At 38.2% G+C, this 72,089-nt stretch overlaps 1 protein-coding gene across 3 annotated transcripts; it reads right to left on the bottom strand.

Moving 5' to 3' along the window:
• Positions 1 to 12,231: 12,231 nt before the first annotated feature.
• On the bottom strand, positions 12,232 to 70,557 carry FLRT2 (fibronectin leucine rich transmembrane protein 2). 3 transcript variants are annotated; one of them, XM_058026952.1, is made up of 2 exons: positions 70,469 to 70,557; positions 12,232 to 15,635 (listed from the first exon to the last, which is right to left on the bottom strand). In XM_058026952.1, the coding sequence occupies exon 2, from the start codon at positions 15,223 to 15,225 to the stop codon at positions 13,240 to 13,242; it is 1,986 nt and encodes a 661-aa protein (XP_057882935.1). In that variant the 5' UTR covers positions 15,226 to 15,635; positions 70,469 to 70,557; the 3' UTR covers positions 12,232 to 13,239. The 3 variants fall into 3 exon arrangements, with proteins under 3 accessions (XP_057882935.1, XP_057882936.1, XP_057882937.1); XM_058026953.1 differs by lacking the exon at positions 70,469 to 70,557 and adding an exon at positions 67,307 to 67,395; XM_058026954.1 differs by lacking the exon at positions 70,469 to 70,557 and adding an exon at positions 66,855 to 67,292.
• Between the last annotated feature and the right edge of the window lie 1,532 nt (positions 70,558 to 72,089).

The raw sequence follows: 72,089 nt of genomic DNA, 5'->3' as shown, positions 1-72,089 counted from the left end.
TCCTAGCCTATAGCTCAGTATTACACTATTTTTGTTGCTAGAAATGGGCCACAGGATCTGTACTAAGTTTATGAGGCCTCAGGACTATGGCTTGTCAAGCTTACTTTGTACAACTTTTTCTTGATTTGCCTGCAACTTTGCTTTGACCTAGTTTAGCTGTAACAGTATTTTTGTCTCATAACTGGATAACCATGTTTAATTTTTTTTAATATGGCTTGTCTTCCTATGGTATAACCAATTTCACATATAGTTGTAAAAAGTAGTTGTTCTATATAAGTTTATGAGCCTAATGCAATGTGGCGATGTAGAGAATCACAAGGTTGGTGTGTCGGTGGAGTCCTTGAGAAGAGGAAGCAATGAGAAGAGGAAGCAAAGCAAGCAGTGCAGAGGAATAGTGGTGTGGGAAGAGAGCAGAGCCACAGCCTGGCACCAGAGATCCCATGGCTGTGAACAGCTCATCAACACTCAGTTAAAGAAATGCAGACCTGAACAAAACTGGGGTATGGGGGTATGACAAGTGCATCATATGTAGTGAATTTGAATGTACTGCGGACTTGCACAGCAGTGAAGAAAAAACATGTGTGAAAGATCATTTAAAAAAGAAACAAATATTATCCCAGCAAATCCTAAAGTGAAGAAGAATACAACAATTTCATCATAGTCTTCACAGTGAAATAGTCTGGGTGCTGGTGATTTCTACATGGTACCATAACTGGCGGAAGGATCCCAAAAAAGAGTGAAAGGTTCAACAAAACCATTAGCAGCTAGGAAATGTGTGATAAGCTTATAACTGTACTGTTACTGAGGGTTGTTTTGTCTTTTTTGTTTTTTTTTGCTTTGGTTTGGGGCTTTTTTAGTAATAGTGGTATCTTCTCTTTATGCTCTTTATTTTCTTAATTTTCTGTTATAATTAGATGTTGGCTGGCTTTCTGATTAATCTTTAAAGTTATATTAATTATGAAGTCCTGACTTTACGTACAATCATTGTTCCCTTTTTTACCTATCATGTTTTTAACCAGAAGTATGGATATCTTGATGATATAATTCCATTAGATTTTGTATATTGTTATTGAGTTCCTGTGGAGTCCATATATCAAGGAAAACTCAAAATAGTAGAACAGCTTCTTATGCTCTACTAAAATGGCTCCAACTAAATTTACTGATTTTCAGCAGAGCTGACTATTGTGAAATAAGAAAAATGCCTAGCTTTTACCCAGTGCTTATCTCCAGGATAGTAAAGGATGTATTCTTTTTCCCATTATAAGCAAGAATCAGCAAGTATGCAGGCTCAGGTTCATTAGCATTTTAGTGTCAGAATTTGTCTTTCCAGTACACTAGATGACACAGAAGATTAGAAATTTATCTATGGATCTACAGAGGAAATCATAACTAGATGGCCTTCTACATAAATTATTCTAATGTGACAGTGGTTTTATAAGGTGTTTGGCTAAAAAGGTATACTTTAGGATTCATTTCAAAATGTGAAACTCTTAGAATAATTCCCTTTGAAGAAGACTGTAACAGGATCCACAGATTATTCCAGCCCTTTTAAATTCCCATGCAATTTACATCCTGTTAATCTTTTTTATAAAGAGATGCATCCAAGTACTCTTTAAGGATGTGGATACCCTATTAAAAATATTAATATAAATTCTTATATGATATGAAAAACTAGAGCCTTCAGCACAAACTTTGAATTTGCCATAAGTCACAAAGGCTTTCACTTTTGTTAGTTTAATTTACGTTTCTAACACTTTTTCGGGAATGTAGAGCACGTAGCTGGTGAAAAGAAGCTGGAAAATGTGGATCTCGCACACAGCGAGCAGATCCCAGTCCCCCCAGTGCCATCCACGATGCTCAGCAGGCTCATAAGCACACGGGAGGTGACTCAGCAGGGACCCATTCCTGTGCAGGTGTGTTGGATGGGATGCTGCAGAGGCAGGTGACAGGCACCCGATGTGTGCTGCTGAGGAGAGGCGACGGCACCGTCATCGCCCATCGCGCCGCTGCCATCCCCCTCTCTGCAGCCCCTGCTCTGTGGCAGCTGGGCAGGGGACGCTGCACAGCAAACTCCTTGTGGGCCACCACCTGAGGACTGAAAGGATCTGTCCCAATTTGCCTCTTCCCTCTTGTCCTGCTGTCCTGAGAAAAACATGCACATGGAAAAATGGCATATACTTCATGTGATTGGCTCCAACCAGGTTAGTCTAGCAGGAAAAACAAGAGGAAAAACCCTGCAAGCAAATCCAACAGAGCATTACCAAAGACCTGTCAGGGCTGAAAGCAGTTAAAACACCGGAGTATTTAGCATGGCTAAAAGATCTCTCTGCAGGATGGCTTCTGAAACACAATTTTTGAATGATTATGAGAAATATCTTGATCAAAAAGTTTTGAAGGTCATAATGTTCATTAGAAAATACAACTGCTTGCATTTTACAGCAAGCAGTAAATTCTAACTTTTGGAAATTCATGTTACTTCAGTCATATCATCTCTGTCCTAAACTAATGCTGTTAGTGTTTTACTCATAACTTTGTTATTTGGTATGGTTATTTCACTTATCCTTCATCAGCTGTCTAAATCGAAATTCAAATGCGTGCATGTCATCTTTTAGAATTAATGCAAAGAAAGTATTAATTCTAATTTCTTACTACTTCAAATTTGTTTACTACTTCAAATTAACATCATTCTTTCAAACACTGCTAATTTTTTCCCCAGTCCAACTGTTTGCTGGATTATTAGGGCTTGAAGAAATGTTTCTCTAAACAATTTGTCTTCTAAAGCAAGGTGGAGAAATGTCTACTGTGATATTTTTTTAAATGATCAGCATGCAGCTTTCCAAATTCACTTTAACATAGCAGACACTAGTTAATTTGGGGAAGAAAATGCAAAATGAAAATTCAGATTTTTAATGGAAAATGTATGAAACAAAGAATTTTCTTCAACCCAGGCAAAGATTTTCTAATGGTGTACTAATTTAGTCACTTAAAAGAAGCAGCAACCCTAACTGAATCCCACAAATAGAGACAAAATAGAAGTAAGTTTTGCATCTTTATATTTACCACAATTGTGTGGTACCCTATTTCTAAACAAAACTCTTATATTTTGGCCCATATTTATTTAAAAGTCATTTTTATTTGCAGGATTTCTGTCTTTCAAATCTATGTCTCTGTCTCTACACCCGCTTCAAATACTAAAACAGCTTTGATGTTCAGAGTAGACTGTTAGTGGAACTTCATAAACTAGAAGGAACTTCACTACTTATACCAGTTCATTTACTATTACTGCAAAGTAAAACATTAAAATAATATTGCCCACCAAATTTCTAAGTTTTCCTGTAATAGCAGACTGGCTGTATGGCTCATCTCAGAAAGATTTTTTTCAAACAGATTAATGACTTAATGAGGATGAGTGGCAATGAAAACTCCCTTTGGGCTGCTGCACACAAATGCATTTGCTCATGTATAACAGAAGTGCTCATTTGGGGCATTCCACAAAAATCCTGTAGAAAAATCAGGTTCTTCATGAAGCAGAAACTGAAAAGTGAATTAAAAGATAGCTCCTATGACAAGGAAAAACTGTCAAATACAGGGAAAGAAATATAGACCACAGAGAAAAAAATTACAGAGAAAGTCAACATTAATGCTAATGATGTAGAAATATCAGAATTTTTCCCTTCTTGTTCATACTAGGTTTCAGTTTCATACGTCCTTCTTTCACATTCTTCTCTGTCTACACTTTACTTAGCAACCACACAGAGCAGTCCTGCTATAAACTGAATCCTCAGATGTGCTTTGTGCATTCCAAAGTGCATTCCAAAAGGTGCACACTGTCTGCTTCCAGGAGCTGTGATATTCTTCTCTGTAATTTTCAAGTTTTAGCGCATAGGTTGTCAAAGCACATAAGTTGTTGAAAAACATTCTCTTACCAATACTGACATTACAGTGCTTCAAAAAAAAGTTCATGCTACTCTACCTCTTTACTCTCTTGAACAAGCTAAAGTAGAACTGAATTAATGCAAAAATCCAGATCAAAAGATCAGTAAAGGACTCAACATAGATCAATCCATAATTATATCACAGATATGCATTCCATCTGTCTATGTATTTGTATATTTGAATATACGTAAACATAAAAATGTATAAATATAGTGTGATTGTGCACATGTTTATGTGTGTGTGTCTTTTGTGTGTGTAAAATGGTGAGAAACCAATAGTGTAGGGGACAGGTACAAAGTAAATTACTGCTAGAGCAGCCCAAAGATGCAGACAATCAGGAAAGAGCTTAGTTTTTCTTGATTTAATCTTAAATGTAAACCATAATAAATTAGATAACCATATGAGGCATCAAACAGCAATCTGTCCTGTAGGCCAATCATGCTAGAGAAGGTTAATGCACCTTAAAGGAAATGAGGTAAAAGCAACAGAAATTATGAGATTGGTGCCTCTGGATTTTTCATAGTCTGGCTATAAACTGAATTGATATCACAGCAGAAGATGTGACTTCATGAAAAATGGTTGACTGTATTGGCAGCATTTCTGTAGCTTAGCTTTGCTGGGTAATCATCACAGTTTGCAGGTATAATGGTTTTGCAGAAACCTTTTCCTTATATTGTGACAAATAAGCAATTGTACAAACTGCTTAGTTTCAGGTATTAAGAAAGAACTAATTTGACAAGAAATAAGGGAAAAAACCCCTGAAAGTAGTGTCTGATCTGATGGCTAACACAATGATCAATCACATCTGCTGTGGATGGGAATCTTGCCTGCAATGACCTTACTAATATTTGCATTGATAAAGGGAGAGTCATCAAAAAGTGTGACCTTTCAAACCTGCCTTGTTGCACACTCCTTCTTGAACATTGTGGCGTAGCTGGCACTCTAGAACCTACAGCAAAGAGTAACTAAAGAGGCACAAACAAAGTTAAACTCAGATCCTTCCTTGCTTTTATATGGGCATGGGTTTTACCTTTTGACACAAGCCCTCCAAGAGCATGGAGCTCAGTGAAGGCACCTTAGTAGGGTTCTGGACAAACCAGATATCCCATATGATAATGCAGAACACCTGGAATTTGCTGCATCCCTCATAATATGATTCAGCTCTACTTCTACCAGCTTCAGTAGTCGTCAAAGAGAAATGTCATGACTGCATGAACTTTCCTTCTGTTCTGGTCACCTTGCTTCTTGAGGGAGATCTCTGTGAAGTAGCTGCATTTCCTCCTCGATCTCTACAGAAAGGAATCTGATACTTCAAAGAAGAAGAAACCTTTGTTCCCTTCTCTTTGTGCAGCTGCTAATAATAATCTTTAAAACTGAACCTATGAACCCAAAGTTCCTATGACCACAAACCTGAGTTTGCTCGGTGTTACTCAGTGTTTCTAGCTCAAATTCTCACCATGACTATTGTAACTAAATGTTGAAAAATAATTAAACTGAAAATTGATATCAAATTCTTTAAGATTATTTTTCTTAACTCAGTATTCTTGAATTTTGTCTTCTGATCGAAAGACAACACTGTCTTACTGCTGTAATTACAGCAGAAAATGGTTAAAAATTGATCTACTTCAAATTTGCTTCATTTTTGTAAAGTTAAATTACAAAAAGGAAAGCCAAACTAAAATCAGAAAACTCTATACATATACTTGCTACTTGTTTCTCATGAAAGAAAGTATAGCACGTATAGTAGTCTATTCCTCAAACTCTTCATAACTGATAAAAGAAATCAGTGCATGAAAAGACTTCAAATAAATATCAATACCAATTAAAAATAAAAAAAAAGAAAACACTGGCTTTGAAACTAAGGTCTAACAAAAATGTAAGTAAAAAGCTGTCTAATCTAATTTCTTGTGAATTGAAGATGAACTATATCCTCCTAGGGATGGGATATATGAAAACCTTCAATACTTTTATGAACCGTTTTTTTAATTTCCTAAAGTTCTTAACTGTATTCTATTAAAAGAACTTCAATAATATGGAATATCTCCCCTTACTCAGGTTTCTACTTTATTTTTCTAAGTAATCTATTCTTGAAAACCCATATGTGCTTTTTGTCAGGTATAGTATTTTCTTCAAAATGAAATAATGTGCATGCCTTGCTTCTGCAGTCCTCACTTAAAAAGGCATGCTAATGCTCTCCTTGAATAAATATCATTGTTCATGTCAGCATATACTGCAGAACTTGACTTCACATCACCTCTCAAATTTTCTTAACATGTTTTCTAAATGAGGAGAAATTCCTATCATCTGCATTGTTAGTCAGAGAGCAATGAATTATGTATTGGTTCCTGACCTGTGAATGCCCAAAGCAGTTTGTGAAAATATATGGTCAGGATTATAAGACCTTCATTTAAATTGTTTGACTTTCTAGTCAAACCAACATTCTCTCTTCCATTCTTTCTTCTTTTCTTTTTTCTTTCTCAGTATTCATACATGCATTTTTCAGTCACAATTTAGCCATAATATGAGGTTATGATAAAAAAACCCACACGTGTTTATATGAAAAAAGAATATTTTTGCTATGCCCACTGGCCCCTTTGTGGCTTTTAATGTCCTTATTTTCCATGCTTTTATATTGGCCAGTGTTGCTCAGAGCATACTTAGCTCCCCTCTCATTTTCTGCTCAGTCTTTTTCACAGCTTTCTCAGCTTTTCATAGAAGAGGTATGGGCCTTCTGCCTTATTCACTTGATGTAGTTCATTTGGGGATACATAGTGTGAGGTGCTATACAATGTGTCATATTGTACGTTTTTAATAATCCTTCTGTTATGTATTATTGTGGTTTATAGTTGAAGGCAGTGGGGTCAGGATTTCACTATAAAAATGTGCTAATTTGTTTCAGGAATTATTGGTAAAAAATTCACCAAGTCTCTCTCTGTGTAATGGAAGTATTTTAGTAATTTTTAGTTTCGGCCTTTGTTGACAGTGGCATTTCAAGTAGAATCAAAATATTTGTTACCTACTTTATTGGTGTAATGTGGTACCATAACTCTTCTTCAATGTGGTACCTTCCCCATGTGGTATCATAACTCTTCTTCAAGGGAAGAACTCTTTTTAAAGTGGAATATTAAAAATTTTGACTGAACAATAATGAAAAATGCTCCTCCATGTGCTTTCTTTGAGAGATCTCTGTAGTTAAATCCTCTACACAGAACAAATTGATGCACAATTGCAGATGCATGAAAAATTCCAGATAACTGAGCTTGGAAGTATTGAAAATAAAGTTTTATCTTTGCTACAATAAATAATTTTGGGTTATTAAAATATTACCTGATGAAGTCAATGGTTGTAAATTCCTTTTTTTGAAAGAAAGTATTAACAATTGAAAATTATGATTCCTTCATTGTCAGAAATACATAATTGATGGTGGGCATTTGTCATTCTCATTATCTCTATAGTCCACTCTCCTGTGGTAAGGCAAGTAGGTTGAGTTATCAGGATCTAATGTGCTTCACCAGAAACATCAAATGAGGGGAGGCATATTACAGGGGGAAAGAGGCAGGACTAGGTGAGGATATACTGCACACCAGCCCTAGGCAGTTTTACATGATACTATGGGTTAAGAAAGAGAGTAAGATACTTTGTGGAGGAACTGTGACATTCAGAAATATTAAATTTCTAAGCTTTGAAATAAAATAGCGCTCAGCATCTTACTTTCTAGTAAAGCACAAAATTAGTTCTTGTATATAGAAGTAGAAGAGGGGTAATTTCCATTTCTAAGTAGCTAAATCATCTCTTTATATATAGTATATATTACCATATATGTTATGTATAAGATTTGCTTTATACAAAAATTTATTAAGGCTTATGTATTAATGTTGTGCATTTTGAAAATTCAAGAACAATTTTGAAAGACGAATCAGCAAAAAAAGTCATATTTCATGTCAAGGAAACAGATTAAATAGATAACAATAATTAAAAAAACAGATTCATGATTGTCATGTCATAAATGTCAAATGCATTTATCAACTGGCTATGCATATAATGAGTCACAGCTTCCACATATATATATATTTGTTATTGACATGTGTAGCTCCTTAAGTGTACCTATTAATTGCAAACACAGGAGTACAGTCTGTTCTCATTTTACATTGCTTTTCTATATGCATATTAGAAAGAGATAACTTTTTAAAGATAAATCTGAGAAAATGAGGTAAAAAATTATTTAACTCTTTGAGAGACAAATATTAGTTGCCTTTTAGAAACTGAAGAGAGGATTGAACAGACAGAAGTCTCAGTAGAACATCTGAAAATATCTCCATGAATGAAAGTACAGAAAATGGATATTTTTTGTCCCTTTCAGATACCCCCATCCTTATTTTAATTAGCTTGCTAATATAAATACAGCAAAGTTGTTGTATTTTTTAAATAACTCTTTACTGAATATGTCAACAAGATAATATATAGTGTATAGTGAGGTTTTGAAGTTAACAATGCGTGCAACATGGCAGATTGCAGAAAACAGGTAACGCAGACTTCAAACCATCTATTTTTCCATGTTAAAGATAGAAAGTATACCAAACACAGAACAGAATCAAGTGTGCATATCTCAGTTTAAATCAATTTTATGAAAGATTACCTTCAGATATTTGGGATATCAACTCTTGATAACAATTTGTTTAGTAGCTCATCTGTTTCTGAGAGGGTCAGAATTCAGCTCTCATGAGGCACATTTCCACAGAGCCCCAGTGTAATAAAAGGTTGCCAAATCCCTTCTGTGCTAGTTTTCCATATGGACTACTAGCCAGCGTCCTTTTAAAGAGTAAAACATTCTCTGCTGTACAAAAGTTTAATGCCAAATGCTTCAATATTGCCTGTAGTATCATCTGGGATACAAAGTGCCCTGTTCAATAGAGTTCAGGGAAGGAGTGATCATCAGCTTCCTAGGATTATCTCTGTGTTTAGAAGAGAGCATCAGGCAGGATTTGATGAGGTTCAGAGCCAGTAACTTTTGGTTTTGGCACTCACTTCTGTTTTGTTTTTCCACTGAGCTGTAAAGACAAGTCATGTGTAAAACCATTATTCTCATGTTCTAAAGAAAAAAACTTTAATATCTCCATGTTAAATTTAAGGTGAAGAAGTACTATAAATGTAGAATTCAATGGGAATTAACCACTTTACTGTCAAAAGCTGAGACTGAACTTTCTCTTCAATTCCTTTAATAAAGTGCCTTATGTAGACCCTTAAAACAATAATATCACTATGCATAAAGTTTTTCTTTTTGCAAAATTTAAATTAATAAATTTTTCAGAGGGAGAAACTTGTTCTCATAAAAAAAAGAAAATTCTTCTGAGAAAAATATAGTTGAATTACTCTAGTAGCCAATTTCATATGCTACTTCATTTTTTAGTTTTTCATGATATTCACTGTAGTCCTTTATTGGGTTACATGGAAAACTGCTAGTATCTTTTCAGATCAAAGTAGCTTATTCCCTAAATATTCTTATAAAGAAATTCAGTAATAATGTTCCAATAAGAACCTGTTAACACAAAGTCCATGCATTAATCTGGTGTTTGTTTCTGCCAGCAAGCCACATGCAAGTAGCACTTCTTAAAGTGACAGAATCCATGAAAATAAGGACCTGTTTGTAAATATATATGTTTTCAGAAGGAAGCCAAGTACTAGGAACAGCAGTGTCATGATAATTCTTTAACACAATTTCACTTAAATGCTTATTTTATTCTACACCAATCTTTCTGCATGTCTGTGCCAACTATCAGCAGTATACAATATAAGATGGGTGAGATTTTAACTGAAAAAAAAAATTGTCCCTAGATCCAATGAACTTGATCAAATCAGGACTTAAAAGTGAACATTTTGAGTGAGTTGCACATATTCAGATTTGGCACCGCTGCTCTATAGCCTTCAGTTATTATATGTGGTCAGATATCTGCCCTAAGTGAAGATCACCCAAGTTTTACAAAGCCCAAGGAAAAAGCTACTAGTCTTAAACTTTATATTGCCAAGATATTGTTGTCCATTTTTAACTGATTTTTTCTACATACTTTACCTAGTGAAGTTTGCTTGCTAAGTGCTTATCTAGGTGAGAAATGAAATGAAAACTCAGATGTTTGTGTGGCTGACACTTTGAGAAGCCCCAAATTCTGTTGCAGGTTGAAATACATTAACCCTTTTGGAGCTAAGGAACAATTAAATAGGGAGAAACATTCTTCAAATTACAGATATGACCTTTCAGTTGACTACAACTCTGAACTTTTTTAGATAATATTCCCAGCTCTACCCACAAATTTTAGTATAAGGCCCTATCAATGTTTTTTCAGAAGAGCCTTTATAGTAAAGAAACTTTTGCTGGTATCACATACAAAGGGATTTTTTTTCATACTGAAGAGAAGCATAAAGTAGGCTATCTTTAATATCACTGTGATTTTTGATCTAGGTAAGCGAGTCATAGTCTACATATATATATATACACATACATACATACATATATATGTTTCATCATTCAAGAGCAAAATGACCAGTTTGTGTATGCCTTCTCTTTTCACCCTATTCTATAAGTAACCAGATTTGTTGTCATCAGGTTGGGCTTGTGGATCATTCACTTGCAGTGAATGATGCAATGATCATTCACATGCCAAACTCCCTGAATATTGCTATAAATAAGGTGCCTATAGTATACTGAGGTCTAGAACAGAAGATTCCTCCTGCATCAGTAAATACTAATCAGCTTGTACTTTCAAAGGAGGCCTTTTGAAACCAAATGCACAACTAGTTATTTCACTGAAATTAAATACTATTACCACAACCAATGGGAACCACTGGCTCTACTTAACTTCAAGCAAACTCCAGCATTCAACAGAAGTGTGCAGAAGCACAACTGTTTGCTGCTTGTCTTTTGAGCTGTGGCATCTATAATATGTTAAACAAAACAAAACAAATTAAAAAAACCCAAAAAACCACCAAAACAAAAAAACCAAAGCCCAAAAGTATAAACCTTATCATCACTAAATAGATGTCAGAAAAAAACTGACCACTTTGCATAGACATTCTATCTAGAATTATGCTATTTGAAATCATATGGTAAACTTTTAATCAGCCAAATTTTAGTGACGTAACTATGACAGTGGCCACACAGGTTGCTTAGAACACCCACTATAGCTGGAGAAAATAGTCAATATATAGAATATAGACTGGAATTTCAAAATGTGATTTTAAAAGGTGTTGCTGGGAGGAAGTGGTTCCTTACAAAATGGTTGTACTTTGCCATCAATCATAACTGGGCTCATTTTGTCATTGCAGACAATTAGTGTTATCATGTGATCTGAATTACAGAAAATACATGCTCATAGACTACTGAGTTTCAAGAATGGGTTGAGTGAAATGAGTGAAGGAAAGGATTAAAACCTTTTTTTTCCAGCATAAGGAGCTTCATAAAGTGACAAGTCTAAGCATTCCACTGTGAAGGTGCTTCAGCCTTTACTTCGAATCCACATGCAGCAACTTTCTCTCTATCCCTTCGTGATCACTGTAAAACTTTCTCTCTTTGGTTCCCTACTACTTCTGGGAAGTTTTGTCTCTATCTTTTTTCTTTTTCTTTTTTTTTTCATGATGTGATGTAGCTTTAGCATGTCTCCAAACTCAGGAGAAAAAGAGCTACATTAAAAAAGCAAACTGAAAAACCCCCAAATATAAAAAAGCAAACTGAAAAACTCCCAAATAATTAGATTCCACCACAGTTCTTGGCAGTCACTGAGTTTGCAGAGTGGCTGAAATATTACATAATTTTGAGAGCTGCATTATGGTTTTAATAACAAGCATGATGTTTTGCATGGTGCATGTAAAGCTCAAGGACTGAGAAGAATCTGAGGGTATAAAAAAACAAATTCTAAATGCAGCTTCTGCTTGTGGAGCAAAAATCATTATGGAAAACTTGAAAATGCTTAAGGTAACAGAAGGGTAATTCAGAGGGACACTGTGTACCTGTGTTCTCAAAATTCCCCAGTCAATCAAATGCTTAGCTAATGTCAGTCTCTGTATACTTTAATTGGGAAGGAAAAAAAGCAAAACAAACAAACAAACAAAACCCACAAAGATTTGTACATGATTTTCCCCATTGAAGATATTTCAGTTTATAATAGCCCTACCGGTCTTCCCAGTACTAAATAATTTTTTACAATATATTTCTTGTTTGTTTTCTCTTTTTGTCTTTTTTTTCTCCTATTTCTCCATACTGAACATAACTCAGGCCCCTAAGTCAAACAAATTATTAGCAAAACCTTTGCATTGCCATTATATTTTGCACCACATTTTCAGCAATATGCACTTTTAGATTTCAAATTACATGAACACATACATGAATACTGCAGAGCTGGGAGCACTCAGAATTTCCCTCATTCTGGCCTTACCTGAACATGCTCTGTCAACAAATGATGCTCTGTTGAGAGGTGCAACTTAATGACAGCTCTCTGTTATGTACTGTTACATAACCTTCACCTCCCACTGAGAAGGGTCAGAGAATGCCTAAAGCTTCTTAATCCTACTGAAAAGCGCAAACAGTTTCTGAGATAAAGTATATAGTATTGGGGACATTTTTGGGGCAACTTTTACAAACAGGAATCAAGGTCACTTTGAGTTTGACACTGACTTCTTTCCACGTTTCCTATTCCAAATAGATTGAAAGAAACTAATCAAACAAGAAAGTAGCTTTTTTGGCAGCACTCAGAACTCCAGCTTTCGGTTGGAGGTGAGAAGTGCAGACCTGACAAAGAGGAAGGGATATATTTCCAATTGTTTGAAGCTCAACAGCAACTGCTGGGTTCAAGTCAGAAGGGGTGTGCCCATTTTATCTGAATTGCTTTTATCTGTTCCTAGCGACCCTGTTTTAATATGCACTTATTTTCCTGTATTCCAGGCCACCTAGAAACTTAACATCCCTCACTCAGACTGCTTCGACAGCAAAGTGGTTAATGTTTGAAGAATGAGTCATTCTTTCCTTTGCCATGACATTGGGTTCTTATTGTACAACCCTGTACAGTACTCAGCAATAGTTTTTAAAGATTTAAAAAGCAAAGAGTTACAAAACCATTTGCAATTAACTTGAAATAGAAAAGATAGCACTTTTTTTAAATCCCATTATATAGTACACCGTATAAATTACAGAGTATTCAAATGCATAAATGCATCTGTGTAACATTTATCAAATGTAATTTTTTCATTATTCCTGGGGGGCTTATTTTTTCTAGAGTTCTTTCTCCTTGTCCTAGAGACCCCCATGGTCCCTCACTATCACGTATGACAGTGCTCCAGGTCTGAGACGTTGCTGTTGCAGTATCGCATGTTGTTGGGGATGTGGCAGTCTGTGTAGTTAATGCCCCCGTTTGGGGTATAAATGGGCTGCAGTCTGAAATCTCCTTTAAGGAGCTGATCGTTATTTAAGGAGACAATCTGGAAGCTGGTTTCCGTCATCTCCAGGATGGAGTTGTCCTTCTTGGTCCCTGCCTCACAGTAGTCGTCTTTCCGACGTCCCCGGTTATATTTCCACTTCTGGGAGGTGTAACGACCTTTTTTGTGCATGTGCCAGCAAAAAATGCTGAGCAAGACCACCAGGACAAATATCACTGCACCCCCAATCAACCCTGCCAGCAGAAATGGGGAGCCTAGGTTCTGAGAAGTCGTCTGCTCATGGCTGGAAGGGATGTTGCTGCCATTGAAAAAGGAAGCCTTGGTTGTGGCTTCTGAACAGACAGTTTCTTCTCCAGTCCGGTAGTTGTTATAAGTATCCAGTGGAACCAAACAAATCCGGTAAGTGGATTTGGGCTCCAGATTTACCAAGCTTGATTGCTGCTTCTCACCACTAATTATTCGTTCATGAACAATTCCTCCTACCAGACTATGGCCCATTTTAACCCATGTGAGTTTATATGCCATCACGGTAAAAAGTGACATCCAGTTGACTTGGATGCAAGTGTCATTCACAAAGTGGATGGAAAGCTGAATCCAATCAGACAAAGGAGGTGTCACCCTTTCTCTGTCCTCCCTGTCAGGCACAGTGGGGAGTGTGGCTATGATGGGAGTGAGAGGAATATATTTACTACTCGAGGGAGGAAATGATGGGCTGGGAACTAATGTAGTTGGCATGGTTGTAGCTGGGACTGGGGTGATGATAGGTGGCAGACCAGGGGTGGTGGTGGGGCATGACAACATATTCATATTGAGCTCCCTGACTGCCATACCTCGGACCTGCTCTGGTCCCTGGCACATAAAACCACGTACATTGATGGAAGAAGGAATAAACTTGAGCCATTCAGTGACCCACTTAATGCTGCAGTCACACAACCAGGGATTATTCCTTACAGTGAGTTGTCTCAGGCTATGGAGATTATCAAATACTCCCTTTGCCAACATCCGAAGTTGATTGTTGGAAATATCAAGACGTTCCAGTTTGTGGAGGTTTGAAAAGGCTGTGAGTGGTATATGGGTAATCTGGTTGTCCTGCAAGTAAAGTCTTAGCAGATGTGTACCTGGAAGATCGGGAGGAGGGTGAGTCAGTGAATTCCGAACTATTGAGAATTCCTTGAGCTTGGAGAGGTGGCTAAAAGTGCCTTCAGCTATGCCTTTATTAGTGAGGAGATTGCCATCCAAGATAAGACGCTCCAGACTTGTAAGATTCTGGAAGGCCAGGTCTGAAATGACGGCAATTCGGTTTTCGTCTACGCGAAGTTCTTGTAAGTCCAGCGGAAGGCCTACTGGCACACTGCTTAAGTGATTCTTGGACAAGAACAGAAGCTTGAGGCTGATGGCTTCCTGGAATGCCCCATCCTCAACGCCAACAGTGGAGATGGAGTTGTCATCCAGGTGCAGTTCTTCCAGCTTCAAAAGCTGAGCAAGAGCAGCACGTGAAATGGTCTGAATGTTGTTTTCCTGCAGGTGGAGAACCCTGACATTCTTGGGCAGGTTCATGGGGAATTCATCCAATTGATTGCCATACAGGTAGACTGTGTGCACAGACTGGACATTGTGCAACTCTGCAGGAAATCCAGCATTATTAATTTGGTTATTATGGAGGTAGAGGACGGTTACACCCTCCGGTATCCCAAGAGGCACTGAGGTCAAGCTTCGTTCATTACAGTAGACAAAGTTTCGGTCACAGCGGCAAACTTTTGGGCAGGCCAGAGTTTTGGAGACCTGCATGTAGAGCCCCAGGGAAAAGATAAGCCATGATTTCATGAGAAGAGCCCAATCTGTGGGCCACATTTTAGTCCACAAACCCATTTCTAATTTAAAGAAATAAAGTACCAAAGTGTTTAAGAACTGATAACAATAATAACGCACAGGTAACAAAATCTCAGGTCATTAAAATTGGCTTCTATTTATGTCCAGTGTTCAGGCCAGAGTTAAAGTCTTGCAGGCTAAGCATAAAATAATCCTTTTATAATTGGCCTGCCTCCTACTTCTGATAAGGAAAACACAGTCTGATTAGCCAGGGTTACAATGTTTGTTGCCTTCCTCCATGTGTGCTGAAAGAACCAGTAGCCATGTCTTAGCAAATGACGCACAGGTTTCTTTAAAGCTACCAAAAGTCTCTGTGCTTGGAGGTGTATTTCACTGAAGTCTGTTGGCTTCTGTCAGCTTTCTGAAGTCAGCAAAGTCCTCATATTCACTATCTGCCAGATCTGGTCTGCCTGTAGAAGGAAAGAGAAAAGAAAAAGCTTAATAGCATGAAACGTTTAATAGGGAAAATTAGGCCCATTAGAAGACTATTCTAAGTCTGAGCTCTTTATGGATTTCGGGGTAAAAAAAAAAAGGAAAAAAAGGCATTAATATTAAACATTAGCTTAATATTACTGCTAAATATTCTTGAAATAGATTTGATGCAAAGTCATTGCAATGACTGAAAGACTTTCAGTGACTTCAGTGAAGGCTAGATCTATTACTTTCATTTGCATACTATACCTCCAGTCTTTGTCCTCTCACAGTCTGTTTAAAATTTTAGAACTAAAAACAACCCAAAAACCTAAACTATTTAACTGGAAATTTTTGCTCAGGTAATTATTTTTCTTTTGCAGAACCACTGACTTCAGTGACTACTATTCACTGATGCCTGACAGAGCAGACTCTGGGCTGTATGATTTAATCATATTCTACGTTTTTTTCATTTTCTACCAGACTCTGGAATATTCTGCTTCTATTTCTGTAATACCATTACATATATTGTCCAAATTAATGCACACTGCCAGATTATTTTGTTTTGCTCTAGTGAATTACTGACTTTGAGAAGAGTATTTTAAACAAATATGGTAGTCCACGAATGTAAGATACCCAGCTGTTAGACATGTACTTGCTAAAACTATCATCTTGATATTGGTTCTGGTGTGAACTATGCTGTCAATAGATTCCACAACTTGCTTTCCACTAAATGAAACAGGCTCACATCTGCTAAGTTATTGTTTCAGGAGATCAGCTCAAACTATGGCAGTTTTGCAGAACAGCTCCTTTGAAACCATAAAGGTTAGATATGGCTTTTAATTTTGCTACACAGTTATCTGTGAATGGTTACATAAACAAATGTGTTAACTTTGGTATAGCTGAGTTCCTTTATGTGTATCTTCAGCTTGTAAGCATACGTTTTATGTTCACAGCTACTATTTATTATTCAGATCTATAATCCAATATTTCCTCTCTCTAAAGTATGCAATGAAAGGTACTTTGTTGTTTGATGCTGTCTTGTCTCGTTGTATGCTGTTTCCAATGATTGTCACCCCATCCTCCCCTCCAAATGCATAGTTGGACCTAATGAAGGATATCAGCCTTGGCAAGTACAAAGCATGTGCAGATCTCAGGGTCTTCAATTACAGACACATAAGCACAGTAATTTTCCAGGTTTTGTTTATCCAGATCAAAGCTCAGGCTAGGATTTCAAGAAAATAGAATTTTAGTGAACAAAAATCTTGTTTCTTAATGGTGGTTGATTTTTTATTTTTTATTATTATTATATTTATATTTATTTAAACAAATTAAGAACATCCAGGTCATTCAGAAAGAAACTTACTTTTAGTACATAAAACCTTGTTAGTCTGATACAGCTGTGCAGTTTATAACATGTCCCTGATGCTACTTTTGGGAATCCCATGGACGGGTAGTGTAGAAAGCATCCTTAGGAGTCAAACTGTTATATCCCTTCAACCTTGCACTTGCAGATTATTGTATTTATTTAGGGCATCATCAGGTATCACACTCAAGGTAAAAACAGCTGGAGATAAAAACGTGAGACCCTGAAAAATCCTGTTTATCATTATGAATACAAATTTTAAAGATATGTAAATGTAATACTGTAATACAGCCTATAACATATTGTTCTTTTACAGAAACAGTAAGATTAGGTACCCCACCGTTCATGGTTTTCTCTCTCACAGGCATATTTCAGTCAAGACTGATTTCTTTTCAATTATACCAGATGACGTGATACTGTAGAGAAACTCTTAACAGGATTACATTCTAACATGAGCCCAAGTGTGACAGTTTATCCGCCTTTAATGCGGCCTGGCTCCCGTCTAGATCACAGTGCTCTGATCCGTCATGACACTCTCTTTTAAAATGAGAATGGATATGTAGAGCATCCTCTGAGATGCTCAGGACCACAGAGAGTAATAACAGTTGCTCTCTCACTGTCATTGTCAGAGAGAGACAGTCTGCACCTCCTCACAGATCCAATACCCTGCACTAACCTCGCTGCCGAGTCCAAGCCCAGTTACTGATTAAGTTTTATTTCACTCCCGGGTACAATGGAAAGCCCAGATGAGAACGTGCAGCCACAGGCAGCTGCAGTTCCTGGTTTGCTGGGAATGTCCTAAGAAGGGACTGTCACATTAAAACTGATTTATGCATTCACCTCAGTCTAGTACTCTGTACAGTGTACTTCCCACCTAAGTAGATGTGGCATCTGAATTAAAGATTTCAGTAATGGTTCAAACATATTAGGTCAAGCACACAGCATTTCTCATTAGACATTACGAGAAAAAGAGCTTTGATTGGACAGTAACTTAAGCAGATTCTGGAGTTTCCCTTTTTTGTTGCACGGATTTTGCAATTAGAAATCTGGTAAAACTTTCCTGTTTTCTTCCCCCATGAGGGAAAGAAAGGTAGTCTTCTTATTAATGTCAGTATCCTAAACTCTAGATATCAGTCCTAAATAAAGTGATACAAGAAGATTATATGTATTTGGGACTATTCTTGATTGTACTAAACAAGGGTACAAGGACATATCTAACTAGGTATTTATGACCTCATGGTTGACTCTGGTGTGGCAGAGGTAAAAAATGAGGAAGTAAGGATAAAACTGGATGTATTTAAATGACTTTTTGGGAAGGGTGTTTCTTTGGTAGTCTTTTACAACTGCTTAATATTGACTTAAAATAGGGCTCATAGTTGCTGTACTTTTCGGCATATCTCAGGGACCCTAACGCAAAAGGGAGTTCTGTGTGTCAGAAATCTCTACCTCAAATACATTAAAAAGATTGAAGAGTTGGAAATCTACTTGATTTAAAAGAAAGTAAATTTTTGAAGTTAAACTCCAAAAGGCTAGAAAAGTATAAACAGTTTTTTTCTTCAGTAAACTGCCAAAACTAAAGGCAGGTAGAGTCACTCAGCTGCCCCTCTCTCCACCATTCCGGGCATGCTGGCTTCCTAAAGCAAGCTCTGTTTTCAATATGACTGCAAATACTAAATTGAGTCTCTCTGCAAATTTACTGATTTTTTCAGAAGTAGAAATTTGGAAATGGAGGAATTAAAGGCATTCCTTAGCTATCGTGATTTTAAATCTTGGGATTTGACTGATAAGCTATAGGGGGTAATAACTTTGCTTATTTGAAATGAGAAAGTTCTATGAACCAGTCTAGGTCGAGAAGAAGGCAAGTGTCATAATTAACTTAAAATTTAAGAAATTTTCCAGCAAATGCCTCAATAATAACACATCTATCCATCAACAATTTGGGAATTTTTGTTTCTATTTCCTCCTCATGACACTTGATTTCTATTATTTCTTACTATACCCTCCTTAGACACAAGTTATATTTTCCAAGTGTGTAAGACATTTCCTGCCTTACTGCAGCCAGTTATATTAAATCTCTTTAGAATTTAAGGAATGATACAATGAAGTCCAGAAAACTACTTTGAAATAGATGAGAAAATATCACATGTTTTAGGTGGCCAAGTCTGAAAATTTGGCTTAGGAGTTCCTGTAATCAATGGAAATATTTGTTTTCATAACTTACCATGCATTTCTGATCAACATTTTTATCTCACTGTCTTTTTTCAAACCTGCCTTGTTTAAATTTCCTTTTCGGTGATCTAGCTGGAAAAGAAAAATTCTGGCTTTATGTACTGGGTAAAATATAAGGTGTTTTGGTTAAAGATATTTTAAAGGTTGAAACATCTGGTTGTATGCTGGGAAGGTGAAAGTTCTTTACTAGTCATACCTTTACTGGTCAGAATCTTCCATACAACTTCCAGCCTTTGCACACTGCACAGCCATGCAATAATTAATATATTACTGAAAGTGATGTTGAATTATAAATTTGTGGCATCTAAGGGGAAAAAATCATCTCACTAGTAGTCAGCTTAAGGAACTTTTTCCTACCTCACTGACTGGTCTACTGCCTCAGTGGCTCTACCTACACTGTCTAAAGAATCTCCAAAGCTGCCCTTAGAGTCATCTTTCCCATTTTTCATTTTGCAGTCTTCCAGTCCCTGTGGCTACCTGAGAACCTAGTGAAATTCAGGGAAGATAACAGAGAATAAAAGGAGATGATAACGTGTGGAACCAAGCCTGCATAGGAATGTTACCTATGGCAACACTGGTTACCTATAAGCACAGAGTTCTGAGGTGATCCTAAAGCCAGGTTTTCTGTCTTCATTAGCCTAATCATAGTTTACATTAAGGCTACAAATTTTTCAGAGGTAATAACATTAAGAATGCTTGGCTATTCTTTCCTTTAAGGAATACTGAAAATAATAAAAAATAGGCCAAAGGAATGCAAAGCCTTTTTTTCTCTGACAGCCTAACAAGTTAGCATCACTTTTCCCAGCAGTTCATCTGTTATCTGGACCTGAGTGCCATGCAACATAAATTGAAAGGCAAGCAAAACCAAAACCAAACAGTCATATTTACTCTTTTCACTATTACCAGCCAGGGACTCTTACTTAGCACTAAACCATTCGGCATAAATTTTCTTGGCTGTACTGCAGACCAGGGTTATAATCAAGTCATATAATCTAACTCTACATAATTATAATACACAGTAAGTACAAGGCTATTATGTCTGGAATTGAATGACAAACAGAAAACAAATCTAATTCCTTTCATATGAAATCTAGTACAGAGCTCCTTGTTCTTCAGAAAAATGTCCCTGTGTATCTATCAAGTAGTAACAAGAAAAATTACAGAATAACACCTGACATATTTCTTTTTTCCATACAAGTATAGTTCATATCTGTGAGTGTACACATTAGTGAATATCCTGGTGTTTTGGTTTTTTGGGTTTTTTTTTGGGGGGGTTTTTGGTTGTTTTTTTTAAGTGATTAGGAGCCTTGGGTGATAGTTTGCTGTATATATTTCTCTGGGAGTGTCTTGGGTTTGAACTTTGTGCTCATATTTTAATAAGAGTCTATAATCTCTGCATCAAAGGCATGGGGAAAATGACCCAAAGGAATCAAAATGCTTTTATAGGAAGCCTTTTTGCAAGCCTGCTGTACTGGCTGCTGCATAGCTATGAGTGTGTATTATGTAACAAGAAGAGGTAAGGAGGAAGAAAAAGAGGAGAAGAAAAAGAGATAGAGAGGAAAAAAACATCCTTGGTGCCCTCTTCTAAAAGAAGTATTGATGACAGAATAATGATGAGTAGCTAGTATATGAAGGAAATCTTATAGTATCTCTGTAGATTGTTACAGCCAAATGAAGTCTATATGAACAGATTTTGGCAGAGAAAGGCATTACTGTCTTTGCAATATTGTTAGCAAAATGATTCAGCAAATGTACACATCTGAACTCTTGTGCTTTCTTCTACTCTGATCAGGATGTTTCTGGTTTTACTTGTCAATTTGCATTTATAATTATTCTCAAAAGCTCAGATCAAGCAGCCCGAGGATGCAAGTGAAATTGATTTGGACCTGCCTTGGTGGAGACAGGAGAAAATTTAGAGAGTGGTACATCTTGCAACAAACAGTGTAAAGACATTATTTGCCACCCTTCTCTTTCTGGTTCTCCTGTACTCTTCCAGTCCTCCAAGCCTTTTTTCTCTTTCTAGCTACATTCCTGCAAATTATTATGCGGACACATTGCCCAGAAGGATGCAGGTTTCAGGAAATCCCATTTTAAAAGGCATGCTATTATAGTGAACAAGAGCTTTGTCTTTGGAAATTTGGGTAGCGTACAGGTTTAACAGGACTCTGATACTGCCCAATTCCCGACTGCCAGGAGAGGGAGCTAAGCCAGCAGGAAACTTTCTCTCCCCTGAATAAACAAATAAATAAATAAATGTGGGACTTAGTTTCTTCCCACTCTGTCTGTCCTCACACATTTGCACACACTTCTTCCTCAAAGTTGTCTGTGACTACTGACTTGTTTGATGGCATCTTTGTTACACACCTGAAAAACTGAGTTGTATTGGACTTGGTTACTGGGAAAATTAATGTTCATGTATTCTTATAAAAGCACTATTCCCACCTTCATGGTTCAAGACTTTACTTGTGGGTTACTGCAGAGTGAAATTGGCATGAGGAGGCATGTAATAAGGAGGGAGACAAAAGAGAACAAATAATGGAAAATAGATAGGTTTTGGGGGGGAGGGGGAGCTCAGGTAGAACGGATTTTTTCCTTGCAGTAATAGGAACCAGTAACAGGTCAAGAGAGAGAATCTACTACAAGACATAATCACTAGAGTGAGTACTGTACTCCAGGAAGCAGAGCTGAAATAGCTGCAAGATCAATAGCATTAATGCCTCAGGTGGGGCCATGAATTCAAGGCTGCCCGTCATCCTGCCAGGCACTGAGCTGCACGACACACCCTGCTCAGCTCCCCACACTTCTCCATAAATGGCTGCCGAAGTGCCAAAGTTCAGGTGTGGAGACTGCCTAGACTAATGTTATCTTCATTCCTGTGTTTAACAGTTACTGGATTGTAATAGAAGGAAGTTATTCTGAAAATGACATTGAACAACTTCATCAAGACTACCTGATCTGTGAAACAAATAAACTTCTGAGCCCAGAAACAACTGTGTTTGCAGCTTGTGGCAAAAAAAAAAAGAGTTCTTGCTCGCACACACATAGGTAAATACAAATTTTGTTAATAAATAGTTTTAAAAATGTCTATTTTTAGTAATAAAACCCATCAATGAAATACTGTAGAAGGTCTAGTGGAAAAGATATCTATCCAAATTCATGTTTTGGTTTGCAATACCATCCAGTCTTATCTGAATGTCTGCATGAATTAATCTTGTATGGACCTATTTCTCTTGATAATTTCATCTTAGGAGTTCCCGAAATGGAAAATTGCCACCAAGAATATCCTGCCTGTGGAGTCCTGAATTCTAATGTAAGAAACATCCAAGCCTTGTATTACAACTAATTGTAGCTGTTAGAGTAAAAGTTAATGAGGATACACATGGCATATTAAAAAGCAAAATCTTTAATTGCCTATACATGAGCAGACAGGACTCCTTCACAGAACACAAGGAAGAAGAAAAGGTGCAGAATTCCAAGCTTTTAATCAATGTGAGTTTTTCAGTTGTGTAGGACTTCAAGGCAGCCAAAAGTCATTGACAGCCCAAGCATATTTTTACAGGGAAATATCCCTACCTTCATTATAGAATTGCTGATTGCTGAAAAACTACTCCAGATGGTGACCATCATGATATTTTCACTCCAGCGGGCAAAGAGGAACAGATGATCACCTTCAGGACTCATATTAAATGGAGTATTGCACCTACTAGCAAAAGGTTATTGGCGTCTTTATTAACCTTGCCCCAAGGCCTACTTTAATTTTTCACCTGTCTAATGCTGCAGTGTTCAAAACGTAACAAATTTGTCAAACAGTGAGAATGATCTATTTAGTATGGCAGTAAATTAATTCCCTAGTCTTACATCCCCAAAAGCTGTTCTCATATCTTAGGTGAAATAGTTTTGATGGATCTCATCTAGGACTCCAGAACTCACCAATGTACCATGTGATGATGTGAAGTTGGTTTGAGAAAATTGGAAATGGCAGATGAAAAGAATGTCACATGAGGAGCTATCCTGAATGTTTCAATAAAACACATTTTCATTAAAATATATTATTTCACTGAAGCCAAAAACCTGCATGTAGATTTGTCAGTTGTGATAATGTTTTCAATAGGAAATGTGCCTGAGGTCCAATGCTTTCTGGTCCTTTGTGACCAAAGACAGAGAGAGAAAAAAAATGGGGGAAGAATAAAAAATTGATTTTTTTTCTCTAAAACATAGGTTTGGACACAATTCTACTTTATAAAAGCATTTGTAAAATAGTGTTTACCTTCTACAATTTAAAACCATGAAAATTGTTGTGGAATTATCTGCCTCTGGACAGTTGCATTTAACACAGTGAAAGAAATAGAAAGATAATCTTTCTTTGCCTTCTTGACCATTTTCCAGAGGACTTATAGCTTTCCTTGATAAAACTGGACAGGACTGTTTGAGAAAAACTATTAATACTAAACTAATTTCAAATAATTCCCCTTCTGGACCACATACATTCTGTACTGCGGTTAGCATAGTGCATTTTGTACTGAGAAAAACTGATGGCAACCTGCTGTTTCTTTGCAAACAAATTGGTCCCTACCTATAAATTATTCTACACTGTGAAGCAAACAGTTTGCTTTTATCTAGAGATATGTGGGCAGCCTGGCAAAACATCTGTGGAGAATTTGAGAAAGCTGCTTTTAGTGACCTAAGGAGTGGAGCATTGCTGCTTTGGAGACAACATTTTGACACATTTTAAATGTGTTGCATGGAGCTACATCATTGATGAGATCCTGTACAGCGTCACTTCACCTCGTGTGGTAACATTCCTTCAGGATCTCAGACAAATGAGTGTGACATGTCCTATTCTTGTCTTCCATACTTGGAGCATATGGCCTGGAAAGAAAATATGGAAGGAGCTGCCCCTCAACTTCTCAGACACCTCAATATAAATAAAGTTGAAAGTGTCATCATATGTTCATCTTTCCAACAAAGGCAGATGGAGGTCTCTCCTTCCTATTTTAATATCACTTAGCATGCTGCTCCTTCACAGCTCTAAGAACTACTCCATAAACACTTCTTAGGAGCTATCAAGAAGGATTATTAAAGTTGTTTGCACTCTTAACTTCTGCTTCAGAGAACCTGTCATGTATGGTATAGTCACTTATGGGGGCAGTGAACAAAATATGTTCCCCAGATATAGAAGAGATCTTGCTTATGCGACAGTCCCTATAACAGGCAAATAGAAGGTTATCAAACAAAATTCTTTAATCATCGCAATCAGATAGCCAGTTATCAGAAAAGGAGAAAGATAATAAGATGATGTACAGCTAAGCCTCTGAAATTCCTGTTCAGCTAAATAGCTGAATTATTTATCAACTGTACAATATCTCAGCATCAACAGTGCCTGACAAGAGCCTGGGGATCTGGATTTGTTATCTTTTCCCAGTGATCCAATTACACTTTTCTGTATGCACAGGTGGAGAAAGTGCAATAATCTCACTGCACCAGATATGACACAGCTCTTCATACGGGAAACAACTTGTGCTCCTACATATCATCAAAAAAAAAATCAGTTATATTAAACACGAAAGGTATAGCTGCAACTGTAACTTCCTTATAGCAAATCAAAAACATCCATACACTGGTTATCTGGACACCAGTAAACCCAGTGATTTTCTGCATACAGAGAGGAAAGAAACACTAGAGGCAGTAGGAGAGAAGAGTTTACCAAGGGTACAGATTATTAGCAGATTTTTTTACCTCACTTATTTTGTTTGGTTCTGCTATTTATTTTTTGTTAATTGTCACTCAAGATTCCAGTAAATCTATGATAATAACTATTTTCAGTGAGAGCATCCTGTTGTCTCTTTTTAGTGTTGCTGGTCAAGCACATATCCAAAGAATGTATACATCTGAGGATTAAAAGGATTGAAGAAAGGATTATAGGATTTAAGAATTTCTTTGTAGCAGTGGGGGTGTGAGTCTTTCCCAGGTCTTGATTTGGACAGAGAGCAAACCTTTTTTGTCACTTTGCTCCTCATTTAGTGAAAGGCTACACTACAACCTGTCCCCAGGAACCATTCGGATGTCCAATTTAACCTTGAAAGTTCTTTGAGAAAAGAAGGCTGCATGGGACAGAATTTAACACAGGGCAGCTTCAGTTTTAGGTACAAGCAGAAATAAGAGCAAGCTAGAAATAGTAAATAGACATTTCTAACCCAAAGATTCTCAGCTGTGCGAGAATCCACAAGAATCTCCTGAGAACTCTCAAGGGATCACAAAATAATACATACAGGCAGTGTTAGCCAGCAAGAGCACTGCTCCTGCAGGATGAAGGAGAACGGATGATTCGTTCAAACACTGACTGCAGCAGTTTACATCAACCAAGAAACTACTATCTGCCTTTAATTTCTGGCAGCAGCTCAGTTCCCTGGGGAAGAAGAGACAGAGCAGCAGAAGAAATGGTGTTTACATCTGCAGTTGTGATTTAAGTCACTTTTCAGTCTTCCTTTTGGTGTACTATTTCATTGAAGGAGCAGAGATGCTGCCAACACAGAAGGTGCTCAAAGACAAAGCAGAGCCAAACGGACATCATTTCCAGAAGCTCAATGTGTTACTCCAGTCAATTTTTCTTCTGCCCCATGCTGATGACTGTAGGATCGAATATTCTGTGTGAATAGTTTCACCTGATACACCAAACCACAAATCTTCTGACCATGAACTGAGAAAGGAGCATACAGTAATGGCAATAGGTCTAATTTTGTCCACAATGTAGAGAGTAGATACACAGGAAAGAGTCTGCCATCTTTGTGCATTTATGAAGAAGCAGCTCAAAACAAAGTCCTGCTATTCTGTCCTGAAGCTTCTATCATTATATTTTCTCAAACACTTCTCTAAAACATTTTTAAAAGAGCTTGACTAGGTTTATTTCAACTATAAAGTTCAAAGCCTTCTTGTTGAACAAATCCTGACAAAGATGGAAAAGAACACAGAAAGCAATTCTGCTTTGTTTTTCCATTTCTCCCCTTTACCTTTGAGGTCTGTGTGTGGTTGCATCAGTGGAACAAAATTGCCAGGAGGCCCAAAAATGACATATACCAAGAGTAAAGCAAAAAACCATAGTCTTCTGCCATTAATAATTTATGGTGGGTTATTTTTAGCCATGTGTAGACAGCCAACAAGATACTTGCAAACCACTTAAACTCTCTTAGCAACTTTTAAGTGGGTCCTAAGAGGTGCAGAAGCCTGGAGTTGGCCTTCAGCTCAAGTGCAAATTCCAACTGACATGTGCCAAATAATTCCAGGCAGCAGAGTCCTTATCAATAAGTGAATATGTGTCCTTGTGGTACTTTTCAGCACAGTTGTTATTGCAAGGAATCACAAAATATTATCAGCATTTTGTGCTTATACAAAGCTGGACCGCTCAAATGAGTTCAGAAAGGCAGAGAGGCAGTGCACAATAAAGCCTGAGAGTGAACCAGAGGGAGAAATATGTAAAGAAAAAATGAGATAGAGTTTAAGCTATTCTGCAGGCAGAAAAATATGCCTGCTCAAAAATGCAATTATTGTTTTCTTTTGTTTGCAAGCACTCTATTTTTTCAGGTCACTGCATGAATCAAATAAGAAGACACTTAAGTTTTCTATGCAGACCTCTGGGTACTTTAAATGAACTACATATAAAGATCTGCTACATGATTTGGGGATTTGCTGATGGGTTTTTCTTTGTACTAAAAATCGAGGTAGGTCCCTAATACAAATATCTTTGTAAGTATGGGAAATCTTGGATTTTGATATGTGTCTACACCAAAATTTTACCTACTAAATGCACAGGTTCTTTACTTTCACTTCTCCTAATAAGGCACAGTTAGCATAACCCATTGATGTAGGGTAAAAAAACAGTACATGCAATCCATGGTATTTTCAGCAATATTACCTCTGCTCATCTGCTCTGACCTCTATATGTTCCTTTTTTATAGGGGGCTATAAATGAAGAGAATTTAAGTACAAATCAACTTTGATGGCCACAGAAATATTGCTGTTGCAACATGCAAAAGAGCAGGCATGGGCTTGCACGTTCCTGTTTCATGGCACACACTGGATACATGCATGTGTATGTGGAAGCAGAGCAGATGAGGAAAATATCAAAATCCTCTGCTTTATGAAGACATGAATGGCAGAAGAGCCTACAAACAGCCTGGAAAAGGATTTTGAGAACTTGACTAACTGCAGATGTTGCTTTGATTACTCAAAGAAAATTTTCTTTTAGTGCAAATCCCTGTTTACTTCACCTCTGTTTTTGGGCTACTACATCTGTGTTGTGTTGTGTAGAATCCACAGCTTAGACAAGAAAGGGGCACTGGCAATTAGAATAAATATGAAGGGGGAAAGTCATCTGAGGCTTCACCCATCACCACCACCACCCCCATACACCTTCAGTTTGGATCTGGCAAGAATTTGTCAGACATTTCACTTCAAATCTACCTAGACATCTCTGACCCATTACTGCAAATAGCTGACTTTAACTCAAAAAGTAGTATAAAGTAGTAAAGGACAAAAAATAAAACAATTATAGTTATTCCAATGGATAAGACTTATTGACTCATAAGAGTTCGGCCCACAACAGTAGAGTTTGTCTACGGTAAAGTATTATTTAAAAAATTCTTTCCTTCCTATTTGAATTAAAATAAACCTAATTTCCTAATACCATACATCCTGAGAGATGCTGCTACATGTTCTATCCAGACACATGCTCAAACAAACCCACCCTGGCAGCAACTACCTTCAAGGCTTTTAAGTTTCTTGGGAGATATAGCCCTCCTCTGTGCCAGTGAAATAGAAAACCATCCTGTATGCAAGAGAAAAAAAAATCTGTTTCTATATTCACTGAAAATACTTCAAGCATTAGGCCTCTTTAAAAAAAATTATTCCAATCTTTTGCTTAGAGCTTATATGAAGGAGGAAATCTTGTCAAAGCAATAGTGTTCGTTATTATTATGAATAACAAACTCCTTTTAAAGCACAGATAAGGACTGACTAAACACAGTCACTGTTTAAACATGGGCACTGTGGCTGTTCTGGTCACTTTCTGAGTTCACTTCCCACAAATCACTGAGCTGCACTGGAACAAAAAAAAATGTAGAGGTGATTTAATAGGTACCTGCAGCAAATTAACTGCAAATACCACTCTCCACCTGGGAAGCTTCTGACTCACACTGCCTCACAAGAAGCATGGAATTAGGAAAATTCTTGCATAAAAATTATATTTTGAATACCAAGAGAAACTGTGATTCATTAAAATTACTAAGGTTTCTTTACACAGTAGATAGTGAAAATTTCTGTGGAAACGGTTACACTATATATAGGTCTTTAAATAGGTTCCCTTGAAGAGAAGAGAAAGGGATGCACCCTCTAATATGTCTAATTCCACTATTTCAGGCACTTCTGGATGTGTACAGGGGGGAAACTGGATGGCAAAAAGCAACTGCAACAATTTCTTGTATTTGTTGGAGACAAAACGCTGAGATAGATGGACTGTTGGTCTGTCTCAGCTGAGAACTGCTTGTTTTAGTCAGTCATACATTATGGTCTGAACTAGGGACTGAGCGTAACAACAGAAATGCAGCATGCATGGACTTGTCCATTACATTCTCAGAGTGTCTGAGACAGAAATTAGACCTGGTGGTAGCCCATAATGTATCTGAAAGCTTAAAAGTCATTGACACAGCTCAAATTTTGCATTTTGAAATTCTGGGTATTTTCTAATGACTATAAATATAATGTTAAACCTAAACTGACCAAATAATGTATTCTCAGGAGCATCCCAAATGCAACAAGGAGGGTGACTTTACTGGTCTATTTTGCTTTTAAGACCATGAGTTTTTAAGGCAAGTAAGAAAATAAAATGGTAAAATGATGATGCAAAAACATGCTTTGAGGGCTAAGTTCTGGTTCCCTAAATAGCAATGTTCTGATTTAGCTTTAGAGGACTGGAACCTGTAAGGAGTGAAATAGCGACCACAGAAGGAACTGAAACATATAATCATGTTTTATATACTTTTCTTCAATGACCTCTGCACCTTTCCTATATAGAAAAACCCAAGCCACGCCAAAATATCTGTATATAAAATTGCATTGACTTGAAATTCTGACTGTTATGAATCTAGGGGTTCAGTTAGAACACACCTGTGATTTTTATTTAGCTGATTTTTGTATATATGTCTTTTTTTTTTTTTTTCTTATTCCATTTGTATTCTTTGTATTATATAAATGGGATTTTTCTTCTCAGCGAAACTTTGGTGACAGAGGTCATACAATCAGCTCTATATGAAGTCTGTGAACTTTCTAGGTTATGTCGTTTCCTTTTTGACTGCTGGGAAGGTTGTCAAACACAATCCTTTGAAGAAAGACTTGCTCACCATCTCACTTCACCTCCTTTGAGGTAGATATTTAGAAATATCCTCATCTTCCACTAACATAGAATCCGTAACTTTACTTGTGTTTCAGTGTAAGGACAGTTTAGAAAAAATGTCTCCCTTTCTAAATAAGATACTTATCACAAAGAAAATTTCAGAATAAATATAGTGATAAAAAGAAACAAAAGCAGAGGATAACCACATCTTTCCTTCTGATACTGTGCTTGATTCCATTCTTTTACCACCCATAACACATCAACATCCATCATGATCAATGTTGTTCCCCTTTTTGTGGATGAATTCTTCAAAAACTTCCACTACTCTCTGCCATTGTTAACCTAAGCAATAATAATAATAAAATTAAAAGTATATTTTCTAAGAAATCATTACTTTCTTCCTGTTTGAATGTCCTAAAAATAAAGAAATAAAATCCAGACATGGTTTCTTGACAGCTGTGGTACTGGCACTTAGCAAATGCTTGGTAACAGCCAACAAGAATTGTTTATTTTCTTGTCTAAAAAAATGAGGTTAAAAATTTGTGATGCCAGAAGATATATTTCTTTCCATGTCATATTTGCAATCTCTCTCAGACAGTCAGGTCAGCTTTTGCATCAATTACTGCAGGACATAGTAAATATCATCTCAGAATGCTAACACAGCCGTGAGAGTTCAAAAACCGCTTTATTCCTAAACCATAATTATATCCCAGGATCTGTTGGGCACAGTCATACTTGTCATTGTATACAGCATTATTCACCTTTCTCATCATCCTTTCTAATCCAGACAAGGACAGTAGTGCTCAGCCATCAGTCTATAAGTATGGTGAAAAATGAGGTGGCAGCTTAAGGCTATTCCTTAGGAGAAGTGGAGTCCAAAGTGGAGTGAAGGGGAGGCAATGCTTGTGTGATGGTTTCTTTTTCCTGATGGCACACCTTTGATTAAATACTGAGCCAGAAGCAGACAGTCAGGCCTCTAAAAGGGGAGCTTGGAATAACTAATGTCACTCCACTGACAGAAAAACTCCAGTCTTCAGTCTCTCCTGTTGGTAGACACTGATTTTTTCTGTGACAAGCTCTTTGGATGAAAACTACCTTACAGTTAGAAGCAGTAGATAAAGGCAGGATGGAAAATGACACCATTCTTCTAATGTTTGGCACGTAGAATGCCTCTGCACCTTTAAATGGTTCTTTTTAATCAATGAAGAAATTAATTTTTCTAAGAAATGTTATGGTGGCCTGGATATCCCTTAGCATTTACATTTGCAATCCTTATTCTCATACCTATAATCATAAAGTTTTACATCTCAGGGAAGACAAGTTAAGTACTTCTGCACCCACTGGTTGAAGGAGAAAATGCCATAAAAGACATGACAAGCATATTAAGATTCACAGTAAAATCAGGTTGCAAGTCAGAACCTATAATCAGACATAACACCAGTGGATGTGTTTCTTAAAGTCAATATGAGCATTAAGTAAAAAAATGACTGATTAATTCAATTATCCTACGTAGCTTCCCACTTAAATATTTATGACAATTCTATCTCTCCTGAGCATAATAAAAGTTAAAATGAAGCTAAACATCTGAAAGCAGCATTCTCTATCAAGTTGTGTGGGTAGAATGTCCCACATATCTCACTAAAATGTAACAAAAATTCACAAGATTAAGTGTTCTCTGCTGCCTGTGTTCAACAGGCAAAGAAAAGACTTCATTTAGCCAGTATCATGGTAGAAACAGAAAACATTTTCTGGTTCTTTTTTTGAAACTTTTAAGGTTTTGGATTTCCCTCCTCAAAATAAGGAATCAAAAGGTCAGGCCTCATATGGTTATATGCTGGCTTTGTGAAGGCTTTTTTTGCTAATACCAGCTACAGTCAATTATATTCACCCTAGCACTCATTTACTCATGTCAGTTTGGGGTTTTCAAACTTAGGGGAAATGATGCCTCAGGTTTTATCTTTTATGTTTTTGAGATTCTATTCTACTGTAGTGTGCAAGCCTAGGCTTCTTAAGATTAGGGGATAATAAGCTCTCTTCACAAAGTAGGTAGACAAAACAATTCCTTCTCTAGCTGGGGACCAAGGACAGCTGATCCAGATCTCAGGCCTAAGAGCATAAACAATGGTGGACCAAAGAGAGGAAACATGAAGGATGGGACTTCATGGGCTAAAGCTGTAATTAGACAATTAGCTGCAATATGATAATGGACCAAAATTTATAAAAGTGTCACACGCCGTGACCGGTCATCCATTCTGTGGCCATTTTGGTTGTGCTGCCCAAGGTGGATCTATTTGAGGCCTCTTGATAAATATCTACTTTATTCTTTAGCTTCTGTTCTAGGTCAGCCTTCACAAGGCATCAGTGCTGCAACAGGCGCCCTGGCCATGCCCCTGACCAGATGGCTGTCAGCAGGAGAGGAGCCAATTCCCTGGTTCATCCACAGGCTGTAGCAGCGTGGGCCTGGAGCTGACCTGCTGGGCCAGAGCCCAGACTCCTGCTCTCACAGGCAGCTCTGCCACTGCAAGGAACACCTTGGCCAGGAGCTGATGGATGGTTTGTTCTTCCTGCTGTGAATCCCTCCCTGTTTCTCCAGGGACATAAGAGTATGTGCTTCAGCTGCTTGTGTTCCCAGGGTTGGCTAAAGATCCCTGGCAAAGTCACAGAATGACAAGCATCATTATTCTCCTCCTGGAATTCAAAAAGCATTTTTATTTTTCAGTTTAGATTGAGAAATTGAGACAGGGGGCTGTGTGTTCTAGGTTCAGCTGTGAACTGCATACAGCCCTATGATAAATATAAATACAGCAGACACTGCTCAATTGCACAGCTGGTAGAAAAGCAGCTCAGACTTGCCCAGGAAACACAGGATAAGACCCAACATATTGGATATGGGAGAGTAAGGCCAAGGGCTTGAGGATAACAATTAAGTTTGTGATGTAATAAAATGCCCAAGCACTAGCTTGGGCAGTAATTCTGAGCTACCTTCAGGATGCCTTCTTGCCCCCTTGGAGCAGACCAGAATGAGTACCACTCAAAGTGTGGCCTAAATCTGCCTTGGCTTTTGGGAGTGGTGTTGTGACTCCACAAAAGACAATGCTAGATCTTCTGCAGAGTTGAATAAACTTGCTTAAGGGTTGCAAAGTGAGACGGGAGCACAAGTAAAATTAAAAGTTACAAGTTCCTGTCTCTCAGTCTGCATTCAATCAATGAAACCACATGTCCTCTCTGCTTAGACATACGGCTTTGAAGACATCCCCCTTAATGGCCTGAGGTTTGACTGTTCCAGCTTTGTTATTTTGGTTTGGTTTTTTCCTTTTAGCCTTTACTACCAACCTCAGACAGAGTCCCTCAAAGCCAGTAGAGGGAAGAATGGTGTTACAGTGGGGAACTCAATTAGCAGAAATATTTTGTTTCTTGAAAGCATGCAAATAGACAGTATGATTTACAAGGATACAGGGAAACAAGTACACAACTTTCCCTGATGTTGTGGTGAAGACAGCCTGGAAACTCTAGTGCTGTGCAGAGAACAGCACAAACACACACTGCAGAAAGCCAAGGCAACTATTCAAATCCATCTTTGTTTTAAGCATCAACTATTAAAGTGACCATTCTGGTTTTACCTTGTTCTCTCTGACAGTAGGTGACAAAAGGCTTTCTAAATCCTAAAAAGTTGCAAGTCTGCTTTTTCTGAATTGCAGAGGGAATTTGTCTTCTTGGCTTTTGAATAACTATGCAGAGTGAAAGCCAGAAGGAATAGTTGCTCATGCTATATCAAATATGCACAGAAGAAAGAAAAAGAAATGTAAACTTGGCATATTGAGACTCATATGGATTAAAGTGCCTAGATTATACAGCATGCAGGTTTTAATGTGGCCTGAATAAGACATGGTAGAATTCATGGCAATTATTTTATTACATGAGCAAAAAAATTAACCTCATGTTGCTAATGCTGCAGATTACCCCAAATCCTTGATGCAGCTATATTATGTGGACAACTTTGCGACCAAGTTAAATAATCTTTCTGTCTTTCACCACTTCTTGCAACTTTTTTTACTATTCATTGGATGAGCAATCTTAGACCTCAGATGGAGACAAAAAATTGCAGTAGCGAAAAAGAATAACCTTTTATTCTGTTCCTGGAGTGCTCTTGAATCAAATATTATGATTTTCTAAAATATATGTATAATTTTGAATTGTACAATAAAGTCTTCTGTAAATTGCAGCTTTGAGATGGTTTATTATTGAAAGTATCATTAATTGCACATTAGTTGGTCACATTAATCACATGAAGAGTTTTTGGGTTCATGCTCAATGCTCAGAATTTCTGGGATTGATTTTTCTGGTGGAAATGCTCATAGAAAGCTGTAAGACAAACTCAACACAACAGCTTACAATTCACTCTGTTAAGGCTCTTCTCAAGACTCATGTAAATGTGCCCAAAAAGCAAGGGAAAATGAATGCAAATATATCACTCCCATTTTCAGGAATTTCTGCTTGCAGGGCCAAATTCTCCTGTGAAGAAAATGGCGATTTTCTTGTGCTTGTCTGGCTGAGAACATACTGCATAATATTTTGACACTTCAAATTGAAGTCTGACTAAGCTATGGCACGTACATTTGAAGAAATCAGAAAAAGGATGTAAAATGTTGTTGGTTTGTTTTTTCTTTTGTTTTCAGGTATATTTCTAAACATATCTAAGATTTGTGGATAAATATTTATTTTTTAAAACAGATGTCACAATGTGATAATGAAGTTTGATAATGTGAATGAGTTCTTTATTCTTAAAAAACTAAACCAAATCAAACCAAATCAAACCAAAAAACAACAGAAGAAAGAAAAAAACCAAACCAAATCAAACACTCTCCAATGTAACTTTCTTCCCAATGTCATGTTCTAATATGTCATCATAACATCTGTTATCTGTATGCTTTCTCAACAAAATTAATATTGATGTTTTTAGTCGAGTGTTAAAAAGACTTTACTGTGAGTTATTGCTTAGATTTTCATATTCAAGTTCTATAATTCTTTATTTCTCATATTTTCTATTTTTGAAGTAGGTTTTATTTGCACTAGGTTGCAAGACAATGTTCTTTAATTCAAGAGAAGCCAGAAATCATTAAAATTGGTAAAACAAGGTGGTCCATAGGAAATGTATAATTTTGAGAAACTACTACAAAATCATAGTCATGGATTCCTTTCCCATGTATGAAGTTTCATGGCTCTGATTCTATTCTACTGCCTTTGAAGGCAATGGAAAATTTCCCATTAGTTTCAGTAGGCCCTTTGTCTTATTTTCAGAAGCATTTTTTAAAGTTTCCCATTTTGAAGTTCCCATGATTTAACCTTGGGTGTGACCTTGAGAGAATTTTTATGCCCATGAACAGAGAGAATTACTGAAGCCAATGAGCCTGAAGGGCTGGACCAAATATCATCACTTATAGTGCCATATTCTGTTAACTGCATAGAATGCCAATATCTTGCCTTGACTTCTCCATCCCACTTTATAATTTCAGATATGTAGCTGTGCAGCTTATGCAACAGTTATACTGCTAACAATGGCAGTTCAGCAGAAAAACAGAGTTAATACTTTGTGGAATGACAAGGATATAAAACTGCAAGAGAGTAGTTTCAATGTGTTAGGGAAAAACAGCAAAAACGCAATTTTCTCCAAGGTTCTTGGGACAATTCTGAACAACATTTACTGTAATAGGCTTGAAAGAAATATTTTCAAGAAAATAGGTGAAACTTTGTTTTACATAAACTCAGTTGATTCAGTAAAGCAATTATTGCTGCATCAAGGGATTTTTTAAAGACCTGAATAGTAAACAAGATAATGGGCTCTATCAGTTTCATGGGATATTTAAGGGTGTAATTCACTTTCAAAACAAAAATTTATCCTAAAGTTTCATCTGGTGATGCAGTGCACCATCCTGAACCGTGTAAAATCTCACTGCCATGGTTTGATTTAATTGGAAGCAGAGATAAAAACACCACCGTGCATTAACAGCAGTCTCACTAATTAATGTCAGCCAAAACTTTAACTCATTCCAGGCATTGTTGCATTTTACTTTTACACACATCCTTCTAAAAACATCAATGCCCCCTCCGCCTCCTCCACCCTGATGCAGCTCTCATTGGTACCAGCATGATGCCAAGAAAAAACCCAACTGGAGCCCTGTACTGGATGTTCTTTCCCCTATTCTGTAACAATGACCTCAGTTCACACACACACGTCTGTATTTCCACCTTTTCATTCCCTTTTTCTCTGCGGCACATTTGTTCCACATTCTTCCTCCCTCATTTCTGCACCCCCCAACATGAAGCACAATCCACTCTAGGAGGTTTCTGTGGGTTTCAGCAAGCGTGGACGGGCTTCTGACTGATATTCTCTCCCTCCCGTGACTTACATAAACTAAATGGCATTTGGATTTCTGAAAGAAATGCATCTGGTTCCAAAGTGAATACCTCTTTTATTCTTAATTTTTTGAAACAGAATTTCTAAGGGGTTTTTTTTATCCCTCTTGAATATCAAAGTAATTTTTTCTCAGCAGCTCCAAGCTCCCCTTAGATTTGTGAGCTGAACATTTTGTTTCCTTTAGTGTGCTGATATCTTTCCAAAACAGCATCAATGAAAAGAAATAAATCCATCTTTCTTGAATGAGATCTCTGCTAAATAAATGGATTTAAGGATGTCCAGGCTCTACCCATAGGAGATAGCAAGAACATTTAATGCTTACAGTAAATGTACTTCTGTGCTAAATTACTTTTCACCTCTCAAGTATAGTAAAAACCTTAAGTTTCTACTATAGGATGCTCCAGTCCAAATGAAGACCAGCAAATGCATAATCAAGAAGAAATGAATATTAGAAAACCTATAAAATCCCTGACATGCAACTAGGCCAGTTCATTACATTTGGTCTGACTCGATTTCTTCTGTAAGTACAATAGTATCTAGCAGACACTTCCCTGCTAAAGGCCAAATGTGTAAAGGTTCTCTTGACCCACTGATTTTAATAAAACATGTGTTTCAATGTTTCTTTAAAATTAAATGTCAACGTCTGGAGAGACGAGGTGTCAAAGGAGTACCGGATACCTGGAAGTAAGCACCACATAAATATAATTGCTTGCAATGAGTTGAAAAAAAAACATCACTAAATTTGCAATTAAACATTGTTAAGTGATAATTTACTGAAAAATATTGCAGATGGTGAGTTCAGTAATCAGGAATGAAAAAGTAGCGAAGGATTCAAAAAGTATGGAAAGAGCAGCAAATCACGAGACATTTTTCATGGTTACAAGTGAAATATCTTCAGGTAGACTTCTGTAATTAGGACAAATGCAAAAATGCACAAAACAGAGAAGAAAAATTGTACATCAATAAGGTCTCAAAAAGAATAGTCAAATTCTACAGAAAGACAGGATAGACTTGTGATAAGAATCCTGATTAACTAGTATGTTACTACCCACACCAGTATGAAAGTATTAAATTTCTTGATTGTACTATATTTGTTTCAAAGACTGATGGTCTCCTATTGTATATATTTGATCTTCTGTTGAGATGAAAAATTTTGGTTTTGGGACATTTTCTACTATTAACTGCTGGACAACAGCAGTTGTGAAGGGGAGAAGGAATGGATGCACCTTGTCTTTTACTGAGCACTCTTCTGTGTTCCTTGGAGCAGCACAGTCTCTTAAGCACACTCTCAACAAGGATGAAAAGAAAATGTTTTCAGTTAAATCTATTGTGAGATCTGGGTTTTAATCCATTTTCTCTCTCCACTTATATTTGGAAAGAAGGTATTATTTTCTTTCTTGGTGTGCGTAGTATTCTACTTCCTACACCCACACAGGGGACCAAGTGGAGAGTTTCCTTTAAAAAATTCACAAGTAAGAAGTTGCTCTTACTTATGAACCCCATATTACTTGTGTTGCCAGAAATGTTTCGACTTTTCATCTTAAACTGGGCTTTAAAACAAATTTTCTAGCCTGTAGCTTATAGCAGTAGGCAAAACAACCAATGTGAATGGTTGCAAAGCTCCTTCTGGTATTTTTCTATCAATGCTAACAATACCAATGCAGAATCAATACTCTCCTCGCACCTCTACTGAACATAATGCTGCCAGAAAGGCTTTGTAAATCCCTGGGCCTCACATGACTCTGACAGGCTCTGATACCTCTGCTCTACTACAACACCTGACCTGTTGCTTTAAGGTAACTCTGGCACTTGCAAAATTTAGAGGTAACTCTGGTACTTGATTTTTCTCTGCCAGAGAATAGCTGCACTGCAGGACAAGTTCAGAACGTACCTCCACAAAGGAAACAATATGTTCATGAAAAATCACTGAGGTGTTGTTAGAGCCGTGCAGGAGCTCCTACCTCGCTGAGAGTGTGAGCAGAACAGGATGTGGACACATGCCAGGTGGTGGAGTTTACAGGGAGGGCTCCAGGGTGTCCCCAGTCTCGGTGATGGGTGCTCAGCACACCTGTCTCTCCTTGGATTAATGGGGAGGAGAGCATGTGTACCTGTGGAGGCTCTGGCCCTCATCCCCACCTCAACTACTATAACCACTGTCAAAAGAGAAGAATGTTCTCAAAACCTTACCAGCAGCTTCAGACAGATTAAAAAACACATGTACTTACTGATTATAGAAAAAAGAGAACAGAAATTACAAGGTTTAACACTTTGTATTACAACCAAATCAAAAATTGAATTGTTTGGGAAAAAAATCACAGGGTTATCTCTTAACTAATATCAGATTTCTGCTGTAAATGAGACAGATATGGAAGTTTCTGAGAGAAGAGCTCACTGTAATCCTTTGTAAAGAAATTCCTAGCCAACTTAAATACACAATTTGCAATTAGCTACTACTATAATTATTGAGTCAAAACTCAGATGGGAATACCAGACATGAAAAATCAAATTTTGTACGTATATTGATTAAAAGAAACAGATACAACTAATGCTAGGACTACATTTGAATACTTGTTTGAATATTTTAATAACATTCCCCATTTTCAAGCATATGATCCTAATAATGTTCACATGCGAGTGTTTTCTAAATGACAAATTATTTTACCTACCATTTAGACACCATGATTACACAAAGAAAATAAGATCTTAACACATGAAGAACTGTCAAAAATTAATGAAGCTTAGAGGTATGGCAGGCAAGCTCTGAGAGAGATCTGGGAGCTTTTCAGACTAAGAGCTGTTAGCAGTGCACGCATGAGAGTGGCACTTAATTTACATGCCTTTTACATTTAAAAGCATGTTGTAAGCATGAACAATTCACCAAATATTTCTGTAGGCTAGATAAACACTATAGAACAACTAGCTGGAGAAGAAAAATGAATAGCTGTATTTTGAAGATTTTGAGCAATCCCAAGATTTCTAACAGGATTTTAGATGTTTAGCACTTGGTTGGTACTTTTCATCAATGCATATTTTCTGGTGAAAAGTTGTGAATCAATGACATTAAAAAACTTTGTACTACATTGCTATAATTAAATTTTTAATTGCAATTTGGATTTAAGTACTATTTAGACATGGCTGATACTTCCAGTGCTCATTTCCAGTGTTCAGTGTTCATCAAACCAGTATCCCCGTACTACTGATCTGGGACTGGTGAACTCTGAGGGGTGGTTTCAATCAGTCTCACAGTTTTTCACAGAGAGAACAGATCCACCCTGGCCCCTTGGAGCCAGGAAAGTGGTAAAGGTGGATCTGGATTTACACAGATGTGGATTAATATATATATTTGATTTACACAGATGTGGATTAATATATATATTCTGGGCTTATATTCTTAAAAAAAAAAAAAAAAAAAAAAAAAGTGCCATGGGGTCATTTTCACGTTGCCTAGTTCACATCTCATAGTTACCACAGTTACCAACAGCTTTAAGTATCTGGTAAATCTGGAAAAAAAAATTATTAAAGCTGATGTAAGATGCTTTGGAAAATATCAAAAGTTCTATTTGTTATTATTATTAGAGAAAGAAAAAATAAAATTACAAAATTTAACATAGTTCTCATTTTCACGTGGGTTTTTTGAGGTGCAAATAGAAAATAATCAGGATTTATAGCTAGGATAGTTTAGATTCACCTCAAAGCAGTAAGGGTCAAATGCAATTAGCCCTATTTTCCACATCAAAGTCAGACAGATCTATAAGAGTTTCTGCATGACCTGTTCCTAGCTTCAGCCTATAAAAGTTTAGACTGGAAAGAATGTCCAGAAAAGAGCACAGACTGTAGACAAGGTATTAGATTAATATATGGGGAAATATTTTGTTGAAAACTTTGAAAATAGACTACAAAATACCTCAAACTGTGGCATGGTATTCCAAATTAATCTCAACTGGACCTGACAACTGTTACCAGCTGATGGCAGCTCTGTGTGGAATAAGGAATCAGATTCCACTGCAGCTACCACTGGCTACAGCCAAAACCACAATTCCCATTGGGAGTAACAGTGCCCTTGTGACACCAAAAACCCCCAAACAGTAAAGGAGATGAAACTGTCCAGTTATTCCCTAGAAGGTCCCTCTGAGATAAGGTGAGGGACAGAATCAGATTATGTGTATGTGTGAAAGGAGGATCAAAGTGTGGCTCATGCTTCCATAGCACCTCTGCTGTATTTCTTCTTCAAACAGAGACATTCATTGTTTGAGACTTTCAGTCTGATAAACCCTCACTACAACAATTAATAATTGAAAAAACTGAAACTAAATCTTTTCTACTCACTGAAATGACAAGATGGGAAAATACAGTACAATTTATAAGCATGCTAGTATATTTTCTACTCTGTATCAAAATGACAAGCCATTTAAATGCCTTTATTCTTAACCTTTTTAATATAATATCAAAGGAAAATTGATCACACTCATATCACCCTTCACCAAAAAATGAAGAGAAAAAATTTCTCCATGCTGAACATAGATTTATGTATGACCTCCATTAACATTAATGACAGCCTTTAGCCAAATCCCTAAGCCCTGCAGCAGAAACCTACAGTTAATAATTTAGTCAAGAACTAAAAAGACGGTGGAATAAGACATAAGAAATAGCAAAAAAAAAAAAAAAAAAAAAAAAAAACCAACAAAAAACCAGCAGAAATCAAACAGTAATAGGAATTGCAACGTAGGACAGCAAAACCACTGCAGAAATTCATAGTTTGTTCATAGTTTGCAGGGGAATGAGGTTGCTTGATTCAGGGTCCTGAAGAGGCAAAAGTAGAGCTGGTGTGCAGAAGAGTGACAGAAGTCCAAGAAGCTTAGGAAGCTCAGTAGCCTATCATCACCTCCAGAAATAGAGGCATACCCCTCAATGATGGTGCAGGTTGGAAGATATGGTATTTATTGGTATTATTTTCCAGGGATGAATCAAAATGATACTTTGTGTATTGTTTTGTTAGTGGGTAATTAGCTTCATGGGAAGAAATTTATCTGTCCTTGCTTCAGCAAAGGCAACAGGGAAGAAGATATATATGAACAACTCTATGCTTTTCCAAGCAAAAAACCTCAAAATAATACTTTAAACCAGATGAGCTCTTGTTATAGCTTGCTGTATATTAAACACAATTTTGCAGCATAAAAGTTAATTCTTTCAGGTTTCCTATGTCTCTACACACTGTGAGGGCTGAATGGAAAAAAAAAAAAGTATGCTGCATGGGAAAAAAAGGAGACACAATCAGGGATGAACATGTCAATTTTGACAATCTAAGCTGTTTTACCTTTTAACAACTTCAGTTCTCTTATCCCACATTTTTTAAGATAAAGCCTACATCAATTCAGACCCCCTACAAACTAGTAGAATTTGATGGAAACAGAAAGCTAAATTTAAAGGAATTATACCAAGAATACTTTTGGGCCAAGTTCTATATAACAGAATTTCTGCCAGTGAAGGTCATCACAGGAGCAGAAAATCTAATAAACTTTTTTTATTATGTTATTACCTTTTATTTAACTACAGACAAACAAATGTCAGAATTTTTCATTTTCATGCCATGAGGGGTTGCAAAGATATATATATATATTTTAAATTAAATCGATATTTGAAAGGCAGAAAAGAAGTTGAATTTAAAGCAGTCTGATCCAGTGTATCTGGGAATCTCTGCTATGTGGTGTGAGAAAGTATTTCTTACACCTGGAAGAGTTTTGCTGCAGAACAGGGTCCTTATGCAAGGCAGGCAAAATGAATAAAGATTTCATCTACCATGTGTCCTAGGAAAAGGCCAACTTTTTAAGGAGCTGAACAGGAAGAATTAAATTCAGGCATTAATTTAAAATATAAGAGACTTCTCCAAATTTTAATTTGCACTGTGATTCTATTAGGAAACTCAGATTTGCTTAGTATTTGTGTGATTTGGTCAGCATTTGTGTGATGCCTGTTTCCAAAAATGTTCAAAACCCTTATTCAAATCACTAATCACATTTTGTTTCCACTTCAGTTTCTATGCAGTGAGAGTCAGAAATTTATTTACAACTTGCAAATTGACATTGCAAATGCCTTTTTCCCTCTTGCAGATCAGGAAACCTTTGTTAACTTGAGTGTCCATTTTGTCTTCTTATTTTGCCTTCAGTCATATCTATATTTAGATTATTTCTTTATGAATAAAGAGTCATCCGAGCAAAATGTCTACAAAAAAAATCACAAAGACCATGTTTTACAGTAACAGGTGTAATCTAAAAGTTGCATAGCATTAAACAGAGAAGAACTGTGATCTATGATTGATATATTGAAAAGAGTCACAGTCACTAAAACAAAACGAGAACACCATTGGAAGCAGCTGAGTGCTTCTCCCTCTTTCCTCTTTCTCACTCTTCTATCATTGAAATTGCTATGCTGATGTTTGCAGAATTTATCAGGAATTTCTGAACAAGACAGGACAACATTTTAAATATACAGAACCTCATTTTTCTTTCACTTATAAATTAAAGAGCCATCATCATAAATGACATCATTTTGAAAAAGCAGTGAGAGTTCTAAATAAAATCTAAAGTCTGTTTTCTGAAATTTGTCAATAGTAAATATACTTTATAGGTGTATGTATGTTTATGGGTACGTTTTCCTGTGAAGTTTCTTCTCTTCCTTCTAATTATGATAGAGACTTACACAGAGAAACGGTTTCAAAAGGGTTAAAGTTATAATATGAATGCTGAACTACACTGATGTCAGCAATTTACAGCAGGATGGTGGGTTCCAGTGCCAGAAGCTATGGCACAGGAGAGAATGTTATTTTAACAGCATGATTCTCTATGAAAGCCTGTCATCTTCTGTTCTTGAACCCTTGCTAATGTACTGAGGCGACATGCCCAGATAGAAAAGGAATGTTTTTCAGCTGTTATGTGGTGTCTATTAATATGAATACTGCTATACAATAAATATGATGCCACTGCTTGCCATCATTTTAAATTGACAAAGACATAGGAATCTCTTGGGACACTGTGTTTCTAAAGGGCCACAACCTTCATTCCTTATTCAGATGAAACTCTTAATAACCTATCTCACAAGAAACTTTCCTTTTAAGAATTTTAAGCCCTTGAGACCATCTGGGCACAAATACCATGCTGTGTCAGGCCACATTCACTGTGACTGACAGGGCATAATGCAACACTAGTTTGAATTTTTCTGCACTGCTGCTCTCACACTCCTTAATATTTGCTTAGCATGCCTGACAATACCACAGTGAGATCCAGCACATGCTCAGTACCAGAGAAGAGCTGAAATTCTGAACATTATGACTGATGAGCCATTTTTTCTGACTAACAGCCCTCACAACTCACAGTGGATGAATAAAAAATTTAGCATTTAAGTCTTCCTAAAATTTCCTTTTTTTTTCTGTTATCACTTCCCCCAATCACTCAGCTAGAGTGCTACAAAGATATATGGACTTATTTTTCAAAAAAAAATAAAAGGCAAAGAGAAACTTTTTGTCTACGAAGGAATTTTTTATATATTGCACTTTACCAGTTACTTATCATTTTCTTTTGGCTAACAAACTCTTGCAACATAATAGCCAATGACTATACAGGTAATTTTTCAAGACTTATACACATGCCCTTCTAGGCAAATTATTAACCATGCATGTTCTTGAAAAGATAATTCTGTCTATTCGAGTCATCAGAAAGGAATGTGAGTAACCAAGACGAGCAGATGCACCTTGGTCACTTGAGCCAATTAGGTCACCCTAAGCAAACGTGGCTCTTCAAGGCATCAGGTCACTCAAAATCAGCTTGGTGATCTGAGAGAGCAAGACATTTCTGTGGAGCTTGTGGAACTTAAAAAAAACAAACAGAGAAATGCATCTCTGTATTTGAATTTCCTATATATCTGTAAAAATAAAACAATAATGTTAAATCGAAGTAACTCTCAATACTTTTTATATCAACATTAATATGTAACATGCATGTATATATTTGAAATGCTCATATTTGAAATACAGTGGCATAAAACTGGTTGTTTTACCTGTTCATACCTACTCATACATAATTCCTGCTCCAAAAGTTTACCACCTACTTTCATGTACATTTTTGCCTCCATTGACAAAATGTGTTCCACTTACCCTGATCTGTTTTTCTGCCAAAAACACTGGAAAATGCAGAAGCATAACATTATTTCTCTTATACATTAAAAAAAAGAGGGGGAAAAAAGTGTGTGGGGGCAGCAGATCTAAATCCAACTCTCTGACTGCATCACTGCTGGACACAAAAATCAAAGTTTTACAATATCTCAGCAAAGGAAGTAGCTAATCACAGAAATAGGTGATCTACTAGTCAGAGAACTGCGATTTGTACAAGCATATGCTGCAGAACTAGAGGAGGCATCCTGGGTCAATGAATCCAATTCCCTGCTATCATAAATAATCATGTCATATAATCCCATTCATCTCATTTGAGCTCCATCTTAAAACCCTTTTTATGAATTTGTGGAATAAATGCATTCATAGCTGGTTTATATTAATTTGTTCTTGTGTAACCTTGTCCTTCAGCAAAAATAACTCATCTTCCTCCTGCCCCCATTTATTTATAGCAGGCAATCATACTTTTTCTCAGCTATTATTTTGCAAGGCTAAATCCAGCTCTTTCTGTCCCCTCCTGTAAAACAGCTTCTTCATTCCTCTAGTTTTCAAAGCAGCTAGTCTGTGTACCTGCTCCAGTTCAAACATGGAGTTTTTTAATACTCCCTTCAATGCTCCAAATAGTTTTAACTCTTCCTGCACTAATGATCAAAATTTCATTACCTACTGGAGATACATCACTTCAAGCATACTAATCCTTTCCTTCCTTCCTTTCCTTCCTTCCTTTCCTTCCTTCCTTTCCTTCCTTCCTTTCCTTCCTTCCTTCCTTCCTTCCTTCCTTCCTTCCTTCCTTCCTTCCTTCCTTCCTTCCTTCCTTCCTTCCTTCCTTCCTTCCTTCCTTCCTTCCTTCCTTCCTTCCTTCCTTCCTTCCTTCCTTCCTTCCTTCCTTCCTTCCTTCCTTCCTTCCTTCCTTCCTTCCTTCCTTCCTTCCTTTCCTTCCTTCCTTTCCTTCCTTCCTTCCTTCCTTCCTTCCTTCCTTCCTTCCTTCCTTCCTTCCTTCCTTCCTTCCTTCCTTCCTTCCTTCCTTCCTTCCTTCCTTCCTTCCTTCCTTCCTTCCTTCCTGCCTTCCTGCCTTCCTTCCTGCCTTCCTTCCTGCCTTCCTGCCTCCTGCCTGCCTTCCTTCCTGCCTTCCTTCCTTCCTGCCTTCCTTCCTTCCTGCCTTCCTGCCTTCCTTCCTGCCTTCCTTCCTGCCTTCCTTCCTTCCTGCCTTCCTTCCTGCCTTCCTTCCTTCCTGCCTTCCTTCCTTCCTGCCTTCCTTCCTGCCTTCCTTCCTTCCTTCCCTCCTTCCCTCCTTCCCCCCTTCCCCCCTTCCCGCTTCCTCCCTCCCTCCCTCCCTTCCCTCCCTTCCTTCCCTTCCTTCCCTTCCTTCCCTTCCTTCCTTTCCTTCCTTTCCTTCCTTTCCTTCCTTCTTTCCCTTCCCTTCCTTCCTTTCCTTCCTTTCCTTCCTTTCCTCCCTCCCTCCCTCTTGGCAAAGGCAGTCAAGTGGTTCGTGATTGACTCACACATTCAAGTCTCCCTTCCCAACAGTTGTTCTCCCACCCTACAAATCAAAACTTTTGTTAAGTAACAATGTAAATACACCAGCAATTAAAATGTTTCAGTATTTTAATAATTTCATCATAATTCTGTCTTAGAACAGGGAAAGAGTTTTCAGATATTATGTCAGTACCCTCATGAGAGTTCATCTTATATATGTGCCATTAGTTAATTTTATTCTAGTAAACTAAATTTCTAGATGAAAATGCTAATAACTGTCAGTACCAAAGATAAGGTTAGAGGAGTAATAATAATAATAATAATAATAATAATAATAATAATAATAATAATATCTGTTAAGATAAGTTACTGCATTTTAAACTCTCTTCCTTTTAGTGTTTAACACTTAAATTTTTTTTCCAGTCTCTAAGTCTCTAACTTTCCTTCTCATGCTAAAGAATTTCACCAGATCAGATGTCCTTTTGAAGTCTAGATAGAAAAGTACATTATCATTTTCTTCAAGAAAACCAGTTATCTTGTTAAACACAGCTATCAGGCCAGCCTAGCATCACTCCCCCTCTATCTCTGGCTGATGCAAATTGTATTCCATCCCATTCTACACAGACATTTATATTTTTAAACATTAGTCTCAAAATGCATTTTAAATCTTTGCTTATGAGATGGGAAATGAACCTCTAGCCACACTAACAAAATGATCACTTCCTTCTTTTTCTTCCTTTTCACATCTTCTCCAATTAGTGAAGAACACCGCAGGACTTACTGCCTCAAATCTCCAAGGTGAAATTTGCACATCCTTAACACTTGCTGCATTCTCAGGTGAAGAAATATTAGTTTTTAAATACATGCTTCCACTAGCTTTCTCTCTGTCTTTGCATATTTCAGAGTCATCCCCAGTGAAAATTCAGTGACAGAGTTCTAATCCTGAGAGTAAGACTTAATTTAACTTCTTTGGAATGAGTTATAAAAAATTATCTTATCTGTTTCCCTGCAATAGGGATAATGGAATATGTCACTCAGAGCACGCTTGTTTTTCTTGCATTTATATGTCACTTTAGAAACAGACCCCAGTGTTTAAACCCACTATTGTATCTCCAATGAATGACATTACAATCTCCTTTTCAAAGTGCCCACATGTACCCTTCTGGGATCCTGGCAAGTTGTTCTGAATGAAAAACTCTCACATTAGGTATTTTCTAGGAGTCCATCTAGATTAAATCATTGCAGTCTATATTTTCACTGTTGTGCTATGATAATAAGTTATTATAATATTACTATTGTTACTGACTAATCCTACACTGTCAAAAATGGCTACTGTTTTATTATAATAACTTCATAATTCATTAAAGCAAATGAGAAGAAGGAACTGCTGCATAGGCTGAAAATTATAATCATAAATACAAGCTGCATAGAGAGTTATATGTGTAAAGCATCTTTATAAAACATAGCTTAGTAACATAGGCTGGTATCTTAGATATATGCAGATTAATCAGAACCAACCTGGCAAATAAATGCTGGAAAGGCAAACAGTAGTAGATAGAATGGAAGATTAGTGTTAAAAAATACATGAAAAAGAAAATACTCTAACTTCTTTAAACATATGGTAAATGGCACGATTCTGAGTAGAAAACAAATTGCTTGATATGGAAAACATATGCTACCCATCACATAAGGGAGAAAAAGGGCAAGACAGGCTAGTCAAAAGCAGTGGCCATCACCAAAGGCCTCAGAAAATCCTGAAGACTAAAGTGCCACAGTCCTAATTGTCCACATTTGTAAACAGGTCTCTGAGCCTCTGCCCAGCTCCTGAATGATTAACTGCTGTCTGATTCACTCCCATACAAGGACACATAGAATCACTTTTTTTTTTTTTTCCTACCTAAGAATGTCTTGTAATCCATCTAAACAGCTTGTACTTATTCTGACCATAAATTCTGCAGCACTTAGTTCAGCTGGATAGCTCCTAACTATAGAGAATACAATCACTTTAACAAGTGGTTGACTTCCAGACCCTTGATCTAAGGAAAAAACCACTTAAGAATATTCTCCTTATCTACCCATGAGCTTTTGTATTATAATATCATCTCCCTTCTGAGCTAAATACTTCTACTTTGTGAATGCCTCCTCATAGTTGCAACAGATTATATTGTGAAAAATGCATGAAAAAAAAATGAAAGTAATAAAACCAGAAAAATCTCTCTCTTACTCTCTCTCTCTGTTGACTTCAATTCTGAAGAATTTGAGAAATATAGATTTTTATGGGACGTTTCATACAAAGATAATCTTTCACTGCATCATCTCTAAGTGTTTTAGAGACAAAAGATGACACAACTCTGAACAAAACTTCTGAGACTGGTCAGAATTTTTAACCAGCTAGGACCAAAGGTTAAATTACTTAACCAAGTAAGCTCAGTGAGTCAGCAGCAGAGTCAGACTGAATAAGCCCCAAGAGTGAAATTTCATCTTTTTGAGGCCAACATAATTTTCCCAACATTTTCTGCTTAGCCAGGATTTCGCTTCAGTTTCTATTATATGCTTCTACCTCCTCTAATCACTAAAGCACAATGGCTCTAAGTGGCTCTTCAGTTACTAAATTTTTAAACTCTTCAGTTACTAAACTTTTAAATGCTGTTTTGATGGCATTGCTGGTGATAGTTTTTGCCCTCTCATGTACTTTATTTCACATGATTTTCCTAAAGTGCTCATCAATCATTATTCCAGTAATATAAGCTTAGGCAAGTATCTTGATTTAAAATTTACTGACACTATAATCCCTTTAAATAGTTCCAGCATAGCATTAACTTATTATAGAGTGACAGTATAATACAAAAATTGAATAAAATAAATGATAAATAAAATTTCTGAAGAAAGATAGATCTCACATCAGGCTATTTGTATCAAAGCACATGATGGCAATGGACTATATTTGTGAACTTGATATAGAAACAATTTAGCAACTTTTGTTTACATGTACAGGTCTAACAGTGGTAACATTTTCTGTCATAAATATTTGGAAACTGTGAAACAAAAAAGAAATAAAATAAACCAAAAATTTTGTATTTTTGAGCAATCTGGAAAACCTTGAATAGCCCATCAGATTAACTTTTTCTTCTTTCAACAGACAAAAAGCTTTTCAGATATTTCTTTAAAATAACTTTTTTTTTAGATCATTACTACACTTGATAAACTCATCACAAAAAATTGCAAATGCCAAATTTATTATGGTCTTTTTGCAGCAACACTCAAAAATTAGTGGAAGCTTAGCTTTGACACCTTCAATACTTTCTTGAAAATCCTAATTTGCTGATGATAGTCACTGTCCAGAATTTTGCTCAATATGCTTGAGAAATATTTGAAATTGAAGAAGTGATTCTTTGATTTAGTAATTATATTTTTAACCAAATCAGATGGGAACATTTTCCAATGCAGTTTTACCAATGACATTCAATCTGGACAGCTACAGTTCTCACATTGCTGAGATAATGTGATTGCTATTAATAATCTCAAAGAACCTCTGAGATGGAAGGCATTGCATAGAGACACAGATGGCTGCATAAAGGTCATTATTTTAATAGCTATAACATTAAAAATACTGGAAATTCCATACACTTGGCTGAGTTGTCCTGTATGTTTACCTTCAAAAAACAAGAAATTATTGTGACAGGAAGAACCCTTGCAGGAAACATAACACTTTATAAATGACACTCTAGTGCAAGCTGACCTCATAGTAATATAAATATTGATGTTACTAATGCTACCTTAAGTATCCACTGAAAGTATCCAAATAGAAATAAACCTGCCTGTCTTGTGCGCAATGCAGCAGTTTTAAGTCAGCAAGGCATTGCTTCTATTGCAATGTTTTATTTTAAATTGATTTATTGCACTGACGTCCATCAGAAAGGGAAAGGAGACGGAGGAGATGCACAAGGGAGTAAGAGGGGACCAGGAAAAGAAAGAAGACACAAATGCACTCAGTGTTAAGAACATGAGTTACAAAGTGCCAGAGCGTGATTTCATCTACCGGCTGCACTGCGGGTGCCTCTCCTGTGCGAAGGCGGCTTCCTCACGTGAATGGAAAGTCAGACTCTTTTAGGGCTTTAGCAATTAAGGCCTGAGGACATAATATCTGAAAGATAGACATAACAGATCTGATGAATAGGTGCCTGTTCAAAAACTCTTCCAGTGTTCAATTGATTCTTACTATTATTTCAGTGCCTTGAGTTCTTAATTACCTAAGGCTCCAATTGGAGATGATGTTGTTGTCAGTGCATTCTCTCTGTCAGAGTGGAAGATGTGAATCCTATTGTATGGCTCAACTCTGATCAATCAATTTTGCAATTCCAAATGACCAAACATGGTTAATTAATTTATCTTAAATAGTGAGAAGGTTTCCTTATGCCAGCTGTGCCTGCTCTGTCACTGAAGACATATTTTCAACACTAATATATCAGTGCTTTGTCAAAGCTAATTCCATTTGTGCTAGAAATGAGGCTTACATAATTTATTGGAGACAATGTATTAATTTTTGCTATTAGAAAAATATCCTGATGTTCTGCTTATTTGAGACAAAGGCTAAAAAAGTAAAGATGTCATTCCAGCTAGCAGGACAAGTATAATGACTTTCAGTTTCTGAAAAAATGCTCAGCATGTCTCACTCTTTTTTTGAATAATATCTGGAAACAAAAACGTTTCAGAAAAGCAATTCATTAGGTCTCTGAAGAATTCAAGCCTGAATATTACAAGTATATATGGAAAATACATATAGACGTATTGGATCCTGGTTTTACAAATTTTCTTTAGATCATTTTGGTTCAAACTAATTTTTACATGGCTTTGATTAAAAATGGTAAGATGCAGCACTGAGCCTGAATCATACTCAGAATTCCTGTGTACTAGCTTACATTCTAGATGTTCATGTAATAAATTTTTGTCTCCCTTTGTGATTCATTTTTGTCTCAGTGCTCATGTTCCAATGTGACAAGAAGAAAAGGAATTCATCCTTTTCCAGGTAGGACTTTACAGTAGAGCTAAATCTAGTAATAAAATCTCAAGTTAAGCTTTTACATATGGCCATTTATTGAATAGATGTTCCTCTGCATGAATTCATAAACATTAAGAGTTTTAGCAAATACTCAATGAAGTGCTTCAATGAAGTCTTAACTAACCATAAGGGACATGGAGAGGGTAATCAGTAGTTTTCCCATTTCTTTTGTGTTGGTGGGAGATATTTCTATTGATTTTGCTGAAGGACAAATCATCACCTAAGTCTTTAACACCAGGAACTTCAGTCACTTATATTAAAACAGAGATATAGCTATATCAGTGCTATTATGCCACACAAATACCTAAAAACAGATTACAACCAAATCAATCAATTATCCATCACAATGGGCTGGTATTAAATTTTTTCAGGGGTTTATGCAGCTCAAATTTGCGTTTGGGACACCAAGTAAGTAATTCTGCATCACTTTAGATACATTGTTTCACCAAATCAAAATGTTTTATTTGAAATTTATTTAAATATTTCTAAAATTTTCAGCCAATTCTGGACATAATATGGGAAAGAAAACTTATGACTGTATTAAATTTAGTAGTGGATTCCTCATTAATATGGTACATTCTCTATAATTTTTTGTTATTCTGGCATAATATTCTGTTTTATTCAGGAAAGATAATCAGATCAGATAATAGAGTTGATGGTTCATCCTTCTGCTCAAGTTCTGAACTAGCATAACTAATCTAAGAAAATTATGTCAGTGCAGACCAACTGATGAGCAGAGCTGCATGTTCAGAAAACAGAGCATGTATTCTAGCATCGTCAGACACATCGAATATTGAATCAGTAACTGGATGCCAATTTCAGCCCACTGAAGCTCGGCCAGTATGATATTGCAGTATTTTCTCTTCAGGACACAATTGGCAATGAAAATTTCATATATGTATGAGAAATTGCTATGATAAACTGCATATTGCAAAAAATTATTCCAACACTCTTTATTAGGGAAATTATTCTGGGAACTTTTAGCAGAGACAAGTTGTGCAAACCAAGGTTTTGGAGACATGCATAGAAGCTTTCCCTTAAAATAAATCTTAATTCCTCTCATGTCTCTAGAAGGAAACTGGTTTTGACAGACTGTATTTTTCCTCTGTTTCATTTAATTATTCACATCAACATTTACCAAGGGAAATTTGTCTTTGCTCAAATTTTCATTCCATGCCAGACAACCTGCTGCCTATTCTTATTACTTTTATTACTTATTGTAGTTGTATGGTGGACTTTGAAGGCAACACTGTTACAATTTAAATTTAAAAAAAAAAGTCACCATGAGAAAACTTGATCTTCAGAAAGAGCTTTTACTTCAAACTGTCTCAGATTTATATTTTAGGCCATACTACATTTTAAAATTAAATCTTTCTCACTCAAAAAACATAAAAATATAAAGGTGGTTCTTCTTGGCCCTTCCAATGGAGATAAGTTGAAAGAAATTTCCACTGAAAGAAATGTGTTTAAGTATGTGTGGAGACCTTGCAAAATGGTTATCATGTTCACAACTCATTGACTTTCACTGGGATTGAAAGTATGCAAAATTCTGAAGGACTTGACCTCAGCTGTGAAAAGGATACTGCTTCTCAAATTTATTTTTGATCTAACTAGAAACAGAAGGAACGAGCATGAAATAGAGGCCTACATTTGACAGGAATAATATCTTAGTCACTTTTAAAATTTTAAAAATTTTCTATTGCTCTAGCATGAAATGACTTCAGTACAGCTGCGTGATTCTTAAGCTATTGGGGGGGAAGCAATCATAGATACTGCTGAGTAATGTTTTCAATTAAATAATTTTTAAACAAGTAACAGGGAGTTAACTGTCCCAGTAGCAAAGGCCCTAGAAGTCAGCCATTGCTGCCTGGAGATATCTGTAAAAAGTGATATATACAAATGTTGCAGTCACGGTCTCTTTGTTACAGTATTCTTCAGATTTTTGCTGTACTTTATAGAGAACCTTACAATCTCGTTCACTTATTTTCTCTATATTCACTTCTTTATAAAGAAAAATCTGATATTTTGAAGCTGCAGCTTCATTAGGAATAATCTGATTATAGTAGCATTTTTAATGCTTCTACTTGGGCTGGAAGCAGACAATTGTTTTCCTGGGTTTATTTTTACTATTCTCCCAAGTCCTTCATAGAGCAAAATGGCAATATATACAAGCACATGTATGAGTTTCTCTACTGGATGGCATACGAATCATCAAAATAAATCAAGAAGCTCTGTTCAAACTCTGTGAAAAGTTTGCTATTCATGGGATGTCATTTTTTTTAAAGTTTATATTAAAAACCAGAGGACTCTTTTACATTTCCCTATTACTTAGTATATTTAATGAAAATCTAACATGCTTTTACAAATTAATTTTTGAATATGCCTTTTTGGACTAAATATAGTGCTTTTGATTCTGTTTTCTGTTTTCAAAAGTGTTGTGGATTTTTGCAATTGCTTTTTAAACTACTGTGGATATAAGCAGTATGCACAAATAGGCAGATGATTGTAGTTGCCCATTTGATTTGTCAATGTAGGACATCTATACATTGATTCATAAACCACGAGCACTCTCTACTTTACTTCAGGCATTTCAGGTCTGTACATGCACTGTGTTTCTGATTATTTACAGCTCCAAATATGTTTTGCTGTGACACTGTCAATATGTCTGACAGAAGGATGTTCACCTTCTTTCTGCTATATCCTATAGGTAAAGATTTGAAACAAGGAGTAAGTCTCTTCATTTTCATTTATGTAGATGTAAGGTAATTCCAGATTTTAGAAGAATGAACCTATATTTATACTGGAGAAGTATCTGTGGTGAAAGTGTGATCCTTTAGTTTTTGCTATTTCAGGTTTTACAATTCCTTTTCCCTTACTGGTAATGATACCTCATGAGAAGACTTACAGAGTGAAAAATTATCAGAAAGATCCCTCTCTATTTAGGAACAGTAATACAAGATATGGTGTTATTTATTTCACTTTTTGTTTATTTGCAGCATAGCAACGCATGTAAAGGAAAACTTCCTCAAATGACTGTCAGCAATTATAGAATATGGGTACTTATTTATAACAAGGAAAATCTTCCTCTTGGAAATTGCCTGAAAAGCAAGAAATACACTGGGATCATGAATTCAACCTGTGTAATTACCTGAGAGAAAGGAAGAGGAGATTTGTTTCTTGTCAGATCAGTTCTAATCTCATTTTCCCACAGCCTAAAATGACAGCTTTGTACTTATATCCATTAGTGAACCTGTGGACTCCTTCCTCTCTGATAGGAGATGTTAAAATAGATGGAATCATAGTACCATGAAAATGCAACCCTTTCACCTTGCTGGGAAGACCCAGGTTTCAGCATGTCTGGGCTTTAAGTATTAGAGGTTACAATAGAAGGGCAAAGAGAGGGAGAGGGAGAGAGCAAGAGAGCAGAGGTGAGAGAGAAATGCTGTATATAACAGTTCTAGAAGAACAATCCATTGGGAGTAATTTTTGCAACATTGTTATTTGCAGCTGGAATATGCAGCACAATTGATGCCATTTTGCTAATTACTTATCTAGATTGTGCATGTGTACCAAGTCAGTGGAGTTATAAACATGATTGATGTACCCATAAATTATTGTGTGTGCAAACCACTGCCCTGAATTTCACAATAAGGAGGAATTTTAAAGATTTTTAATTCTGACTGACCAGGTCTCATGTTGACTATTAATAATTCTCTGCATTATATAAAGACATCTAATATTATTGAACATCGCAGAACACTTTTGTAATAGCAGCTTTCACTAAAGCTTTTCATATTGGCATTAGGTTAATACAGTGACGAGCAGAATAAGATCACACAGAACAGAAAGCAATCTGGCTCATTATTATTCACTTTGTTTTACATCTAGTTGCAAAATATTGTACTAGTTTCTATAAAGGAAACACTGACTAACGAAAGGACACATTTATTATTAGGCATTAACAGCCTCTGGGGTACTACTGAAATTTGTACTGAAAAAAGGCCACTAAATCCTGAATGAAGAAACATCACTGGTTTCCAGATAGCTAAGTCTTACTGTAAATTCTGGAGATAAATATTCACTGGTACGCAGCAATACTGAATTTTCTCCAGTAACATTACAGCAGTTGTCTCATGCTGTTCTTATCTTTCTTAAACAACACCACCATCAGAATATGCACAACTATAAGCCTAACTGAAATTTTTAAACAGCAAATTGATAGAGGACCTCTGTCATTATTCTCCCTACTCCTGCAATAGAGAGCTCCTGCAGCAGGAGAAATTACCTAATTCATTAAAACTGTTAAGTTTGAAATTTACTACAAATTGCAAAAGTCCACTGTTGTATTGATAAAGCCATTATGTCTGTAGTCCTCTAGCAGAAGGAGATGATAGTTAGGCAAGTAAATTTTTAAGAGCCATATTACATGCCCAAAATGGTCACATGCCTGTGAAAATCAATCTACAGTAGTTATAGCAATGGTGGAATGCATGAAGATGAAAATGTCATGGAAAACATGTCAGTCACAATGGGCAGAGCAATTGCTGAGACAGATATAAGGATCATAACTGCAATATAAAATAGATGCCTCTATAAATTACTCCACAGATGACTCTGAAACTCCAAACTGTGTGGCAAATAACTGGAGAAGTGCTGTAAACCTGACCTTAGGCGATTGCATGCCCAAGCATTTCCAGTTAAATCAAGAAAAAAAATATTTACTTTGTGTGAGAGATTTAAAGAGCAGGGTCTTGTATTGACTCTGAGGAAGCCAGGGCACAAACAGCAGTGTCAGCCACCAGACTGCAATCCTTTCTCCCTTATTATTTAAGAAGGAAGGCTGGCCTACAGGCATAGCTCTAACGAGGAGCTCAACAGAGTTTTCGGTTTTATGTTGTAGATAATTCAGCTATAAACTGGTCAAGCCCTGATTCATGCAAGTGCTACTACACATCTAATATCAAGCCACTTGTGCATCAGAATTCATTGATCAAATGCTGTTCTTTACTCTTCCTCCTATCTTATGTTTACATTCTCTCTTTTTATGTCAGGAAAAATAGTGTAGAGTTTGTTTCTGATAACGTGCTTTTTATGAGGACTTGCACAGTGTGATTGAGGCTCACGTCTGCTTTGTAAGAACAGAGGAAGTAGAGCATGTGGAGGTCAAAAAGCAGTTTGTCTTCCTTACCTAACAATTCTTTTCACTTCTGACAGGGACTGAAAAACAAGGATTTGTTAATAGTGGTGGGTTTACTTGAGTCCCCCTTTCATTTCATATAGATCACCAAAGACTATGCCTGGATTTCAAATAGTAATAAAAAGATTTTGTATTCAGCAAGAGAAATCCTGTGTCATTTACTCCTCTTGTAAGCTTTTAAATATTGCACTTTTTTATTTCTTTTAGTCTATTAGGAAAGATGAATCAGAAACTATAACACTGTTTCTGTTGTCAGGAATGAAATGTTGACTAATTTCTTACCCTAGTAAGGGTATTGTAATTTCCACTTGTGCTTCATTTGTCTGAACTGTCCAATAAAGTATTTGCTAATCTGACAAAATTTGAGTTTTCTCCAATTTCCTAAAATCAATTACTTAAAAGCATGTTTGGTTAAATTTTAGTGCTCATGAAAAGGGAAGGCAGATAGCACCAAGTGAATCATCACACACAAGTTCCTGGCACAGTTCTGCCAAAGCAGTTCAGCCCCACACCTGTCCTGGAACTATTCACAGAGCTAATCTATGCAGTAGTTATTCCCGTGTGGGCAACTATCCATGAGAGGCTTGACTGAGACCAGCCAAATTCATCTGCCTTGTGTTTTATTACTCACAGGAAGCTTGATCTGAAAGAATGAAGGGCTAACATGTTAACTCATACGGTGCCATTTTTCCACTGAGCTTTTTTTTTCTGTTTTGCAGTTACAGTAACAGAATTCTAGTCGGATTCTTTGTTGGACTTTTTGCAAGATAATAAGAAAGCAAATAACTAGAATTACATGTTTTTCCAAATATTATTCCTACCACAACACTCATGGAGAAGGCTGACACAGTAAAAAAAATTGCATACCCTCCCTAACAAAGCAAGGACATATATCTTTAGTACAGCCTTCACCACAAATTATCTCCTTCCTTCATGTTAAGGGCTCAGACTTGGTGCTGATGCTGATTGTGGGCATTTGGTGTGCCTGGGGGAATAAAAATGCCGACCCTGCCATATGTACATGCACAGGGAGTTTCTGCAGCCATTGCTGTTTAGTCTGTAGCCTCCTTGTCCCCTGACAAGGGGACAGGGCTGAATTCTGCCCTGAGTTCAGCTGCAAGAGGCAAAAGCATACATAGCACAGAGTTTGATCAATGTTTGACCTAGACAGTGATTTAATCAACAGGACAGCATGAATGCACTGATGATGCAGAGAAAACATCACAGTTCTGAATGTTACAGTGCACAGTGAACATTTCTTTCATCGGGTTTCTTAGAAACAACAGTAATAAAGACCCACTTTGGTGTCATTTGCTCCCTTGGCACATTGCTCCCCTAATTCAGTCTTTTTTTTTTGTAACATAAGGGATCCCTAAACTCTTTCAGATGGGATGTCTAACAAAAAAAACCTACTAGGATGTATAATATATACTTTAAATAACACATAGTAGTAATTATTCCCCTTTGATTTATTCACATAAAGAAATTTTGTGTGAATGAACCCATTCTTGAGAGGAAAATTTAAGACTAATTTATCACTAATTGCTTTATTCATCCCATCTTTACTCTGTGTCTGTTTTTTCTTATGGTTAAAATGCATCATTTCTAAAGAGAACATGGAATAATATTAATAGGGAATAGGCTAAAGAGCAACAGACTCACAAAACCAGCAAGGGCTCTGTTCTAGAGGTAACACACTCTGAGAGAACATTATCTGTCTGACGATTCAAATGTGCTATGCCCACAACAGAAAGAATTAGGGAAACCCAGCAGATCTTTTTGTCCCATCTTAGCTCATCCTAGAAGGTGCACTGTCCTACTTTTCCCTCTCATGGCAGTCCTTTTTTTCTCAGACAAGTAACAGCTTATGTGGTTAAAACTGTGATAATTAGGACATTCTGATTTTCTCTTGCATACAAACTTGTTTATCTCTGGACTTCATTAGGTCCAGACAATTTTGATTACTCACTTCCATCCTGTTTTTCAGTTATTTTCTAGTTACTTTCCCTTTTCAGCTTTTATCTTCCCTTTGGCACAATACTTCAATACTTGACCTTCAAAAATTATATGAGAAGTATTTAAATGAAAATAACAGCTTCTGTGAGCATTATTATTAGTTTTGATAGTATCTTTAGGCTACTTGTCCTCAATGCACCTGACATGACAGACGTAAGAGGATGAACTCCAGCTTAAAAGAAAGATCCTTCTTATCTGAAGAGCTAACTAAAAATTCTGATTCAGCCTATATTGCCACATGCATTTAAAAAACAGAGGCAGTGAAAGAGACAAATAGGAGAGTAGTATGCTGCTACCAGAATACAAACATATGTCAATAAAAGTGCCCCAGACCGTGGAAAGACAAATTTCATAGCAAGGCTCCAGGCCTTTTTTACTTCCTATTGTATTAAAGAGGAGATAATCTTTTAGCATGGCAGTGAAAGAGTTAAAAAGAATGTCTTTCGACAAGCATTGGCTATCAATCAACACAAGACAATATACAGCACTATATTTAAACACCCCTTCCCAAGACTGCCAAGTATTTTTTCACAAGGCTTAGGCAGCCTGTGAACTGACACTGATGTTATCTGAAATTTAAAAGTGTTTATTCTCCTAGAGCTCAAAAAGGATCATCTTTCTGCAGCTGGTTGGCTATACCAGAGGATGCCTTCCCTGGGTCAGCACATGCATAACCAGACAATCATTCGGCAGCTTGTAAAATATGATTGCATATGAGATATTGATGGCCTAAGGGAAGTTCTGAATACCAGAGGTTCATAATTAGAATATCTATGCATTTCATTCAATAGAGTTTCCATCAATGTCACAGAGATGAGTGGTTATGAATTTCAGAGTCATCTCTGCTCGTATGGACTGATTTATGTACTTTCAGTTTTGGACAAATGAAGGGTGAAGAGTTAAAACTCTTCTACCTAGAGACCTCCTTATCCTTTCAAGGGCTCTAAAATTTATAATTGCCTCTCCTGGTGTCAGGATCAAGCTCCACAGTTGGTAACTCATGACCTATTTGTGATCATGCCATCCATCCACTTTCAGTCATTCTGTCCTCTTATCTGTAAATTCACAGTCACACCATGTAGGATGTGTGGATCTGCTGATAAGACATTTTTGCAGGAAAGAGAATCTGGGCAGATCAACAGTTCTGTTGCCAGAGCTGCTGGCAGCAACTCTAACATCTCATTTATTCCAGATTTATAAAGATCCACTGTGCTGATCTGAGAATAGAGCTGAGTGTTTGAATTCTGTGATAACAGACAAACCTGTATGTGGTAAGAAATATAAAGTTAAATAGATACTGATAAGATTATCCAGTGTGGAACAGAAAACTACCATCTTGTTAGTATTGAGATTTCCACAGTTCCTGAATTGTGGGCTTGGGTGTCCTTTGGTTTTGCTTTTGGGTTTTTTTTAGTGGGTTTTGGTTGTTTATTTGGTCTTTACTTAGTTTTCAATGACAGCATTTTACTGGAATTATATATAAGTAAAAAGTAAGGTTCTAGGTTATTACACACGAAGGGATACAGAACCCCGTATCCAGAATTTAAAATTGAACCAAATTTCAACATTTTTCTTAAGACTGTATATCAAATGGAGTAGTACTTGTGAAAACTGTTCTGTATTAACTGTAGAGGTGAAGCACTACAGAAAACCAATCAAACTAGAAAAACTCATGTAACAGTTTCCATTTCAAAATTCTTCAGTATTACTCTTTGCCCCACTACCTAGTTAAATAACAAAAATAGAAGATGCTAACTAAGCTCTAAAAGGAAATATATTTTGCTAAATGATCTGTTGTTACTCTAATTATCTTGAAAATCTTTTTTGCTCTTTTTCTTTTCTATATTTTGTGTGTGTGCCTCCCCACATGCATGTATTTACATTTTATCATTTTAGATACATATCACATGAAGAAAAAAATTTAGAAAGGTGATTTTATGGGGCTCAACATGGCTGAAAGAACTAGGCTAACATTACTGTCAGATGCTTTGCTACGGATGCTTAGGCATCTCTGGGCAATTATAAGGGACTTGACTCTGTCTGTGGCATTCAAAGTGCACATTCTTAAAGGAATGAGAGGTGTCCATTGTGCTTCTTTCTTCCCTAAGTATTTTCAAAGCAATAGTGGTAGGCACTTCTCTCCGTGAGTAAAGACTGTAATTCTGCTGAACCACTGATAAATAATAAGATTTTGAAATTAGTTTTGTTGAACAGTGAAAGTAATTTCTCAAATAATAAAACAAAAAAGACTTCCACTGGCAAAATGCATTTTACAATTTACTGTTGAACTGTTCAAGAAGCAGCTCTTCAGTGAGCAGCATGGCACAGGGCCAGAATGAGATATTTCAAAATCACTGTTAGGCATATACCGATTTGATGCACAGGATTCAGCAATACAGATGAAAATGACTGTCTGTATGTGATCATGTTCTGCTAAATTTTAACAGTCCTTCACTGTATACTCATCTTCAACGTGAGGAAATTTGTTCTTAGACAACTAAATCTGTTTTAAAGGAGGAGAAATTTATCAGGCCGCATAACAACACATTTTATTTGCTTAGTTTACTTATTTTGATTTGGAAATAATTTTTCAATGGACAGTTCAAAGCACAAAATGATGAAGTATGGAAAAAGTTTAAATTAAATTCTGCCTCCACTTTCTCTTCTCCAGTTAATGATGTGGGGGCTTACAGTAATGGATCTGTACAACATGATGCAATATGCATATAGAACAGTAACATATTTAATTGGAGTCCCACAATCATCAGATCTAAGGTAACACCAATTCAGGCATCAAAATTATTTGAGGTTTGTTTTTTTGTTGTTTTGTTTGGTTGTTTTTTTTTTTTTTACATGACAAATGATGGAACTTAAGAGCAAGTTATCAACCGATATGGCTCAAGAAATAATGTGTAGTCTTGGAGCATTTGTGACTAACTCCAAAGCTAAGTGGTTAAAGATAAGAATAAGGTTAAACTTGGATGAGCCAATGAGATGGCCTGTGAAACCAGCCTAACAAGACTCTTAAATACGGTACATTTAGTTGGATGCAAATCTCTCAGTGACACAAGAAGCACCACCTAGGAAAAACTTCCAAGATCACAAATGAAATTATAAGGTATGGCTAACTCATACTCCTTCATTTAGAGACACCTGACATGGTTTCAGGTAGCATTTAGGGCATGAAACAGCCTCACTAAAACTCCCTCACCCACCAAAACCATAATTCATTAAATGGTATGCACACACAATGTCTTGTCTGCAGATAGTTTCTACAGAAGTATACCTATATATGCTGTGCCTGTGACAAACACAAATACTGCTTCAATCCTAATAAAGACACAATTCTAGTAACTTAAATTAATTTTACCTACATAGTTTCTTTCCTTTACATATGTGAAGAAACTGCTACTGAGAGCATACATACATTAGTATAATCAGAGACATGCTGCTGGGGTTGTATCATCTTCAATTACAGCTAAATGACATCACTTTGGGGTATTGAAATCATTACTCACATGAGTATTACCTAATAATGAGAAGAGTGTCTGTGAAATTAACTTGCCAGTGAAAGAGAGAAGGATTGAGTCTGGAATCCAGTCCAATAATTCAAAATGCAGTTCCTCAGCTGTGAAGTTGTATTTCACAAGCACAGGTGAGTTTGGGACAGGCTCTTTCTGTTGATCTTGGGAGCAATACCCCTTGGGAACACCTCAGCTTTTTTACCCACTACAGAAGTTTCCAACACACCGCAGGAAAAGTATACTTTTTTTCTTATTGTTTAATTGGATTTGCAGTTCACCTAAAAATTAATTTTAATTAATATTAATTATATATGCTTAGAATGGTCTGAGGGAGACCTCTATGACTAGACAGTCACAGTCACCTATATATGTAACCCATACAAAAACTGTATAACATGGATGTACATATATATAACCTACATTTCTTTTTCAAAACTGCATATTAATTTTCATGTTCTGTTAGTATGATATTGATATAAAATATTTTTTGGCAGTAGTTTCCAGTGACATTGGAAAGGTCATCCTTTTCTCTGCAGGAAAAACACACAGGACATCTTAAGAGAAAGAAATATTTGTACTCTGAACCTACAGGTCTGCAGCTGACGACCCCATGACTCCAGCTTGACTATGTTTTGATCCTCTGCGACCTGTGTGAAGATTGAAGACTGTACATGAGCATCACCAAATCCCCCCAGCATTCCTAGGACATGCTGCTGGAACACTTTCCCACACAGATAACCCTTTCAAAGAGGATGTCTCTTGGCTAGATCTTATGGAGCAGCCTGGCATGGGATGAGCTGCTAGTGCAGCTGTGTGGTGCAGCACTGGAAGCTCTGTCAGAAAAAGCTCTGCTCCTTAGTTTAATTTGACCTGTGGGTTTTGTGAAGGAATGACAAAATGTGCCAGTGAGAACTGGGAGTATCACTGCAGCACACTGATTTCTGGCTTTGGGAGGCGCTGGTGAGGCTTTTCATTCAGAGCTCTCACCTTCTCTCCTCTCAAGAGGCCATGGAGCACTTCCACAGAGTTTGCCGCATTTACTATGAGGGAAATGTGTAGCATCAGCCTGCCCTGGCTTTCCTGAACCCAGATGTACATGACAATGAATGTCTAATAAATCAGACATGGAATTTCAAAATCTTTTCCTCGTAATGCTCCCACAAGATCTCAGTCATTAAAAAAATCTTGAAAATTTTTTATGAAGAGAATTTTTGGAATTGCTTTAGATTAATTCAGGCATCGAGAAGGAACTAGCTTGATATCTATATGATACTTTTTAAGATAATTAGATAACCAATGACAACCTGGACACAATAAAGAACTTTGGACAAAGAGCAGAACTTCTGTCACTTCGCCCAAACATTTTCACTGTGATGTTTTCAAAACTAAATGATGCTAAAAGAAAGTAAGTACTGGGTAGTAAGTACTGGATTCTGTGGCTCAAGGTATGTCTCTGCTTGGGTCAGGATTTGCAGAAACACAGTGCAGACCATCACAGTAATCTACTGACCTGTTGGAAGCAAGTCACTTCTCACCTGGGGCCAAAGCAAAGCCATCACTTTGCAGGACCAAGTCTGGCAAAGATCTGATGTATATCAAAAGAGAGTTTTTTTCTGAAAGGACTTAAACAGTTTCAAAGACAGTACCTTTGAATGATAAACAATTTTCTGTGTCATATGCCTTTTTAAATACATCCTTGCACTACACTAGGCTAGGAGAGATTTATGAATAAAACCTCAAACCAAATAAAGCAGTCATAGCTTCAAGTAAAATATACAGAAGACTGTTTCTAGGTAGAGTTGAAACACAAGACTTCTTTTAAAAAGGGAAACTTTACAGACCTTGTTCTGCATCATTAAGTTTTCAGGAATGCTGAATAGAGCATGATGGATTTAAGTTGCTGCTAGTATTTAATTTTGATACAGTTCAAGGGGCCACATCAGAAAAAGGAATCAAAGACAGAAAAAAACCAAACAAACAACCTGTTAATGGGGAAAACCATCAGAAAAAAAAAAGAAAAGGTATAAGAAGGTCCCAACACCTTTCACCAGTGCCTGAAAATATCAGATTAAATTGTAGTATTCCTGAGGCATATTATTTGATGTGATTAGAATATAATTTGTTAAACAGAGCAGAGCTTTTATTTCAAACACTTCTTTCCTGAGTATCATAGATGGATTAAGGTTTCAGTGTGTTTAAAATAAATGAATAAAACATGCCATCATTTTAATGATGATCTTTTTGTGGTTGTTTTTCTTTAAAATAAGCCAACTACTTGAAATGTGTGGGTTACGCATAGCTGTAGGGAAACTGAGGCTCATATCATCAGTGCATGTCCAATTAGTCTTCTTTTAAAAAAATAACAGCTGTACATTATTATTTTCTATTTTTTAATATGAGAAAAAATAAAAATATTTGTTTAAAAATGGAAAGAAAATAATAGAAAAGAAAAAACTATTTTTACACCTCTGGGGCAAGCTCCAACTCTTTTGGTTTCTTGAGGAAATAAATAAAAAGCTTTGCAGAAAGACTCCTAAAAAAATTGCCCAAGGGGAATGGAAGGAAACACCTTAAAACATCACATTACCAAGTGCTGAGGTAATCAACTACAATCTGAGAAATGTCAAACAGTGGTATTCACCTACTCAAAGATTTTGCTGGTCAAGTTCCTAACTGCCATTTGCAATCACTAACTAAAATATGGAATATAGTTGTGGATATAAACAAGAGGCAAATTAGCATCGGGAAGCTGGGTTTAATAATCCCCTAAAAAAGTCCACCTGTTTTATCAAGACCCCTCTTTGCTTGATCTCTGACATGTATTCCTAATATAGACAGTACTGGATTTTTTTTCCTTACATTTTGTAAACACCCTACCATAAATTCTACTCATAGTATATCTGATCTGAGTGTTTCTCTCAAGTTTCAATTATGTAAGCACTGAGGGGCAATGAAATTTCACACAGGTTCAGCCTGCTTTAGAGTAAGTATTATAACATCAGACAAATATAAATGCAATTCCTTTAGTACTAATGTTCGACAGCACTGGTTACTTCTTGTTTTTCTGACTTTTGCAAATATTTATCATATTATCACTGGAATAACTGAAATTGATTGAAAGCACTTTCATGTTTGGAACTGGAGTTTGTTTTTGTTTCCCTGCTTAAAACAATTGAAAAATCACATTGTCTGCAATGAATATAAGATTGATAACCTAAAAAACTAGATGACTTGCAGGTATAAAAGACTAAAACAATTTATAGTCTGTGCTTCCTATCCACTATGGAGAAGGGAAAAATACACCATTGACTACACCCCTCTCACAGATAGAGGTCAGTAATGGACTGGATTTGAATCTGCCTAGCGAAAGCCTGAAAGTTACATGAAAGTATCCTAGACAAAAATGAACTCATTTTGAGATTAAAGAGGTAACAGAAATGATTGAGAAATAAAGCTCTCACTTTCCTGAAAACAGTATTATCTTAAGTGTGCCTTCTTTCTAGTCCTTTAAATAGAAAGTTCAGTACAGGAAAAGCCTGATAGTCGTACTTGATTTAACTGCTTTTTGTTTTCTTCACTTGGTAAAACTCTGTCTCTCCTCCTTTGCTGCAGAAGGGTAGGGAAGTCAGCCCTAATGACATCCCACGTTTTAGATACTGCTATTTTGAGCAGCTGAAGGCGAGCACATTCTTGGTTCTTGAAGGAAAGCACAGCCTATGTAATGCAGATTCCAACTGGAAGGGTGTAGGGTTGCGCAAAGCAGATATGTCCACATCCTAAATCAAGCTATCCAGCAGGCCAGGATATAAATGTAACTTGTAACAGTGGCTCAAATTAGATCCAGACTTCCCCAAGCCAAACACAGATAACATCACCTTATACAAAATACAGGGTGTACGTGTGCGTGAGGAGCAGCTCTTAAGAAGGCTGGGTGCATTCCAGCTCCACTTCTTGCTGAAGCCTTGGACTTTGGAGAACACTGATGACTGTTCTAGTCACAGGTAGTTTTATAGACGCTGTATTTGCACAGTGCTCTGACTTGTTTCACCTACAGTACTCCAGGCCTGAACTCTCTTAACTGCCTCGCTACCATATCAGCACACAGAACAACCATTGAAACAGCCTCTTGAAATCTCTCCTCACATAATTTTCAGAAACAAGATCAACACTCACATTCTGACATCACTTTTGTCACACAGAAATAATGACTTTAAACTCACCTCTGTTATGTCTTTTTTTATTGTGCAATGTTTAGATCTTTTTCATTATGCAAAGTTTATATCTCTGTGATAACACTGCATATATTGACTCTCAAAGGAGAAAGGGAAGAGAGGTGAATAGAGATATAGGTACAGTACCTTTTAAGAGTTTTGAAAAAAATGCCAGGATGAACTTTTCCCCTTCCAAAAATACATATATCAAAAAATAATTCTTTAGCTTTGTCTCAAACTACAAATATGTAAAGGTCTTTCTTTGGAGAAAGACCATGTCAGTGAATGCATCAAGGAATTTAGTCCATGGAAATTTGTGGGGGGGTTTGTATGGTTAGTTGGGTTTATTAAATCCAAGAACTGATCAATCTCAACCTCTAAACTTGTTCAATTTCCCTGCAAGCACTGTAAAGTTAGTTACAGTAAATAAACCTCTCTTTAACACACACGCTCACTTTCAGAGAGAGAGGTGGGGGGAGAGGGAGAGGGAAGGAATGAGGGAGGGAGAGGGAGGTAGAGAGGGAGAGGTCTGACTTGCTTTTAGTATCTTTTCCTGCTCCTCGTGTAAGGAACCTCTCCCTTTCTATTTGGCTGAGCGCTGCATTGCAAAAGGCAGTATCTGAAGAAATACAATCAGTACCTTCCACACACAGTGCAGGAATTTACACGGATTTGTGCCTTGGATTTATTAGCTTATTGTAAGCCCTAAAACAGATTTCCTCCATTAAAATTAATTAAAAGCTCCTGTTGACTGCTTCCCACTCTGAAACGAAGGTGGCGAATCTTATTCTCCTAACTTTAATGATTGTTTATTTATCTTTTATGGGGTTTTATCTCATATTCAAGAGAGGTCTTTTCAGCTGCTTGACTTCCTTTTGCCATCTGCTATTTTTTGTTCACGCACCAGCCCCACGCACCCAGCCCCCCCGTAGCATTTATTCTTATTTTGTGAGATCCCCGTCAAACTCGTAGGGTCTCCGAGCGGATCCTTTGTATTCCGAATCTCGATCCGATTCCCCTTAGCTCTCCCCCACCCACTCACCGCCAGCCCCGCTCCGGAGGCTGCTGATGGGGATCGGACGGATCCTCCTGCCGGGCGCAGCTCCCGACCCTCCCGGCAGATTCCTGAGCACTCGGCAGCGCCGAGCTAAGCCGGCCAGCTCTCCCCAGCAAGGCTCACTTCTACAGGTCCCGTTTCCCCGAGCCTCCTCCCGAACAGAGCCGCTGTCGGTGCTCACGGGGCGCTCTGCCGGTGCCCCTGCCGCAGGGGGAGTGCTCGGCTCTCCCCTCCCCGCGGGGTGGGCGCCAGCTCGGCACCCTCCCTGCTCGGCGGGGACCCGGGACCGGGCTGCAGTGCCAGCCCCGAGCGCCGCTCCTGAGCCACACGCTGGCGGAGCACCCGGGGACCCTGCTCGCACTTGCCGCCGGCCATTCATAAATCCTGCTAGCGCGGGCCCGCCGCCGCGGACACGGGGCTCTAACGCGGCCAAGGCGGAATTTCTGACACAGCCTGATCCCGGCTCCGCAACTTTGCCATCTGGGAGCAGGCAAAGGGCACCTTTGCGGCTTTAGATCGCCCGGGGCTAGAATTACCAGAAAGGAAAAGAGTAAGAAATGAAATCCCAACTGTACCTGGCGGTGTCTGGGAATCCCTCGCCGGCACCGATCGTAATCCCCCTCCGCGCCTCTGGCCCCCCACACCAAAACTTTGCTGCCGCCGCCGCCGCCGCCGCTCCTCGGTGGTGGCCGCCGCCGCCCTCCGCCCGGCGCCGCTCCCGGCCGAGCCCGCGGGCCCGTTCCCCGCCGGCCGCCGCCGCTCCGAGCGACCCCCGCGCCTTCCTCCGCCCTGACGAGGCGGCGGCATCGTCCTACCCCCTGCTCCGCCACCGCCTCCTCCGGCGCGCAGCCCGCGGCTCTGGCATTCCCAACGCGCTTTCTCTCCTCGATTCGCTCTCTCTTTCCCCCGCCGTTCCTCCTCCTCCGGTAAAAAAAATAAACGAGAGGGGACCGCGGCTACGCTTGGTCTCGGGGTTTCTTTCTTTCTGGATTTTTTGGTTGTTTGCCTTTTTTTTTTTTTTTTTTTTTTTGTCTCTTTCTGTCCTCTGGAAAGGATGAAAAGATCACATGAGGAGTAGGCTCGGCGACCCAGGACCCTCGTAAGTCGGAGAAGGCATCGGACACATGTATGTGAGTATATTTCTGAGCGTGTGTCTGGCTCTCTCCAAGTCCTGCGCCTGCCTCCAGCCGGGATTGCAGGATGATCTTAGCAGTAGTGATGCCTCACATCTCACTATTCCCTGCTAATGTAAGTCGTGCCTTTTTTTCCTCCCTGCCTGACACCCCAGGGAGATGTTTACAGTAATGAATTCAGTTGATAGCCATCTCTCTCTCTCTCCTGGAGTCCCTCCCACATTTCTACTTTAAAGAATGCTTGGAAGGCAGGGCTGCAACCTAAAGCTTTCCAAGAGGCAAAGTCAGGCTAGATTTTCTCTTTTTCTTCTTTCCTTATTTCCCTCCCCGTCCCCCCCGTCCCCCCCCCCCCCCCCGTCTCCCCCCCGGCTGCTTTTAACCCCTAGCTTGCTGAGGACGATTTATCCAGCTACATCTGCTTGGGCTCCCCCTCTCCCCCGCTTCCAGCCGCGGGAACCAAGCTGGGCTGAGCCTGGCCGGGGGATGTTGGGGCAGCGGAGACCCCGCTCCCCGCCGGGGCCGCGCTGCGGAGCGGAAGGTGCGCGCAGCGCGTCCTCGGCGGCGGGACCGCCCCGCTCCGCCGCGCCGGGGACTCTCCGAGGGTATCGGAGCGTGTCGGAGGGGAAGCCGGGAAGTGAGCTGAGAAACTCCCCGAGCGGCGGTGCTGGGAGATGCCCTCCTCGCTAGCAATAATTACAGCCGCGCTCTCCACCAACATGGCGATATTTCATGTGCAGCCGCCGACAAGCCCGCCTCCCCCACCTCCCTCTTTTCCTCTCCTTCCTCCCTTGTGAACTTTTAGATACACAGCACCAGTATTCAACAAATATAACACAGAATAAAAGAATCTCCAACCCTCAGGGAAGAGACGGACCTCGTCTAGTACTCTGTCTGATTTTCATCATCAGACATAAAGACTTAAAAACCTCTGGAGAAACCGCCTTTTGCCCTAAAGCGGTAACAACACCCACTCCCCTCCCTCCACCCCTCTATTTCTCCTGTACACATTCAGTGTGTGTACATATGAGAGTGTGTGTGTGTGTGTGTGTGTGTGTGTGTGTATGCCGGGCTGTCTGCGCTTGTTTCGGAGTAACCCTTCCCCCGCCGTCCAGCTCCCTGGTAGGCTACTGCCTTGTCCTGAAAGTCCACTTAAACACAAAGCTTTTTAATACCGAGAAGGACTTGAGCGATAGGATACAGCCGTCAAGGTAGAACGTGGGATGCGCGAAGAGAATTTGCCTCAAACTCCTACATTAGCAAAGAAAACGCACAGCACAGCTTTTGCTGCGAGTTACTTTAAGAAACGGGCTGAGGAGGGATGGAGGAGAGCGAGCTGATCAATGCCATGTGTCGAGGAAACAGAAAAGGGAACCGAAATGCCTCGGGGTTGGCTTCCCCTCACCCCTGGCCGCTCAGTGGTTCTATTTGCCCGGCCGTACCTCATAAGCTGAATCACTCGCTATTAGCTCCGCGCCTCCTTCGCCCTGCACTTGGGGGGGCTAAACCACTCACGACTTCAAAGGCTCAATAGAGCCGTACCGAGGAGCCCGGCGAGGCGAGGGTCAGCCCAGCGCCGTGTGCTCGGCGCAGCTCCTGCCCCCCACTCGCCCTGCCCTCCACCTCCTGTCCCCCGAGGGGGCTCCGAGAGTCCCCGCGTACGGACAGCGCGGAGCCGAGCCGAGCCGTGCCGAGCCGAGCCGTGCCGAGCCGAGCCGCCTGCTCGCTCGGAGAAGGACTTGTGCCCTCGCCTACGCGGAGTGATGGGGGTGGGGAGCGAGCACGGACGGGGAGCGCAGGTAGCCAGCATTTCTCAGGGGACTCAGCAAGTGGAAGGGAGTTAAGGAGGAGACCCCGCTTCCCTCCCCGCTTTACGCCCCCAGGATGGAGGGGAGGCAGCCCGGGGCCCTCCGCGGGTCCCGGCCGGCCGGCAAGAAGAGGGTGTGACACCGGTGAGCCCCTCGGTCAGAGCCCGCATCCCCGCCCCGGAGCAGGGGCTGCTCAGTGGTCGAAACTGCTCGCAGCTGCCAGCTGGTCCCGAGGGATGAAAGGATCAGGAGTCCTGTAGAGTACAAAGGCTAATGTGCTAGGTTTTGTTGGTTTTTTTTTTGTTGTTTTTTTTTTTTTTTTGTTTTTTTTTTTTTTTTTACTTTTTAAGATCTTCCTTTCTTTCTTTCTTAGCCCCTGTGCATACTTTTCAGAGTTCTTATTTGAGTATGATTTATATCACCTTCATGAACTGATGGACAGCCAGTGAATTTTCTGGCGGAGAAACCTCTCTTTCTCATGTGTAATCCACCTGTCCCTCTGTTTTCCACGTCCCCGATACTAGCAACCTGTCGTCAGCACAGGAGGCAGAGCTGGCCATTGTCGATCACAAGTCTTTCTGCCCTCTGTGCCCCTAATGAGGGAGGAAAGTGGGGATGTTAAAAACTTCTGCAAGGCTGCTCCCCAGTCTCAGAGGGATTAGACGGAATTATTCCTGTTCCTCTCCCTGTCCCTGGACCCTCAACCAGCTTATACTTCAAACCAGTGAATGATACTCAGGACACGTTTTGGTCAAATCAAGACTGTGTCAATCCAGAAAGTGACTTAATCAGGCGTTACCTGCTCCTGCGGAAGTGGGTTCCTCCTCGGTAGGTCACCCAAAGCCCACCGGGTCCGGCAGGTTGAAAGGGGAGAAGGTGGCAGCGCGGCTGGGCTCCAGCATGGTACTGTGTTAAGGATCACCACCGAGGTCTCTGTTTTCCATAGCTGGTCACCAACACCCAAGGTTGCTCTCAAGGAAAGGAGGAAAGAAATTATCTTGCCAAACTGCTCTCCAGCCGGTCATTTGACCCCGACACCCACCGATGACACAGAGGAACACCCCGTCGAAGCGGCTAAACGCCTCGCAATTTCCTGTCTTCTCTTCCCGCAGGCGGCCCCGGCGCACCGCCGCCGAGCGATCTTATCGCCGTGCCGTCATTATTCACCGGTGACAAGCAGAGATGCAGCGCTCCTAAGTGAGGGTGACAGATTTCAAACGCGGGGCTGCGGCGTATCCAGCCTCAGACATATTCTTCCTCAAACTTTGCCTAGCAAGAAAGTCAGCGGCTTAACCCTTTGGAGCTCTTTCTCTCGCCCGGGGAGCGAGACCCCAGCACGGGGGAATGCTGGCTGGGGGGAAAGCAGGACAGCCCGGCTACTTGGCTGGGCGTTCTTTTTTACCTGCCATTTTACATTCTTGGTTATTTTCACTTGAAACAGATGAGAACCGCCAGCTCTGGGGAGCAGATGGAGGGCTTTTCTGTGATTAGGGGCTGGAAAAATCCTCTTGGCAAAGCAGATCGCTGGGGACTCACCTGCGGTCCCTCTCTGTCACCGCGTCTGCAAACTCATCTGCATGGCACGAGTTCCTCTTATATGCACATATACAGAGCTTCTGCACTTTCCCCAGCGTGGTGCGGTTAAAAGCACGATTCCAAAACTGCCATTTCACTCAGATCTCCAGAATCAGCTCTTTTACAGGTTATTAACTACAACAGAGAAAGGAGCAAGTGAGAAAGAAACATATTTTCAGGAAAGAAAGAAAGAAAGGAAAAAAAGCCCTTTTCACACAGGCACTTTGTACTCAAAGGAAATATTTGCCACCACCAAACTCCAACATGTCAGAGCATGTTTCCTCCTAAGCACAAGAAACCTTAAAACTGAGAGAAAAGCATGTGCAATTCAAAGATGAAACGAAGTAATGAAGTGCTTGAAAGCTTTCCAAAGTGTGTACCACCAGCCCAGAGCCCGATGTCAAGACAACATCAAGACAACAGAGAAACAAGACTAACAAACTCTATTGGTTGCCTAGTATTCATTTATATATACTTAAAGTGAATTATGATATTTCTGTCAGCCTTCTCTGCCCCCACCCCCCCGCTAAGAAAAAAAAAAAAAAAAAAAGGGAAAAAAGGAGGGGGAAACACACGACCTCTGACTGCAGCTGGTATTCCGGGAGGTCCTTCCAGAGCCCCTGTGGTCATGCTGTAGGAAGGATGGAGAGGCAGGTAGATGTGTGTGAATGGTAATTTCAGTGCTTTCTTCATTAGATGTGTAAGATAAGGCTGGACAAGGGAGGAGATGAATCCTACAGTAAGCAAAAGAACTGGAAAAAAAAAAAAAAATCCTCCTCCTATCCACACTTCCAATTTCCGATTTTAAGCACAGCAGGCAAATGAACCTCATTTGAAGAACAACC

This window comes from Melospiza georgiana, chromosome 6 (assembly GCF_028018845.1).
Source record: "Melospiza georgiana isolate bMelGeo1 chromosome 6, bMelGeo1.pri, whole genome shotgun sequence".
Lineage (NCBI taxonomy): Eukaryota > Metazoa > Chordata > Aves > Passeriformes > Passerellidae > Melospiza > Melospiza georgiana.
Note: the sequence above shows the minus strand (reverse complement) of the source record. Positions and strands in the feature narration are given on the sequence as shown.

Excerpts from the sequence above, each read along its gene's own strand:
- FLRT2 (XM_058026952.1), bottom strand. The coding sequence starts at position 15,225 with ATGGGTTTGTGGACTAAAATGTGGCCCACAGATTGGGCTCTTCTCATG.